This window comes from Cyanistes caeruleus, chromosome 3, assembly GCF_971803275.1.
Source record: "Cyanistes caeruleus chromosome 3, bCyaCae1.hap1.1, whole genome shotgun sequence".
Classification (NCBI taxonomy): Eukaryota; Metazoa; Chordata; class Aves; order Passeriformes; family Paridae; genus Cyanistes; species Cyanistes caeruleus.
The window spans coordinates 168-68,999 of record NC_141703.1 but is presented as its reverse complement, the minus strand read 5'-3'; the positions used below and the strand labels follow the sequence as shown (position 1 = coordinate 68,999).

The following is a 68,832-nucleotide window of genomic DNA, read 5'->3' as shown; positions in this document are numbered from 1 at the left end:
TAATCTATAATATGATTTCTGTACGTATAGATGGTAATATGATATCTTTTAGGATATGTTATGTGTTATGTATATCAACAAGGTATATAAATATGATAAAAATTATATATTAAAATATTTTTAAATACCGTTTAAGATAAAGGGACTGTTTGGTTTTTATTAGGTTAGCTTCGGGGCTTTTAAATAAATACAACAAAAATAAAAACATAGAAATGTATATTAAATATATAAAGATATAGACATACGTGCAACCAGAAAAGTAAAGATATATAAGTAATGCCAATATATACAAACAGATTTATATTTAATATATATTATTTATATTTATTTAATATATGTATTATATATATAATAAATATATATCATTAAAATGTATATAATATATTTAATATATAATAACATACGTATACATGTTAAAATAATATATTTTGATACTTTATATATTGCTTGTCATATATAAATGAATATAGTATATAAATTTAAACATGTGTGGTGGAAATAGATGTTAATTTGTTTTTTTTAAATTTTCATTGTTTTGATATGTTTCTCGGAGGCAATCCTCCCCTTGCAGCTGCTGACAGCACTGAAAACCTGTGTGCTTCGTGGTGTCTATTGCCCAGCTGTCTACAATTCCATTGTGTTTGGTGCATTAAGTCACACCCAGCTGTGTGGGATGGCAGGTGAGCACATTGCCCGACCCTTTTAGCTTTTCTGGCTCATGCACAACTTCCTTTCCTTTTGGATATGGAAAACAGGGAAGAGAGGGTAGTGTGACATTAGCACTAATTTCTAGCAGATTTTTAACTGCCCCTGATGCTCGTTCATCTTTGCAGTGTGGGTTTTCATGCTGACAAATCCTCTGCTTTGCCTTCTGCTCACAGTCAGCTGGGCCCTTTATTGAACAGATTTATCTGCTACAAGGCTACGCAGAAGGATGGAAAGGAGGAACACAGGGGGGAAAAAAAATAGATTCAAGGCCGTGCATTGATCATCTGATGTACTCTAGAGACAAACGTGGCTATCAGGGGTAAAATGGAGCAGCCCTTCTGGCCTTTTCAGTTGTATTCAGAGAGATGTTTGTCTTCTGTGAATATCTGGGTGCTTGGAGTTCACTCTGATTTCAACAAGCCCATCAATAATAAAACATTGTATTGATAGAACAAGATCTACTTCTGTGAAGTTGTGGCTCCACAGAAAAGCGGCATAAAGAAGGTAGCTGGTTTATTTGTATGATATGTAGCTTTTTTAGGATGTTTTGTTCTTTATATGGCGTTAATTCCAAATACAAGCCTGTGAACTTTGTGTTCCCCTTTAGGGGCTGGTTCTGGGGTAATGAGGAAACACAAGGCCTAAACACCTCTGGCTTGTCTGTCCAAGGATCTGCCTCAATTGTGGCTTCCATCCTTCTGAAGAACTCTTCAGCACAGTGAGTTACCTTCTATAACTATTCATTGTTGTATTGTTGTTGTGAGACCTCATTGCTGGGTGAGAGGACCAGGGGAAATGAAAGGCTGTATGCCACTGTTACTTCATCACTGAATTCTTGCACTCTGTTAAAATCAAAACAAAAGGGATTTACACTGTTAGAAACACTTAACTGTAAGTTAAGGTAAAGGTCACAGTGCTAAAATGTAAGAGCAGATAGCGTTGAGCTCTTTTCTATTCCCTCTCCGGCAGCTTTTGTGACTCCTGCCTCCAAGGTATCATCAGATATCCTCTAGATCTTGCAGTAGAAGAGATGCTGAACCATCAGCTGTTCCATATTCTACACCATGTGTCTTTTTACCATGCTCCTCTGAGAAGCATCTCTCCCTTCTCTGTTTCTTTGCAGACAAAAAGGGAGAAATTGGGATTGCCTTTGTTCTTTTGCCTGTTAATAAAATGGCCGCTTGTGGCTGTGTGCAGCGGCAACTGCATCACAGAATCTTAGAGGGGATTATTCACAGGTTAAGGAAATAATTCCTTTTTTTTGTCACTGCTGCACTGAATTTCATAGGCGTGTCTGTGGCTTGATGCCTAAGATATTTAGAGCAGGTTTTATTCTTACAGGGCTTTTGCACACTAAAGTGTGTGCCCAGGTTTTGTTTCCAAAAGTGAGGTATAGTGCTGGGTGTTTAATTTGGTATGTTACTTGTTCTGTTGTGTAAATAACTGCAGCTCCCTCCCTGTGCCTGTGTATTGCAGGGGCAGGTGAGCGCTGGTTCTAAAGGTGGTGATAATTAGGAATAAGCTGTTTAAGCTTGGATAAATGTTTAGAAATCATTGATTAGATATTGCTGTGTAAAATGCTCGCTTGCGGTGAGAGACTTCTCCAGGGTCAAGCTGTTCAGGTATAAGCAATTTATTATAAGGGTAAAGAGAGGGGACACCTCTGTCCACCACCAGCCTCGGCATCCACGTGGTCCAGGGGAGGGGGGAGAGCAGGGAGAGCAGGGGAGGAGAGGTTGGAAAAGGGGAGGGAGGGAGTAAGAGCAACAGAGGGAGAGCGGGGGAAACCAGGGAGGCTTAGGAGAGGGGGGAGACAAGAGAGGGGTAAGAGGGGAAAAACCAAGAGGGTAAGAGTAAGAGAGGGAAAGAGTGGAAGAGGTAAGAGAGGGGGAGAGGGGAGCTGAGAGAGGAGTAAAGGGGTAAGAGAGAAGAGCCAAGAGGTACGAGAGAGGTTAAGAGGTACGAGAGAGGTTAAGAGAGAGAGGTTTAAGAGTGAAAAGCTAAGAGAGCAAAGTTCTTGTCACAATCCAATGTATCTTTTTCTACAGTGAATATTCTAATTCCCAGTATCCAATCACTATGAGATACACCCACTAAAGACTTTACATACAGTGTTGCATTTGAGGCTCTACAAGCTTTACAAGTTCTTTCCTTGCTTCTTGGCCTTTGGGCTTTCTGTCAGCAGAAGGGCATTGTTTTATCAGCAGGGATTTTCCTTTAGCTGGCTTGGCTATTGTTCTCTGGTCATATAGTAACCAGTACTCTGTATCTTATGACTCAAAGCAGGCTTTCATTTCTACTTCGATTCTAGCCTTCTTTTTTCAGAATGTTCTGCCAAACAATCACATTCATAAGGTTTCTCTGTTTCACCCTCCTCAACAGGCAGCGAGTTGTGCTGCGCTCTGATAATTCCATACTCAACCTGTTCCTCATTTCTTAAAGGTTCACTTCAGCCTTGAATCAGCAGGTCCCTAGGTCCTGCTTCCACAGGATCATCTGGGCCCAGCACCAGAGAAAAGGACTCGTGCCACTCCCGGTCTTCGTTGGACACGATCTCCACCTTAAACATGATGTGGGCCACACCTGACAACAGTTCAGAGACACGGGGGTTACTGTGCAAGTCAGAGCCTCAGCCACCACGTCACCAGCTCGGCTCCCTTCGGCTCTGCTGGCACCAAGGGCAGAGTTTGCAGGGAGGGGAAGAAGCAAAGACGTGACTGAGAACATTCAGTCAGCATCTCAGTCCCCCCCTGCCCCGAGAGGAGGCAGATCCCTGTGAGCTCCCAAGGCCCTCTCCCATCCCTTCTCCTGCCTGACCTTCTTCCCTCCCTCCTGCACCACGAAGAGGGGGCTGGTGCCGTCGGAGACGGTGAGGGTGAAGCGGTCCCTGAGCGCGCTGCCGCCGCGGTGCCTGTAGCTGCCGCGCTTCTGGTAGATGTGAAGTCATCCATGGTGAAGGTGGTGGCCTGCAGAGGACGCTGCCCATGGCCGCTGCGTTCCATAAGCCCGTGCCGGGGCGGCTGCACCACCCCGAACGTCAGGGACTCCACCTGTGCCCGGACATGGAGGGGCAAAGCTGGGGACACGACCTCAGGACACTGCCCTTCCAGCTCAGGAGGCCCGGACAGGGATTCTGGCCAGGCCGCTCCCCTGCGTTGGTGTTCCCAACACAAGGGTTAGCACAGAACATTCCTGGTTCCCCCTAAGCCCCGCCCTGTCCTTGTCCCTCTCCCAAGGGATTTTGTTTTGTAGGTGTCTCCCTATAAAACAAGGCACATCCTACTGAATTCCTGCTTCAGCTGGTCTGAGACAGCTCCCACCCACCCCTGTGCCTGCTCCACGAACACAAGAGCAGCCCCCAGTCCTGCAGCCATTCTGGGCAGCGTGTCCCTTGCCACTTCTGCCAGGGCAAAAACCTTGGGGGCAGGATTTTGGCTCAGGCAGCCAGATCTCTTGCTGCAGGGGAAACAGCAGTGAGATAGAGCCAGTGTTAGACAGCTCAGCCTCTGGCCAGACCCAGGAAGAAGAGGAAGTGCCATTTCCATCCATGCTGAGCATAAATTCAGCGTTAAGTCTTTAAACACAAGCCCAGATGTGCAGCACAAGAGGGGAGCAAGGAGGCTGGGGGTGGTCCTGCCTTACCTCTGTGTCAGCATCTGTCGCTTTGAGCTCAAACTCCGTGATGGTTTTTCTCACCCCTTCCTGAACTGTCATCCCAAAGATTTGCACGATGGGCAAGGAGTCATCCACGGGGTTTATGGTGATGTCAAATGTCTGGCTCACCTCGGACAGGAAGAAAAGCTTCCCTTGCCGAATTCAGCCTTCCAAGAGTGTGACTTCATCGCAAGAGCACAGCGATCCCCAGTTTGGGTCTCTTCATTTCAGCCTTGTCTGAGCTGCTAAGCCCAGATCACTTCTTTATCCCTCCCCACTCATTAATTCTCCCTCTTTCTGTGATATTTACGGACATCCACTTTCCCTCCCTCTCTCACTCAGTTTTGCCCCTCTCCCTCTATGTGCAGCTAGACTTCTTCTCTTTCAGGAAGCAGGAAAAAGGCATTTCTCCAGGGGCTGGCTGTCGTCACTACGCTGTCAGTGCACTGGATCAAAGCCGAGCTCCAGCAACAGTTGGCAAGCAGCTGAAAACCAGGCACCCAGCTCTTGGTGAGCCCACAGGGCAGGTGGCTCCCTGTTCCCTGCACAGGCCTTCCTCCCTCCCTGACCTGAGCGATGTGGGAAATCCCACAGCAGGAGAAGGAGGAACAGCCACATCTGCCCACTCAGGCAAAAGTCAGGCTGGGACTGACCTCGTTTGTCCCATCAGACACAGAAAAGGTGAAGGCATCCGTGTGCTTTTCCTCCTCACTGGTGTGGACGTACTGGATGCTGCCAGAGGCCAAGTCTGCCTGGCTGAAGGAACTAATTCTTGTCCCTGGAAAATGAACAACAGGGAGGAAATGTGCAGCAGAAAGAGCAAGGCAGGGAAAAACTACAGGAAGCAGGACATATTTAGGCATGAAGACTCGGTTTTGGCTGGTTCTGATCCAAGGCAGGCTGCCCCGTGAACCCTCAGCTGAGCCAGGGATTTAGCTGGCACAGAGCCTCCTAAAATTTCCTTCTCAAAAAGAAGTCCAGGCTTCTTTTCATCTCCTCCTGTTGGGAGTGGGCCTCCTGGGGCAGAGAAGCTGGGAGAAAAACTGTCCATGTAACACTTGGATTGTCGCTGCTGGGCAGGACTAAGCCAACCGTGGCATCACTGGGGATGAACCGAAGGCCTCCTGGCCTCACAGCAGTTTTCCAAAATGCCTTCCAAGGATCTCTTCTCTCTGCCCTTCCTTATACCCCTGCATTTAGTACCCAGTCCCATTTTCAGCACTGATTTATAGTGACATCTTTACAGCCCATTAGGTGTGACACAGCCACAGAAAGGTACCTGACAAGCATTTTAAAAAACACTTGAGCATTTTTAAATCTCTTTGCTGCGTTCAACAGTTTTTACTGCTGCTGTCAACCAACATCCTGACAAGAAGTTTGACACCAATATATCACACTAAATGGCTGCTGACAAGTGCTGGCCACACTACAGAAGACACCAGGATCTGATTTAAATAAACGAGCCACAATGGAATGATCAGCTAATATTTCCTCCGAGCTCATCAGCTGGAAAGGTTTGGGTTCTCTTTTGAACACTTCAGTACTCTCTCCTTAGGCTTAGGTCATTTGAATCATTACAGCTACTTCTCAGTCTGTGACTCGGTAGCCTTATTGGTTCCTCACAGACATGAAAAAGCAGAGAAATCAGAATCATCATCAGATTTTAAATAACAGGAGGAATAAAGCCCTTAATTCAAGTCTCCAAAGTACAAGATTCGCTGGTTAGTTTGCAATTTAGACAAAGATACTGCAAGTTTTTAATTTACTCTCACAGCATGGAGTAGTTTGCTTATTATAACTCATTCACTATTCCTGCCCTTTCAACATGTTTTTGTGAGAAGATGAGGCAAACCACACACCCAAACTGAGCTGTACAGGGACCGTCTGCATCTTGAAAACACAGAGCAGATATTTCCGCTTTCATCTCACGTTAACGAGAAATCTAAAGCTAAGAAGAAATACAACCTTAGATGAATATAATAAAATCAGAAGAGCGTATTTTATGACACCGCAGATCAAGATTAATTCATCAGGGAGAGGCAGCACACTCACACAGTCAGCAGAATAACAGCAGGGTGGAGCTGCTCCCACTCCAAGGCAAGAGCCTGCAAGGCCCATCCTTTGGGGACTCGTCTTTTGTGTGAAGGCACATTGTCTAGCAGAGGAAGAGGTTGGTACCTGGTGGAGCAGGGCCAAGATTCCATTTTCCCCAGGCAGCTCCCTCCTCTGCCTGCTGTAGCGCTGGCCAGGGCTGGGAGAGGAGGGGGAGTGTGTTCAGCACTGCTGCTGGAACGGAGTGGCCCTCTCAGGAGGATCCCGGTTGCTTCAGGACCTTGCTTTTGCACTGGTTTGTGTCCACAAAGGAAAGGCATGCAGAAGGCAGCACCATCACCCCAGCCCTGCAGTCAGGAGTCCATCAGCTTTCCCCACAGTGAATGTGGTTAAGGTCTCCTTAACCAAAGGAAAACTCAGCACCACTACAGATGTACAGAACATGTTCTTGGTCAGGGTTCTAGATTATGGTTCTAGGTCAGGGTTCTAGGTCAGGGTTCTAGGTCAGGGTTCTAGATTATGGTTCTAGGTCAGGGTTCTAGGTCAGGGTTCTAGGTCATAGTTCTAGGTCAGGGTTCTAGGTCATGGTTCTAGATTATGGTTCTAGGTCAGGGGTCTAGGTTATGGTTCTAGGTCAGGGTTCTAGGTCAGGGTTCTAGGTCAGGGTTCTAGATTATGGTTCTAGGTCACGGTTCTAGGTCACGGTTCTAGATTATGGTTCTAGGTCATGGTTCTAGATTATGGTTCTAGGTCAGGGTTCTAGATTATGGTTCTAGGTCAGGGTTCTAGATTATGGTTCTAGGTTATGGTTCTAGGTCAGGGTTCTAGGTCATGTTCTAGGTCAGGGTTCTAGATTATGGTTCTAGGTCAGGGTTCTAGGTCAGGGTTCTAGGTTATGGTTCTAGGTCAGGGTTCTAGGTCATGTTCTAGGTCAGGGTTCTAGGTGGCCAATCACTGCCGCCCTTTGAATCCAGGAGCGGTCTCGCCAAGCTCAGCCTGCTGAGTCGTGGCCCGTTCCCGCTCCCCCGTTTTGCTGGGGTGCCGCTCCGGCCGCTGTCGCTTTGGGAGCCGGCAGAGCCGAGCTGCCGCAGCCCCGAGAGGTGCTGCTGGGTCCCGGGAAGGGTGGGCGGGGGCTCCCCGTTCAGGTCCCGGCCGTAACTTCGCCCAAAGAAACGGGGAGAAGGGGGGGAGCGGGCGGGATCGCGGGAGCGAGGCCTGAGGGGACAGCGGGGGGTCGCGGAGACGAGCGCGGCGGGAACGGGCGGGCTGGGATTGGCGGGCCCGGCGCTGCCTCGGGCTGTGATTGGCTGGGCTGGCCGGTGTGGGCTATAAATAGTGTGAGCTGGAGGGGTGCGGGCCTTAGTTCGGCGGCGAGCGGTGGAGAGGCGGGCGGTAGCGGGAGGTGCGCGGGCGCGATCCAGGGAGCGCCGGTGCGCCAGGACGGGAGCCCTGCGCTCGCTGATCCGGGGAGCGCCGGTGAGGTCGGGTGCCATGCCCGCGTCTGCTGGGGCCAGCATCTGGGGGCCGGCGGTGTCCTGGGGCGGCGGGGCTGGTCGTGGCCAATTCTTTCTGCCACGTCCTGGGCTTTTCGGGCGGCCGGAGGCGGGTGCGGGGTCTGGAGTGGCACAGGGAGATGAGCTGTTGTTTCTGCGGGACAGAGAGGATCTGTTTTGTAGTTTCTGGATCGAAGATAATGTTTAAAATATCGAGAATAAAGCTGGGTTTTTTAGTTTTTATTATTTTAGTTTGATTTTATTTAAAATAATAACGATTTTCTTTATTACGTTGCTTTGTTTTGCTTGTTTTATTAAAATAATAAAATTATTATTAATTATAATTACTTTTAACAAGATATATTGTTATCCTTATATGTATTAGTTTAACTAAGTATTAATAAATAATGATTAAATATTATCTACTATTATTAAATACTATTTGTTAATCATTATTTAATTCAATATTTATTATTTATTAGTTTGTTATTTACTAATTATTTAATACTATTAAATAATAAATATTTATTAATAATTATTTAATTAAATATTTATTATTTATTAGTTAGCTAATATTTATTAGTTATTATTTATTGATTATTAATTAAATATTAAATAAATATAAATTATTAATTAGTAAAATATTGATTATTTACTAGTTCATTATTATTTATGATTTAATTATTAATTAAATGTTATTTATTAATTAATTCTTAAAATTAATTACTTTAGGGGCTTTTTTGCTGGATAGCTGATGTTAATTCAGTAGAGATTGTGGGGCTGGGGCTGAAACACCCATTGTGGGACCAGTGGAGACATAAAGCCCCAGAGTGTGGAATAAAGACCTTGGCACTTGAATCATGCCTAAACCAATGTGGGGCAATGGAAATACTGAGGCTGGAGCTGGATAAATGCCATGGGGGAAGGGGATGGAGCTGCAGCTCAGGGCCTGCAGGAGGTGCCTGGGGGATTAGCAGCCCCTGTCTGCTGGTACCAAGGAGAGTCTGAGGGTCTGGGGGCTGGGAGGGCCCAAGGGCACCTTTTGGGATGGGGGAGCAGGGGCCCAATGGCTATTCCCAGCCCCTGGTAATGCCTGGGGGGGGTGAGGGGGGGCCTTTGGGCAAGTGCTGGGCTGAGACCCAGGGGGAGGGGGAAGGTACCTGTTGGGCTAGAGGCCTCAAGTGTCCCCAAAGTTGGGCTCCCATTAGGGTGGGTAGGACAGTATCTAGAGACATTGAAGTGATAGTAATAACTGACTTGTGGCCTGATCAACAGCCCTGGGTTGCAGTGAGAAGCGGGAGCAACTTTCAGCCACCAGAAGTGGGAAGCTGAGGAGCAGGAACTCAGGAAGCAGAGCTGGAGCAGACAGAAACATGGTAGGGTTTAGGGTAAAACTGTTGTGGGGCTGGGATAAGGAATATGGAGCTGGGATGCGAACTGCGTGGCTGGAGCTGAAATCAGTGTAAGGGCGGGGATAGGGCCTTGCAGAGCTGTTCCTCCAGTAAGGATGGTCAGGTTGGGGCTGGAATGTGGGTTCAAGAGCTAAGCTCAAACCACAGAGAGCTAGAGCTAAAACAGAGATCCTGCCTGGAGAGCCAGAAAGCAGCATGATGTGGCACTGCTGGGAAGATGAGGAGGCAGAAGGATAGCACAAGAGCTGGCAGTCAAATAAAGCTTGTGGGACTGAAGCTGAAGTCACTGGGGCTGGGATGGGGACTGCTGCAAACACTGTTCTGAGGGGATAGTGACTGTACATGTGGGAAGCAAGCATAGAATGGTACACAACGGGGCAGGCTGTAAATACAGTAAAGATTGCTTTGGGGTTGGGATGGGGTTGGAGTGGCATTTCTCGGCCTTAAGGTGAAACCTCAGAGCTGGAACCAAGAACAAAAATCCTTTGTCTCAACCTGGAGCAGCTTCACCTAGCAGAGCGGAGGGAAAAGGAAGTGGATGTGGAGCTGGAAGAAGAGAGCTTGCAGTGAAATAAAGCTCGTGGGCCAAGAGCTGAAATCACTGGGGCAGGGAAGGGATCACTAGGGCTGGAGCTATAATCACTGGGGCTGGGATAGAGACTGATAGTGGTATTGACACGGCTGGGTGAGATAACTGTGGTAGCATTCATATGCTGAAATCACTGTAGGTCAGTAATATTGATGTTGGGGCAGGGTCAAAGGGCTGAGGTCAAGTGCAAAAGGTCAGGGGTCAATGGTTAAATTGGAAAGTCAGGGATTCAAACTTCAAGGGTCACATGTGAATGGTCAGTGTTCAAAGATCAAGAGTAAAGGGTCCCAGGTGCAATGTTATGGGTTAATTTTCCAAGGTTATGTGGTTCAAGGTCAATTATCAGGGAATCAAACTTCAGAGAGCTAAAGTCAAGAGTCAAAGGTCAAAATTCAGAGGTTAAGAGTAAAAGGTCAATGGGAGGTTGCCAGGGATTTGCAGGGAAGAGGAGTATTTATAAACTTTATCCATATTTCCCTGTAATTCTGGGTGTTTGGATTTCATTTGTGCTCGTCAGGATAAGCCATAAACAAGCCCCTGAACTCTGCATCCATGCGTCAAGCACTTCCACAGAAAGGCAAATCAGCAGTGATTCTAGAGGAAAAATTAGAGGTGATGGCTTATGATCCATGGGGAATTACATTGGGAATTGTGAAACTCAAACACATGGACTTGTGGAGGTGGAATTCCATTTTCAGCCTTGGGCACCAGGAGGAGAAGTGTCCTGATCCATAGCAAGGAAAGCCTGGTGCCCCAGTGTGTCAGGTGCAGACAATGTCCTGTCCAGGGAATGAGCGACAAGTCCCTTCTGCCCCTCCCCTCACCCGTAGGATGGCAACAGCACAAACTGAACTGTGAGGTTGATGAGCTCTCAGAGCAGCCCCAGGTGTGAGCAGTTATGGTAAAGAATGGGTGGGTCCTGCCCGGGGCTATTTTAGGGGGAGGGTTTCTATCACTTCGCTTGAGCATGGAGTGTGGAGCAGTTGGAGCAGAGGGATTTTTGGTGAGCTCCTGGGGGGTATTTCATGGAATAATACTGGGAGTGTCTCATAGGATCTGGGAGAACAGCTGGATACACCTGGACATGGAGCATTGTTTAAAGCAGCATCTGAGCCAAGTAAGCCTGTGCGGGTTCGCAGGGATTTGCAAAAGGGATTTTCCCTTTTGATTTCATTTTGCCGTTTGCTCCCCAATTCCCCCCGGAAGAAATGGGTATTATGAGGACAAAAGGGGGGCATAAATTGAGGGAAGAAACTCCTGTTATTATCTATTTTTACACTGGGGGGGAGTCCACCTGTGAAAAATGAAGTTCACTCCTGTAAAATTTTAAAAATGTTTAATAAAGACAATAAGAGACATAAAGTAAAGCAAAGAGATACGGCCGGGTGCCTTGGCGCGCTGCCAAGAGCACACCTGGTATCTCAGGAGTGTCCTTTTTATCCCATCCTTGCTGCGAGAGGTTAATGCATATTCAAGCATGTCCCCTCCCTGGTTCCACCTTCTTGGATCATATTTTTTTTCAATTTTATTTTCTGTTGGTCAGCATAATTTTTGCTGGTCTAGCTGGTCAGCATTATTTCGGAGTTTTTGGTTTCCTTTCTGCTGCAGATGGTCACTTGTTGATAAGAGTCCAGGCCCCTTATACTTCCTCAGAGAGCAGATGGGCTTCATATCTTTCCCCCTTGCCAACGTCCTGGTACCGGCTTTTTGGTAACAGTTTGCTCTCCATTTCCTGCTGCTGATAACAGCCTGTTTTCCACAGCTTGATCCTCCCATTGTCTTGCCTGTTGGAGTTATCTTGCCTTCTCCAGATGAGACATATCCTTACCATTCAGAATTCCTATCTAAGCCTATAACTTGCTAAGAGAGAAAAGAATATAGTGAAAGCATATAATATATTTATCAGAATAATTGTGGAAAGCCAATATTTACAACATGAATTCACAACACACCTATGATTTAAAGGGTGCTGATTGGAGGAAAACCTGCCTTTTCCAGGGTGTTAGGGGTATCAGTGAACAGTGAATCCCCATGTTCCATTTTAAATGGAAGGGGGGAAATATTGTTGCTATTTTATGGGTTTGACTTGAGGGGAACCCCCCACTTTCCATCATCCTGAGGTTTAAATTGAGAAGGAAGCCTTATAGTCACTACTTTTTAAGGGTCTGATTGAGTGTTCCCCTTTTCCTATCATTTGAGAGATTTCAATCAAGGGAAAAACAACTTTTTACTTTTAGGGGATTAAATTGAAGGGGGGGAGCACTCATTTATTTGCTATCGTGTTGGTTTAAAAAGGCACGAACACCCCCCCCCCCCCCCCCCCCCCCGTTGCCTCAGTTTCCGGGGTTCAATTGACAGAAACACCGGCTTTTCCAGCAGGGGTCACATGGAGCCGTGGCGCTGCTTTTGAGAGCGATTCTGACCCCTTACAGCCCTGCACGGCAGCGCTTCTGGCATTCCCTGGGGAATTTGGCGGCTGGGCAGCCCCCGAGGAGTGACAGAGCCGTGCTGAGGCCGGGCGGGCAGGCGGGAGCCGCGGCGCGGAGCTGTGTCTGTCCCGGCTGCTCTGTCCGCTCCGGGCGCGGGGCTCGGGCACCGCTGGGGCCCCTTCGGGCCGGTCCCGGTGCCGCTGGGCGGGCCGGGCTCTCCCGGGGCCGGAGCTGCCCCCGCCCGCCGGAGGAGCCGCTTTCCGGCCGGGAGCGTGGGGCCGCCCCCGGGTGCCGAGTGCCGCCGCTGCCGGGGCTCGCGTGGCTCCCCCGGTCCCCCCGCACCTGGAGCGGCGCCAGCCCGGGAGCGAGTCCCGGCGGGGGCCACTGGGGAACACTTGTGGCTTGTCAGCTTCCGAGTGCGCTGGCAAAAGCCGCTGGGAGGAGGGGAGGGGGAAAAGCCCGACCTGCCGGGCTTTTTGTCTCGGGGCTTTGTCGATATTGCTCTTTAGCCGAGCTGTGCCTTTAAATAACGATGTGGTGCCTTCTAGAAACTGTGTCCAATACCTTTTGTACCCTTGCAGGAGGGCTTCGAGCTCAGGTTTTTCCATTGCCGAGTTAACTGCAGGTCCGAGCTGGCAGCGTCCCGTGCATCTGGGGTGCGTGAATCTGTTTGTGATGTTCATTTCCCCTGGATGCAGAGCTGGGCTTTTCGGGCAGACTGTATTTCTCAAGCCTCGGGGTTTATTTAAGCCTTGCACGCGATTTTCTGGAGACGCGGGCCGAGTGAGAACTTTGTCTTGGTGCTGTACTGGGGAATGGAATGCAGGGGGTCCCCGCAATATCCCCGTGGAAGCTGGAATGTCCGAGGGAATGGATGTGACAATTCTCGGGGCTGAACCTGGCTCCCAGCGCTCTGCAGCGTAGGATGCGAGAGAGCAGGGCCGGGGGACAGCAGGGTAGGGACAGCGAGGGGCTTCGTGCTCTGGGTTTGGTGTTGATGTTTCCAGAGCCAGAGCAGGTTGATTTGGTTCAGGTGCACTGGAACAGGATCCAAACCTTGGAAAGGTCTGAGATCAATTGGGAGGAAATGTTTTAAAATGAATGTGTTTCTTGATAGAAATCAGGTTTCAGTTAGTTTTTTAATAGATTTTAAAGGAAATTTTTTTTTGAGGAAAAGTGAAAAAAATGTTTATTTTAATAAGTAGGGCGTAGGAAGAAGAATGAATAACATTAGATAGTTTATTTGTTGTGGAGTAGAGATCAGGAGGTTTAGAAGGTTTTGTGTTTTTTTCACGTGTGTTTGGGATGTGGCGTGGGTCTTTTTGAGCCGTGGGGTGTTTTGGTGGTAGCTTGGGTTTTGGGATTGGAGTAAAGTTGAACAGTTTTAGAAGAAGTTACTATGGTTTTGGCAATTATTTTGTATTCACTAATCAATGATGTCAGGAAAATTAATCCACAAACACCAGAGGTTTATGTCCAAAAAGGAGACAGAGGAGTCCTTTTACTTTATTTGAATAAAGGGAGAGGCCATGGGGCATTCCCCTGGGGTTTCTCAAATTTTCGGAGGGCCGGCTGCTTGTCCCTTCTCCCTTTCCCCATAGGCTGAGGTACTTGAGAGGTACAGGCTTCCCGGAATGCCTGACACCTGAGGTACCTTTCCCCCCACCACGCATAATCCCTTCTTAATTCTTAGCTTTTGTGGAATTCATGATACTCTTTCAGTGCCTCTTTGATCTTTTAGTGGAATCCATCCCATTGTTTCTGTTGTCTCTCACTGATAGCTGCATCTTATCAGCAGACCCACAGCTTGTTTGTAAAGACAAACCCGTCATTCCTCTCTATGAGAAGTTATTTTCAAAAAAGTACAAAATGGATTTTTTGTTGTCTCGGTTAAACAATAGAGCTGAGAGAGAATTTGGGGTAGACTGCATTAGTATTGTATACAGATTGTACGTTAAAAGTTTTTTTTTTCTTTGTTAGTTTTGAAGTTACAGAATTTGCTTAAGCATAAAGCAGATGGTGGGGATATAATATAATGTAATTTTAGGACATCTTGATTTTTATTGTATATCTTTGGCTTAATGGTCAAATTATTTTTTACTTTTAGATATACTTTTATAGAGATACAGGTAAATATAAATAGTGGTAGTAATATCGAGTAAGCAGAGTTATTTATGTGGTTTTTATTCAATATTAGTTTTTGTGGTGGCACATAGTGTGTTGTTTCATTTTTTTGTGTTCACTACGTGAAATTTGGTTTTTGAATAAAGATGATTTTTATGAATGGGTTGGTTTGTATTTTAGGTAGAACCAATTAAAATAGATTTTGATATGTATTATTTGGTTTTGTTTATTGTATGTACGGGTTCAGATTGGGTAGGGTTTGTTTGGTTAGCTGAGTTTTGGGTGTTAATTAGGTGGCTTTTGTTAGATGCAGTTTTTAATTTTTGGCAGTTTTTTGAGTGGTTTTAAGGTGATTTTTAGTAATTGATTGTATCTTTTTTTTGGTTTGTAGTTGGTGTATAATAATGTATATGTTCTATTTATTTAATGTTGTGTTTTTTAGTTTAGGTGTTGATGATAAGTTTGGATTCCTTTCTGTTGTGGTGTTTCTTATTAGCTTCATTTCTGGGGACACAGGCATTTATATGGTGGCTTTTTATAGGTATATTTTTGGGGGTGGTGTTTTTTAACTTGTTGTAGTTTAGGTTGGTTTTTTGTTTTTAATTAGTTATTAAAATTTTTTATAGAGTCTTGGTAATTATTCAGGTATTACTATAAATGTAGAGCTTTGGGGTTTTTTTACTGATGTCTAGGGTTAGTTGAATGGCTTTGAGTTCAGTGACTTGGTTTGATTTTTTTTTTTAATAGTTGGTGTTGTCAGGAAAATTACTCCACGAACACCAGAGGTTTATATCCAAAAAGGAGACAGAGGAGTCCTTTTACTTTATTCAAATAAAGGGAGAGGCCATGGGGCATTCCCCTGGGGTTTCTCAAATTTTTGGAGGGCACAGCCTCCTTTTTTATCCTAATTCCCGGCCGCTTGTCCCTTCTCCCTTTCCCCATAGGCTGAGGTACTTGACAGGTACAGACTGCCCGGAACGCCTGACACCTGGGGTACCTTTTCCCCCTCCACCCCCAATGCATAATCCCTTCTTAACTTTTATGGAACTCATAGTGTTCTTTCAGTGCCTCTTTGATCTTCTACTGGAATTCATCCCATTGTTTCTGTCGTCTGTCACTGATAGCTACATCTTATCAACTGACCCACAGCTTGTTTGTAAAGACAAGCTCATCATTCCTTTCAGTGTGATGTGTGGAGTTCAATAGGGTTGCTTTTTATTTATGTTTAACTTTGCTGATGTGATAAGAACTGTTAGTGAAAGAGCATAGCATCTGTTTTTGCTGGTGGTTGTATGGCGTGGCTTTTGTTTGTTACCTGTTTTGGGTTTTTTTTTGTTAGTGAGATTAAACTTTATTTTGGGGTTAATTTGTGATTATTTTAAAGATTTTAGTGCAATTTAGGTTTTTGATTTGGGGGTGCTGTGATGAGACTGCTTTATTTGTTTTATGTGGTATTGGTGGTGTGGATAGAGGGAATACTTGTTTTTAAAATTTATTTTAGTATTGTTAGTTGAAGTGTTAGGATGCATTGTGTTTCAGTGTTGAATCTTTTTGAGGTGGTTTGGATTTTTTCTAGGTTAAGATTTTTTTCCCTTGGCTGGTTCTATTGATCATATGGGTGGGAATTTGATGCTGTTTGTTTTTTTGTTTTTGTTTTTTTTTTTAGGAATTGGATTTTTGCAGTACACCCGGAAGAATTTACTTTATTTCAAAACATACTAGTTTAATCACATAAAGATTCCCATATTAACTCGTCAGTCTTTTAGATTCTTTTTCTCATTTAGGTTTTCCAGAATTTACTGTTGATTTAGCAATCAAGCAGGGATGGCACTTCGTTCTTGAAAAGATGGCTATGGAAAAACCTGTGTCTAACAACATGTGCCTGACAGAGGGCAATGATTTTGCTGTTATTACAGGGCCAAATACGAGTGGCAAATCAACTTTGGCATGGAACTGCTGAAGGAGAGGAGTTTCTGGTGGGCTCCCAGTGGCATCTGATGGAGTGACGGTGAGAGCATCTCATAGGGTCTGGGGGAGCACGTGGATGCAACTGGACGTGGAGCACTGCTTAAAGGAGGTGGTGATGGACAAAGCTTTTTGCCAGGAAGCAGCACCTGAACAGCTGAGCCAGTGTGGAGTTGCAGGGGTGACCTTTCCCCTTTTGATTTAATCTTGACAGTCCCTCCCTGGTGCCCTCAATCTGTCACAAGAATTCCAAAAATAAAAAGGCTGAGTGAACAGTGAAAAGAAGGGGTATAGGTAAGGTGGAGTTCAGGTGTACCCCACCCCAAACCCTAAACAGCAGCCCTCACAGCGCTCCCGTTTCCTTGAGACAGCTGCAGGCAGGAACCCTAAAGCAGCAGAGTGCCAGAACCCACGAGAGGTGCAGGCAGTTCCCTGGTGCTAGGGCCAGCCAGGAAGAGATAGTGGGGGGACGATCCGCAGGGTTGGGGAAACAGGGGGTTTCCCGCCCCGCCCCACCCTGGGCTCTCTGTCCCTCCGCAGCCAGGGATTGCTCCCACCCCTCCTCGAGGCGGCGGTTGGTAAGGCTTCGTGCCTGGCCTCCGCAAAGAGTTCGGCTCTGTCAGCCTCTGCCCTGTCTCAGGGCCAAACTTAGGTAGGGTAGGGAGCAACTGTGGATTGCCTGGTCCGGGCTAAGGGACATCTCTTGGGGCCTATGGATAAGGAGCATCCCCGGTTGCAAGCGTAGGGTTGTAAGTTTGTAGGGTTCAGCGGGGCAGCTTGGCAGTGACACGGAGAGGCTGAGGGAGGGCTTCAGAGGTCAAGGGCTCGAGGGCTGGAGACAAACAGAGAAAATAAAAGGGGTATAGGTTGGGATATAAGGTAGAGTACAGGACTATTCAAACCCTAAACAGCAGCCCTAACAGCGCTCCCGTTTCCTTGAGACAGCTGCAGGCAGGAACCCGAAAGCAGCAGAGTGCCAGAACCCCCGAGAGGTGCAGGCAGTACCCCTGGTGCTAGGGCCAGCCAGGAAGCGATAGTGAGTGCTCGGGCCTACTGCTGTCGTATAAGCTGGGGTTTCTATCCTTGGGGTACCCTGGGCTCCCTGGCCCTCACTGACTGGAGAGTCTTCCTCCCCTCCTTGAGGTGGTGGTCATTTGGCTGTCAGCCAATACTGCTGTGAAGCAAGCCTCTGCCTCCCTGTGGGGTGAAGTGTGCAGCCCATGAACCTGGGCATTCTCTAGAGAAGGTAAGTGCTGGGTTTTCACAGATGTGCCACTAAGATCCTGCATTGATATTTGGTCTTCTTGGTTGTAGCTGACCAGGAGACGACATCCTGGCAATGGCAGGAGCTTCCCAGATGGCGAGGAGGCCTTCCTTCACGCCCCATGTGGATCCACCCCACCAAGCATCCGAGAGCTGAGTCGAAGGCTACCACCCGCAGAGGGGGGATGAAAGCGGGGTGCCGGGTCGGGGCTCGTGACCTGGGATTTTTGAGTCAGCTTTGGGGACGGGGAGGTCCAGGCTGTGGCCCCTTAGGCCACACGGTGGGAGAGCCTCACTTTTGTTCACAGTGCTGAGGTGTGCAGGACAGAGTAGCCTCGGGGCGTGGCGTGTCACTTGTCCGTCGTGCCTTCTGTGTCTTTTGTGCCTCTTGTGTTGTACGTGCCTTGCCCTATCTCTTCTGGGGGCTTACCAGAAACCCCAGCATCACTTATAGCATCTCCAATCTCTGGGCTCCTCGGCTCGGCTGCTCTCAGAGGCCTTGGAATCGCGTCTCTTTTGAAAAGCATCCGATCGGATGTCTTTTAGACCTCTTGTTCCGAGCTGTGTCAACAGCCGTGCGCCGCGAGGATCCATTGTTGCGGCTTAGGACTTGAAGAAACGCAAAGATAGGTAGGGGACTGCGGCCATAAGATTCTTGGGCCTCCGTCTTGGCGGTTCCTGGAGTTTGCCATTCCATCAGCATCTTCTTCCTCCCGGGTTCTGTGAGCTTCATCAGCTCACCTTCATTCTCACCCGGCTCATCTCGTTCCGCATTCTCTCAGTCCTTGCGGCCGTCCTTGTGGCCCAGAGTTTTGTTTCCCCATTGTGTCCCCTCGTCGGGTGTCTGGTGTGTCACGGGTGTCTGGGTGTAGTTGTCCCGGAGCTGCTCTGCCCTGCTGCCCAGCCTGGCTGTAGGTGTACAAGGCCAAGTCCCAGGCCCCTGTAATTTGAACTTTGTGATGTAGGGTGTAGTTGGGGTCTAGAACATATTCCTCGATCAACACAAGATGTCTGGAGCTGTGAAGTTACCCTGCAGCACTTTGACTTTTGTCTCAGCTCTCTTTCAGATGCGGATGGATGAAATCAGTGGCAGAGCGCCCCATCCAGGGTAAGGGGGTTCCCCCGAGAAGGTAAGTCAGTGTTTGTCTTTGCAGGGCAACTGGAACCGGTCCCTGTGTTACAGGTCTCCTCTTTGTCTTTATTTTTAGGAAATAGAGCCATCTAGCAGCAGTCAAGGTGAAGCGGGCAAGGTGAGCGTTGACCGGTGGAGGGAGGCTGTTGTTATCGCTGGGCTCTCAGTTTCTGGTGCAACGCCAAGCGTCCCTCCTTGTTTGCGTGCTTTAGGCGGTCCAGTCGCGTTTCGTCGAGACCCCGTCGCCAGCCGGCCGGCACGCCTGCTTCACCGCTCCCGTGAGCCCTGCGGAAGCGTCACAGGGACCGCGTGACGGAGCCTTTTCCACGTAAAGGGGCCTTGTGGCTGGCCTTCAGGAAGGGGCCGAGGGCTTCCCGTGAGTTGGGGATGTCGGGGGGAGGAGCGAGGGCCTGTTCAAGTCTCAGCAACGCCGCATCACTTTTTCTTCTCTTAACTCAGGCGTGCCCTGTGCTGATGGCGTCCGGCACCCGGCATGTCCGTAGCATGTGGCCTCAGGACACAGCCATTCATAGGAGACCGTGAGTAGCGGAATTGTCGGGTTTTGGCCGACGCCCTGCACAGATCAGCTGCTGATTTTCTGTTTTATTTTTTGTAGCTGACCTGGAGATGATATCCTGGAGATGGCAGGAACTTTCTGGATGGCGAGGCGGCCTTCCTTGGCGCTCCACATGGATCCTTCCCACCGGGCATTCGAGAGCATAGTCGATGACTGAGATCCGCAGAGTGGATGAAAGTTGGGACTCGTCGGGACTCGTGACCCGGGATATTTGAGTCAGCTTTGGGGACGGGGAGGTCCAGGCTGTGGCCCCTTAGGCTGCACGGTGGGAGAGCCTCACTTTTGTTCACAGTGCTGAGGTGTGCAGGACAGAGCAGCCTCGGGGTGCGTCGTTTCACTTGTCCGTTGTGCCTTCTGTGTCTTTTGTGCCTCTCGTGTTGTATGTGCCTTCCCTTATCCCTTCTGGGGGCTTACCAGAAACCCTGACGCCGTTCTTAACATCTCCAATCTCTGGGCTCCTCGGCTCGGCTGCTCTCAGAGGCCTTGGAATCGCGTCTCTTTTGAAAAACATCCGATCGGATGTCTTGTAGACGTCTTCTTCCGAGCTGTGTCAACAGCCGTGCGCCGCGAGGATCCATTGTTGCGGCTTAGGACTTGAAGAAACGCAAGGATAGGTAGGGGACTGCGGCCCTCAGGTTCTTGAGCATCTGTCTTGGCAGTTCCTGGAGTTAATTGTTCCATCAGCATCTTCTTCCTCCCGGGTTCTGTGAGCTTCATCAGCTCGCCTTCATTCTCACCCGGCTCATCTCGTTCCGCATTCTCTCAGTCCTTGCGGCCGTCCTTGTGGCCCAGAGTTTTGTCTCCCCATTGTGTCCCCTCGTCTGTTGTCTGGTGTGTCACGGGTGTCTGGGTGTAGTTGTCCCGGAGCTGCTCTGCCCTGCTGCCCAGCCTGGCTGTAGGTGTACAAGGCCAAGTCCCAGGCCCCTGTAATTTGAACTTTGTGATGTAGGGTGTAGTTGGGGTCTAGAACATATTCCTCGATCAACCAAGATGTCTGGAGCTGTGAAGTTACCCTGCAGCACTTTGACTTTTGTCTCAGCTCTCTTTCAGATGCGGATGGATGAAATCAGTGGCAGAGCGCCCCATCCAGGGTAAGGGGGTTCCCCCGAGAAGGTAAGTCAGTGTTTGTCTTTGCAGGGCAACTGGAACCGGTCCCTGTGTTACAGGTCTCCTCTTTGTCTTTATTTTTAGGAAATAGAGCCATCTAGCAGCAGTCAAGGTGAAGCGGGCAAGGTGAGCGTTGACCGGTGGAGGGAGGTTGTTGTTATCGCTGGGCTCTCAGTTTCTGGTGCAACGCCAAGCGTCCCTTCTTGTTTGCGTGCTTTAGGCGGTCCAGTCGCGTTTCGTCGAGACCCCGTCGCCAGCCGGCCGGCACGCCTGCTTCGCCGCTCCCGTGAGCCCTGCGGAAGCGTCACAGGGACCGCGTGACGGAGCCTTTTCCACGTAAAGGGGCCTTGTGGCTGGCCTTCAGGAAGGGGCCGAGGGCTTCCCGTGAGTTGGGGATGTCGGGGGGAGGAGCGAGGGCCTGTTCAAGTCTCAGCAATGCCTCATCACTTTTTCTTCTCTTAACTCAGGCGTGCCCTGCGACGACGCTGCCTGGTCCCGGCGTGGCCGTATTGTGCGGCCTCAGGACACGGCCGTTCGCAGGAGACCGTGAGTAGCGGAATTGTCGGGTTTTGGCCGACGCCCTGCAAAGATCAGCTGCTGATTTTCTGTTTTATTTTTTGTAGCTGACGGAGAGACGACAGCCTGGCGATGGCAGGAACTTCCCGGATAGCCAGGTGGCCTTCCTTGGCTCTCCGTGTGGATCCTCCCCAGCGGGCATCCGAGAGCTGAGTCGAAGGCTACGACCCGCAGAGGGGATGAAAGTGGGGTGCCGGGTCGGGACTTGTGACCTGGGATATTTGAGTCAGCTTTGGGGACGGGGAGGTCCAGGCTGTGGCCCCTTAGGCCGCACGGTGGGAGAGCCTCACTTTTGTTCACAGTGCTGAGGTGTGCAGGACAGAGCAGCCTCGGGGCGTGGCGTGTCACTCGTCCATCGTGCCTTCTGTGTCTTTTGTGCCTCCTGTGTTGTATGTGCCTTCCCTTATCCCTTCTGGGGGCTTACCAGAAACCCCAGCGTCACTTATAGCATCTGCGATCTCTGGGCTCCTTGGCTCGGCTGCTCTCAGAGGCCTTGGAATCGCGTCTCTTTTGAAAAACATCCGATCGGATGTCTTGTAGATGTCTTCTTCCGAGCTGTGTCAACAGCCGTGCGCCGCGAGGATCCATTGTTGCGGCTTAGGACTTGAAGAAACGCAAAGATAGGTAGGGGACTGCGGCCCTCAGGTTCTTGAGCATCTGTCTTGGCAGTTCCTGGAGTTAATTGTTCCATCAGCATCTTCTTCCTCCCGGGTTCTGTGAGCTTCATCAGCTCGCCTTCATTCTCACCCGGCTCATCTCGTTCCGCATTCTCTCAGTCCTTGCGGCCGTCCTTGTGGCCCAGAGTTTTGTCTCCCCATTGTGTCCCCTCGTCTGTTGTCTGGTGTGTCACGGGTGTCTGGGTGTAGTTGCCCCGGAGCTGCTCTGCCCTGCTGCCCAGCCTGGCTGTAGGTGTAAAAGGCCAAGTCCCAGGCCCCTGTAATTTGAAATTTGTGACATAGGTTTTACTTTGGAATCTAGAGGCTTTTCCTAGATCAACACAAGATGTCTGCATCTGTGAAGTTATCCTGCAGTGCTTTGAGTTGTGTCTTAGCTTCCTAAGCATTTTATTATTTGCTGCCGAATGTGGGGTTCAGAAGAGTAAGGAAAACCCATGCTGATTATATTGTATTGGTGCTTACTGTGTGCTGGGATAAAGGACTTTGTAATGGTGTTACTTAAGTTCATGTCTCTCAGGGTGGAGGCCTTTATGTTGTTCTAGTCTCTGAGCTTTTTGGAGGTTTTAATGCCTTTCTTGTCCCTAAGTTTATTTTCTTATCCAAAAATAACTCCAATACTGTCCCTACTACATAACTTTCACAGTAAAAGAGAACAGATTACTATAGCTGTTATGCTAAGGTCAGTAATAATGATGGATAAAAACTTTATAAAAGTACTGAAATTTGTACCAAATAGCTTTAGTTTATTTTTTCTTTGGCCTACCCTACATCCCAATCCCAGTAACATGTTTTAAAAGTGTATTAGTAATTATACCCTGTTTATTAGAGGAGGAGCAAAAAAACCCCACTACACTCTTTTTACTAATAATTCATACCCCATCATAAAAGTAAAACAAAACACAAAAAGCTATATAAAACCTAACACAACCCAATCTGCTTAAAAAAACCTCAACAGCTTACTAAACTGAAAACCATTCAATGAGCCCTAAGCATTACTAAAAACAACCTAACCACATCTCTACCTTCTAATTCATAAATAATAATCAATGCTCTAGAAAAATAACTAAAGATTAACATTAACAATAAAAAAAATTAAACTACTAAAAAATAAGAAATCACTACAAAAACAAACTAACTGTAAAAATCCATCATATAATATATTCATATCCATCATATATATATTCATATCTCAAAAAATACAACTAATAAAAACCACCAAAGCAATAAACAGGTACATGAAACTACAAAAAGAAAAGATCAAAAATAAACTGCAATTAACCAAACAAAACCAAATTGTTCCTAACTCAATAATCTCATAATACCTTGAATCATCAAAATAAAAATACTATCTCCAAATAAACACAAAACCAAAAAATAAATTTAACCATAAACAATATTTTTCACATTAGCCATGAGTTTAAAACATACTACAATCAAACAAATGAACCCCCTCTAAGAAACAATAATCCAAATAGAAATATAAGAAACCTAACAAATTAGCTACATTACTGTACCCCAAACATACATAAGCACTACATACTCACAATAATAAAAATACATCAATAAATAAAAAACTACCCTATACCTCACACTGCTACTCAAAACATCATCCTTAACCTTAAAAAACAAGCCCTTTAAAAACATAATGCCCCTAAAAAATTAAATCAAACCATAAAACTCATTTCAAAAACAACCTTATCAACACCTCAACTAAAAAACATAATATTCAGTAAATATACCATATCCCCTACCATGCACCAAGTACAAAAAAACAACCCAACAAAACTATTAAAAACCATTTTAAAAACATTAAATAAAAAAGTCTTTCAAATATTAAAAAACATCTAGCAAAAGCCACCTAATTCATTAACACCCCAAACTCCACCAAGCAAACTAACCCTACCCAATCTAAACCCTGACATATCATTAACAAAACCAAAATCCCAGTAACAAATAAAAAAATGTATTTAAAAAAGCAATTAAAATCAATTCCAGGTTAAATAGAAAAAAATCCGTAAAATTGTCTTAACTCAAAAACCAAATGACACATGATAAATAATATGAAAAAATAACACAATGTATACCTCAAAAACTATATACCTCAAAAAAATCTAAGCATTAAATAAAAAATACGTATAAACCTCACTTTTTACTCAATATCTCTACTCTTATCTGTCTATATATATAACTAATTTCCAAAAGAAACAAAACACCCCACACAAGTTATTTTCAAAAACAACACTCATTCCCTCACATCCTTCTCCTAACGATATTCTGTACAACAAAACAAAAGTCTCCCTTACTTTGAATTAATTTTTAACAAACTAAAACAAAAAAATTCTCCAAACTATATATATTTTTTTCTTTCTCTTAAATCTATTCAAATGTACTCTAAACTAAAAACCCAAACACCAAAAACTCACACATCCAGCCCTCGGGGGTCTGGGCCTCAACGCTTTGCAACACCAAAAAAACTGATATATAACTAAACAAAGAAAACTATACTTCCCAACAAGAACTTTCTAAATTGACCATCTCTTCAAACAACAAATAATTTTATTATTTATTATTCATTTGTTTATAATTATAAATACTTTACTCATTAAATAAACATTTTTTTCAATTTTCCTCCAAAGAAATCTTTTCCCAAACCAATTAAACAAAATAAAAAAAACACTTAAATTTTCTTTATTAAAAACCCTTTTCAAAACTTTTCTCCCAAATTTACCCTAAACCAGGAAAAATATCTCTTGTGCATTATACATATATCAATGTAGTATATAAATATATATTTGATAAAAATAGACATTAAAAAAATGTTTGATTACCATTTCAGGTAAAGGGGCTGTTTGGTGTTTATTAGGTTAGAGGTAGAGCTTTTAAATAAATAATGTAGAAATTAAAATGCACAAATCTATAATAAATACATTAAGATATAGACATAAAAAAGAAATATAAGTAATATAAACATAGACATGTAGATTAATATTAAATAAGATATATATAGATGTTATATATGCTTATATGTTATATATGCTGCTTCATCCCCTACTGCAAGGTCACCAATGACAACAACACCCCTCCATGTTCACCAAAATCATATTGCCAATATTTCCAATAGATAGTACATACATCACGGCAGCCATGTAAATCCACCACACCTCGTCAGCACATGCACACTGCTGTACCATCCACTAACCAACCCACACAGCCCTCCAAATAAACCACACCACACAAGCCCACCAAAACACGTGTGGCACAGCATCCGGAAACCACACAAATGTACAGCACCGCGTTTGGCCAGAAATGCATGAGCACAACCATTTTTAACCACAAATAAATGCACATCACCATATTCAACCCAAAATGCATCTGCAGACCACCATATCGAACCAGAAATACACATGAACCACCATAGTTACCTAAAAATAAATGCACAGCACCAAATGTGAACCAGAAAAACACAACCACCACCATTCCACTGCTGCTGGAATGGAGTGGCCCTCTCAGGAGGATCCCGGTTGCTTCAGGGCTTTGCGTCCACAAAGGAAAGGCATGCAGAAGGCAGCACCATCACCCCAGCCCTGTAGTCTGGACCTAGAAAGGCTTCCAATAAAGCAAGGTGCTGCTGTCCAGGGCAGTTGGAGTTGTTCTGTGCCTTCTTTGGGGGGGAAGAGCAAAGGCTGGGGGGGACGGGATGGAGACTGGGGGGCTCCCGTGTCCCTTGGGGCACGCCGAGGCCCCACCAGAGGGAGGGACACGCTGCGCTGGAGGAGCAAGGTGAGCGGGGAATGGGGAGGGCTGGTGCTGGGTACCCTTGCCCAGAGGGGACCCCGAGCTGCCAGGAAATTCCCTGGGAGGGCTGGGTGCAGAATCCAAAAACCTGTGGAGTTGTTCTAGTTTTTACGGTAGGTATTGGCAAGGGACAGGAATTGACCTCTCTAAATCCCCTTGGAAAGGAACCCCCTCTCTGTGCACTCCGTCGTTAGGGTTTTGTTATGTCAGGAACGGCTTAGGGTTAAGAAAGTGGGTTTTGTCTTTCCACCTCTTACTTCCCTGTAAAATGGGAGTGTATAAAACACATGTGTGCATCCCTGAGGTATTAAAATGCACCGAGAGAAATTTCTGGGCCTAAGGTCCATAGAGACGAGCGCGTTCTGCGCTCGGGGTTGAGTAGGGATTTATATTTTTGTCATTCTGACCTGTTAGCTGAAAGAATTGGGAGAGTTTCCAAGAGAAAGAAATGCAAATTTCAAAAAGCAGAACATTAGAAAGAGAAATATATAAATGTATACATGTAAAAATAAATATAGGGAAAGCTAGGTAGATCTATATATAGAGAGAGAGCCATAAAAAAGAAAGAAATACAAGTAATCCAAGTCTAGACAAGTAGACTAATATTCAGTATGAAAACTATATGGATAGATGCTAATATAATATATTTTAATATCAGTTCTGTATGATATCTCTGTATAGATAAAGAAGATCAATATGATAAACATAAATATTACAAAAATTTAAATGTAGAGTCCTTTTGTTATTTATTTGGATAGGGGCATGGCATATAAATGAATAATATAGAAGTGAAAATATACACATCTATAATAAAGAAATAAATATAGGGAGAAAGATTGGGAGATAGATAGATAGAGAGATAGATAGATAGAGAGATAGAGAGATAGAGAAAGAGACAGAAAGATAGAGAGATATAGCCATAGAAAAGAAATAAACACAAATTATCTATATCTAGACAAGCTGGTTAATATTCAATATGAAAAATATACGGATAGATGGTAATGTATTTTAATATCTGTTGTGCATTATATCTCTGTGTGTATAAATAAAGAAAATCAATATTATAGAAAGAGATATTATAAATCTTTCAATCAAGGGATTTACTGGTTTTTATTTGGTTACAGGCATGGCATTTAAGTGAATAATATAGAAATGAAAATATACACATCTATAATAAAGAAATAGATATAGGGAGATATATATAGAGAGAGATAGAGCCATAAAAAAAAAGTAAATACAGATAATCTAAATCTAGAAAAGTCGATTTATATTCAGTATGAAAACTATATGGATAGATGCTAATATAATATATTTTAATATCAATTATGTCTGATTTCTATGTGTATAGATAAAGAAGACCAATGTGATAGAAATAAATATTACAAATATTTAAATGTAGGGGCTTTTTGTTTTTTATTTGGATAGAGGCATGGCATTTAAATGAATAATATAGAAATCAAAATATACACATCTATAATAAAGAAATGTATATAGGGTGATAGATATGGAGATATATAGATAGGGAGATAGATAGATAGATAGATAGATAGATAGATAGATAGATAGAGCCATAAAAGAAGAAATAAATACCAGTAATACAAATCTGGACAAGTAAATTAATGATCAGTATGAAAACTATATAGATAGATGGTAATGTACATTAATATCTGTTATGCATTGTATCTGTGTGTATAAATATAGAAGATCAATATTTTAGAAAAATATTTTAATTTTTTTAAACAAGGGGCTTTTCTTTTTTTATTTAATTAAAGGCATGGCATTTAAATGAATAATATAGAAATGAAAATATACACATCTATAAGAAAGAAATATATGTAGTGAGATAGATAGATAGATAGATAGATAGAGAGAAAGAGAGAGAGAGAGAGAGAGATAAAGAGATAGAGCCATAAAAAAGAAATAAACACCAATTATCTATATCTAGACAAGCTGGTTAATATTCAATATGAAAAATATACGGATAGATGGTAATGTATTTTAATATCTGTTGTGCATTTTATCTCTGTGTGTATAAATAAAGAAAATCAATATTATAGAAATAGGTATTTTAAATCTTTCAATCAAGGGAATTACTGGTTTTTATTTGGTTACAGGCATGGCATTTAAGTGAATAATATAGAAATGAAAATATACACATCTATAATAAAGAAATAGAAATATAGAAATGAAAATATACACATCTATAATAAAGAAATAAATATAGGGAGATAGATAGATAGATAGATAGATAGATTGATAGATAGATAGATAGATAGATAGATAGATAGATAGATAGATAGATAGATAGATAGAGCCATAAAAAAGAAATAAATACCAGTAATCCAAAGCTGGACAAGTTAATTAATGATCAGTATGAAAGCTATACAGATAGATATACAGATAGGTAATGTACTTTAATATCTGTTATGCATTATATCTGTTCGTACAAATATAGAAAATCAGTATAATAGAAATAGATATTAAAAACATTTAAAACAAGGGTTTAATTGTTTTTGATTTGGTTAGAGGTTTAGAGGCAGGGCTTTTAAATGATTAATATAGAAATGAAAATATACAGGTCTATAATAAAGGAATAAATATAGGGAGATATATCTATATGTAATTTTAAATAAAAAGCAAAAAACACCAAGTAATCTAAAACTAGACAAGTAGATTAATATTCAATATGAAAAATATATGGATAGACGTTCATATATTTTTATATTGATTATGCATTATATCTATGTGTATAAATATAGCTCAATTTGATAGAAATAAATATTAATTACATTTAAGTGAAGGGGTATTTTGTTTTTTATTTGGTTAGAGGCAGGGCTTGCTAAGTTTCGATGGGGGGTGGGTTTTGGGGCGTTCCTCGGAGAAGAGTTTTTGGAAGGGGGTTGCACACGTGGTTTCTTGCCTCGCTTCTCTGCACGTGCAGGGGCGCCCCCCCGCCCGCCCCGGGCTGAGCTGTGCGGCAGTGCTGCCGCCTTGTGGGCACAGAGCGGTACTGCAGCTGTGCGCCGAGGCGGGCGGGGCCGGGTCGAGCGGGGGCCGAGCAGGGCCGAGCCGAGCCGAAGCGGGCGGGGCCGAACCGAGCCGAAGCGGGACGGAAAGAGCCGAGCCGAAGCAGGACGGAAAGAGCCGAACCGAGCCGAGCCGCGTCGGGCCCCCCCCACTCCGGAGCCGGCCGGGAGGACCCCGGCAGAGGCGTTGACTCCAATGCCTGCCGCCGCAGGTGCGGCCGCCGCCCGGCTACGGAGCCGCTGCGCCCCGCCGCCATCGTCCTCGCCCCGGGAAAGGCGGCGGACAATCGGGCGGAGTGCTCGGAGTCGGTCGGCGTCGGCAGGTTTTTCGTTCAGGCAAGTAAGTTAGACAGACGCGTTGAGAGCAGCGGGGGCCTTAATCTTGCCTCAACAAAGATGGCCGCACAGCCGGAAGTGGCTTCAGCCACAACAAAGATGGCGGCGCGGAAGGGCGGAAGTGACGTCACGCCACGCACAACATGGCTGCCCGGTCGTGCCCGGCTTGACCTCCCAAGGATGGCGGCCAAAAAGGCGGGAAAATGGAAGGACCCCCGGGCGGTGGGTGCATGCTTTCGACTGCCTGACAAACACTCCGGCGCCGACGCCGCTCCGGCGCAATTTTCCGCGGCTTTTCCGGCCGTGCGGACACGGGCTGTGCGCTCGGCGGCGCCGGGGCCGGGCGCCAGCAGGTCGGTCGCCGACAGGCAGCGGTGAAGACGCCTCACTCTGCCGGGGTCCTTACCGCGGCCGCGTTCTGGGGCTTCTGGCACTCGCGACGACCCGTACCTCGCCGCCGCTGCTCTCGCTCCGTTCTCTCCCCCTCGGCCCCCCCACGGGAAATGGCGGAAACCCCAATGGCATCGGGAACCAAACGGTCGCTCCCCGGCCCTGGCACCGAAGCAGCCCAAGGAGGCGGCTGCTCTGTGTGTCGGAACGGTGAGAGCGGGGGCCGGGGCTGGGGCAGGTTATCAACCGAGTATATACCTGTAAGTATAAAGATGATCAAAATAGATATTAAAAAATATTGAAGAAAAAGGGGCTGCTTGGCTTTTATTTAGTTAGAGGCAGGGCTTTTAGATAAATAGGAAAAATACAAATAAATAAAATATTGAAAGAATGAATATATAAAGAAAAATATATATAAATCTATATATCTATAAATATATAGAGAAAAAAAATATATATATATGTAGGCGTAAAAATATATGTAGAGAAAAAAAATATATATATATGTAGGCGTAAAAATAAGTAATAGAAATATATACATATATGTTGATTTATAATCTATAATATGATTTCTGTACGTATAGATGGTAATATGATATCTTTTAGGATATGTTATGTGTTTTGTATATCAAGAAGGTATATAAATATGATAAAAAATATATATTAAAATATTTTTAAATACCGTTTAAGATAAAGGGACTGTTTGGTTTTTATTAGGTTAGCTTCGGGGCTTTTAAATAAATACAACAAAAATAAAAACATAGAAATGTATATTAAGTATATAAAGATATAGACGTATGTGCAACCAGAAAAGTAAAGAAATAGAAGTAATGCCAATATATACAAACAGATTTATATTTAATATATATGTTATATATATTTATTTTATATATGTATTATATACATAATGAATATATATCATTAAAATATATATAATATATTTAATATATAATAACATACGTATACACGTTAAAATAATATCTTTTGATACTTTATATATTGCTTGTCATATATAAATGAATATAGTATATAAATTTAAACATGTGTGGTGGAAATAGATGTTAATTTGGTTTTTTTTAATTTTCATTGTTTTGATATGTTTCTCCGAGGCAATCCTCCCCTTGCAACTGCTGACAGCACTGAAAACCTGTGTGCTTCGTGGTGTCTATTGCCCAGCTGTCTACAATTCCATTGTGTTTGGTGCATTAAGTCACACTGAGCTGTGTGGGATGGCAGGTGAGCACATCGCCCGACCCTTTTAGCTTTTCTGGCTCATGCACAACTTCCTTTCCTTTTGGATATGGAAAACAGGGAAGAGAGGGTAGTGTGACATTAGCACTAATTTCTAGCAGATTTTTAACTGCCCCTGATGCTCGTTCATCTTTGCAGTGTGGGTTTTCATGCTGACAAATCCTCTGCTTTGCCTTCTGCTCACAGTCAGCTGGGCCCTTTATTGAACAGATTTATCTGCTACAAGGCTACGCAGAAGGATGGAAAGGAGGAACACAGGGGGGAAAAAAAATAGATTCAAGGCATAGAGAAGGTAGCTGGTTTATTTGTATGACATGTAGCTTTTTTAGGATGTTTTGTTCTTTATATGGCGTTAATTTCAAAGAGAAGCCTGTGAACTTTGTGTTCCCCTTTTGGGGCTGGTTCTGGGGTAAGGGGGAAACACGAGGCCTAAGCACCTCTGGCTTATCTGTCCAAGGATCTGCCTCAGTTGTGGCTCCCATCCTTCTGAAGGACTCTTCAGCGCAGTGAGTTACCTTCTATAACTATTTATTGTTGTATTGTTGTTGTGAGACCTCATTGCTGGGTGAGAGGACCAGGGGAAATGAAAGGCTGTATGCCACTGTTACTTCATCACTGAATTCTTGCACTCTGTTAAAATCAAAACAAAAGGGATTTACACTGTCAGAAACACTTAACTGTAAGTTAAGGTAAAGGTCACAGTGCTAAAACTTAAGAGCAGATAGGGTTGAGCTCCTTTGTCTTCCCTCTCCGGCAGCTTTTGTGACTCCTGCCTCCAAGGTATCATCAGCTATCCCCTGGATCTTGCAGTGCAAGAGATGCTGAACCACCAGCTGTTCCATATTCTACACCATGTGTCTTTTTACCATGTTCCTCTGAGAAGCATCTCTCCCGTCTCTGTTTCTTTGCAGACCAGAAGGGATAAACTGGGATTCCTTTGTTCTTTTGCCTGTTAATAAAAAGGCCGCTTGTGGCTGTGTGCAGTGGCAACTGCATCACAGAATCTTAGAGGTGATTATTCACAGGTTAAGGAAATAATTCCTTTTTTTTGTCACTGCTGCACTGAATTTCATAGGCGTGTCTGTGGCTTGATGCCTAAGATATTTAAAGCAGGTTTTATTCTTACAGGGGTTTTGCACACTAAAGTGTCTGCCCAGGTTTTGTTTCCAAAAGTGAGGTATAGTGCTGGGTGTTTAATTTGGTATGTTACTTGTTCTGTTGTGTAAATAACTGCAGCTCCCTCCCTGTGCCTGTGTATTGCAGGGGCAAGCGAGCGCTGGTTATAAAGGTGGCGATAATTAGGAAGAAGCTGTTTAAGCTTGGATAAATGTTTAGAAATCATTGCTTAGGGTACTGCATAGATGTACCAGAAGGAACTGCACCCTGGAAGTGCTGTGTGTCTGAAACCGACTGCACCTGCTCATTTTTAGCTCCTCTTTCTGACTCTGACTCTGCTCCTATTCCGACAGACCCGTCCGAGCCTGGCGTTCGCTACAGGCCTCCGCGTGGTGGGAGATGAGTCTAGGAGGAAATACCTTCAATCCACAGACGAGGCAGAAAGGACTCAGTACAAGGAGGACTGGACTCAGATGAAGGTAAAGTCCTTAACAGTCTATTTCTTCCCCATAACAAGTACTTCATTAGTGCATTCCTGGCCGTGTGCTGCAGGGCACGTTGGAAGTTACACGTGAGCGACGCTTCCGCTCGCGTCGAGGCGCACGCACGCGTTCCTCGTGCACCTTCTCCCTGCCTGACACGAGCTAACAGAGTCTGCCGAGGTGTGCCTGACCGGTTGTGAGGGCCAGATCTTTGTTGCCCTCATTTCAGTGAAGGAAACTGGAATTCCTTCTTGTATTCAGCACCACGTGTGGGTGTAAAGTTGAGCTGCCACGTGCCAGTTGAGAGCTGATTTGGTCAAGGAGAGGAATTCTTGCCTAGGAAGATTTGGCACTCTAGTTTCTCTTGCATGGCAGAGGCCACCCGAGATCGAAATGTTGCTACAAGTGTCCCGAGCTATTTCCAGTACGTACTTAAAAATGTCTGTCTGCAACTGGAGCGATTCTGTGCCTTATCCAGAGATGGTGCATTCTGGCTTTTCAGCGTGCACAGTGACGCTCCCGAGTTTTTAAGTGTCGATCTTTCTCTCATAGGTTAAGATGGGCACAGCTCTAGGTGGCCCATAGCTTGGGGTTCATCTCAGAAGGAGGGACTTCATTTGGTCACAGAGAAGACCTGCCTTCCCTGCAAGGAGCAGCAAAGATAATGCACAGCCTCTCGGAGAGGCTTAAACTTGAGTAAATTTTTGTAGCCACTGATGCTGTTGAGGAAGGTACGTGGATTGCAGTCACCTGAGGATTGGTAACTTTTGACAGTGAGTGCAGCACTTGCCACTGGCTCCCCTCCCTGGCTGCCGTGCTGTGGGTTTTGGCAGCTGCATTGTAAAATTTGTTGGTAGATTTTGGAGTCGCTTCCCCTGTAAGCGTTCAGCCAGGGTTCCCTTTAACAAACACACTGTGTGGCAGCAGCGCGTTGCTCTTCATAAAGTAGAGATAAATTTCTGTGCTTCCTTTTTTAAGCGACTGAACTGCTCAAGAAACTGCTGCCCGAGATGGTGAGGTTTGAAGCCTCTCTGGAGGAGCTGGAACTCTCTAAGGACGGGGGCTCGTGATTCACCCGTGGATTTGCGCACATGCAATGTAGCAAACCTGACTTTTATTTCAGCCAAAGCTTAATGTCACTGTCAGAAAACTGAGTATGATTTTTGGCCCATAGTTGTTTACGAATGGTGTAAGCCATTATATAATCAAGTATATCATTGAGATGTGTCTAGTAGATGTATTACGGTTATAGTGTGTGTGTGTGTGTGTGTGTGTGTGTGTGTGTGATGATTTCATTATCATACCATTTCACTGAACAGTCAAGTTCATTGGAGTGAAATCTGATTACTTGCATTTTAAAAACTTGCCCACCCCAACCCTTTTTGATTTTTTTTTCACAGGTATTTTATAGGCATATTTCAACATTTTCCTTCCTAATCCACGAGTAAAGGGAGATGTTGGGATTTGATCCAAAAGATCTTACAACCGATTTTGTGGTGAAACAGAGAAAAACCGTGAGCAGCCAACTCATTGGAAACCTGCATGTTAAACGCAGAGAAGCACAAAGTGTTTGATGCTGTTAGAGTTCAAAATAACAAGGAAAAATGGTGGGGAATTTACCTGCCTTGGAACAAAGTATGACCCCATCCCATACTCTCAGCTCCCGCTCCCCTTCCAGCGTGGCTGTGACCCGGGCTGGCCGTACCGCTCGGTGTGTCTGGACCTCACAGCATTTCTACGTGGCTGCTGCACCCGGGTCCCCAGTACGTCCTGCTCTGGCTGCCTTCCCCGAGCGGTCCCACGTGCACCAAGCGGGTGCTACAGACCACAGGGGCCTCTTGGCTGCAGAGCTGGGTGATGGGAGACAACAAAGCAATGCCCAGGATGCAGCTGTTCAAGCCAGCCTCGCCTCACGGAGCATTTCTTTCTCACCTGTCCATGGTTCTCTCTCTGTGTGTGTCTGTGCTCCTTTTTAAACTGCAGGGCTGGGAGGCCTGGCCATTCCACCGGGAGTGCTCACCCTGGGAGCACCAGTCTCTACCTTGGGAGGAAGCAAGCTGCCACCAGAATAAAAGCAGGGTGGAGCTGCTCCCACTCCAAGGCAAGAGCCTGCAAGGCCCATCCTTTGGGGACTCGTCTTTTGTGTGAAGGCACATTGTCTAGCAGAGGAAGAGGTTGGTACCTGGTGGAGCAGGGCCAAGATTCCATTTTCCCCAGGCAGCTCCCTCCTCTGCCTGCTGTAGCGCTGGCCAGGGCTGGGAGAGGAGGGGGAGTGTGTTCAGCACTGCTGCTGGAACGGAGTGGCCCTCTCAGGAGGATCCCGGTTGCTTCAGGACCTTGCTTTTGCACTGGTTTGTGTCCACAAAGGAAAGGCATGCAGAAGGCAGCACCATCACCCCAGCCCTGCAGTCAGGAGTCCATCAGCTTTCCCCACAGTGAACGTGGTTAAGGTCTCCTTAACCAAAGGAAAACTCAGCACCACTACAGATGTACAGAACAGCAATTTATCCACTGGGGCCCTCCGACACACTTTGCCCATTATGTGTCCAGAGGACTCCAAGTACTGACTTTACATGTCCACAAGCGTGGCCAAAGCCACACATACAGAGGAACACCAAGTTCTCACTGTGTACCAAGAGAAACAAAGATTTAATAACAGTATTTCTTAGACAACTGTTGGGGATGAAGTCAAATGTAAAGAAAAAATGGAAATGTAAAAAATCATGGATGTTAGTGCACATGGATACAGAGTTTCTGCTTTTGAGCTCCGCAGATGTTTTTTTCTTTCCTCTTTCCCTTCTTGTGTGAGCTGCCTTTGAGTCAGTTATGTTATGTTGAGCTCTTGTGGGCACAGAGCGGTACTGTCGCTGTGCCCCGACCGGGGCCCTGCCCCGCTCCGCTGGGTGACGGGGGGGAGGCGGCAGCGGGAGCTACGGCAGTTCCGCGGCTGCCGAGCCTGGGGAGGGAGTGAGCGGGGCGGTGTCTGTAAATAGCAGGGAGGGGTGAAATAGCGTTAAGTGTGTAAAGTGACACGGCTGGGAGCAGGGACACTGCGCTAAAAGGAGCGGGGGCCGTGCAGGCCGGCGGCTAAGAATAGCAGCAGTGGCGGGCGGCAGATCAGTTTCAGCTTCACGGACGGACTGCGGGGGAAGGACGGTGAGCAGCGGACCCGCAGCAGGCGAGGGGCGGGCACTTAGGTATTTTGCTAAGGTGTTTACCTCGGCCAGCACCTAATCGGGCAGTCCAAGTCCCCGCAGAAGAGGAACCGCTGCGAGGGAAGAGGCGCTCAGAGCCCGCAGCGAGCTGTGCACGCCTTCCCCACCGCCGCTCCCTGCTCCGCGCTGCCATCGCAGCTTTGCGAGCTGGCACCACACCCGGGCGAGTTGGCGGCTATGCCCCTCCCCGCCCCCTGCCCCGAGTGCCGCTGGGGCGCTCCGATAGAGGCTCTGCGGGGGCCTTTTAGGCGGGACCAGGGCAATAGAGAGGGCCGGAGAAGGGGACGGGAGTCTGGCGAGAGGGGCCCAGGGCGACCGCGGACCCTGCGAGCACCCCTGGCTCTGCCTAACTGAGCACCTCGCGCTCCCATGGGCCGCAGCCTCAAAGCTTCCGCTAATCCCGGTGGATTGGTTCTAGGTTATGGTTCTAGGTCAGGGTTCTAGGTCAGGGTTCTAGGTTATGGTTCTAGGTCAGGGTTCTAGGTCAGGGTTCTAGGTTAGGGTTCTAGGTCAGGGTTCTAGGTCAGGGTTCTAGGTGGCCAATCACAGCCGCCCTTTGAATCCAGGCGCGGTCCCGCCAAGCTCAGCCCGCTCAGTCGTGGCCCGTTCCCGCTCCCCCGTTTTGCTGGGGTGCCGCTCCGGCCGCTGTCGCTTTGGGAGCCGGCGGAGCCGAGCTGCCGCAGCCCCAAGAGGTGCTGTTGGGTCCCGGGAAGGGTGGGCGGGGGCTCCTCGTTCAGGTCCCGGCCGTAACTTCACCCAAAGAAACGGGGAGAAGGGGGGGAGCGGGCGGGATCGCGGGAGCGGGGCCTGAGGGGACAGCGGGGGGTCGCGAAGGCGAGCGCGGCGGGAACGGGCGGGCTGGGATTGGCGGGCCCGGCGCTGCCTCGGGCTGTGATTGGCTGGGCTGGCCGGTGTGGGCTATAAATAGCGTGAGCTGGAGGGGTGCGGGCCTTAGTTCGGCGGCGAGCGGTGGAGAGGCGGCGGCGGAGAGGCGGCGGCGGGCGGCAGCGGCGAGCGGCGGCGTGAGCGATCCAGGGAGCGCCGGTGCGCCAGGACGGGAGCCCTGTGCTCACTGAACTGGGGAGCGCCGGTGAGGTCGGGCGCCATGCCCGCGTCTGCTGGGGCCAGCATCTGGGGGCCGGCGGTGTCCTGGGGCGGTGGGGCCGGTCGTGGCCACTTCTTTCTGCCACGTCCTGGGCTTTTCAGGCGGCCGGAGGCGGGTGCGGGGTCTGGAGTGGCACAGGGAGACGAGCTGTTGTTTCTGCGGGACAGAGAGGAGCTGTTTTGTAGTTTCTGGATTGAAGATAATGTTTAAAATATCGAGAATAAAGCTGGGTTTTTTTCGTTTTTATTATTTTAGTTTGATTTTATTTAAAATAATAACGATTTTCTTTATTACATTGCTTTATTTTGCTCGTTTTATTAAAATAATAAAATTATTATTAATTATAATTACTTTTAACAAGATATTTTGTTATCCTTATATGTATTAGTTTAACGAAGTATTAATAAATCATGATTAAATATTATCTACTATTATTAAATACTATTTGTTAATCATTATATAATTAAATATTTTTTATTTATTAGATTGTTATCATTTACTAATTATAATTTAATACTATTAAATATTAATTATCATTAATTATTTAATTAAATACTTATTATTTATTCGTTAGCTAATACTTATTAATTTTCATTTATTGATTATTAATTAAATATTTATTATTATTTATTAATTATTAAGTAAATATTGATTAATTATTTATTAGCTCGTTATTATTTATTATTAAATTATTAATTCAAACTCTAGGTGATTTCCAGGAGCAAAAAAAAGGTGATAGTCAAGGTGCTTGTGAACTGGTGTTAAAAGACAAATTCTTCATTGTCAATCCAGCTACCATCCTTGTTCAGTTAAACTCTGCAACAGATCTCCCACAAAGGTAATTTTCTGCTTCTCTGGCTTAATTCTATTCATCTTTTAGAGAGTAATTAGCACTGCTTGGTGTTCTTTTAAGCCCAACTAATTGCACCTTGTTTTAGGAGAGAAAGTTAATGCCTCTCCATGTAGGTTGGTGCAGCAATTTATGATGAGAGCTGGGACCAGGCAGAGGTGTCGACCAGGGGCACCATTGCTGCTGCTGCTGCTGCCGCCGCCGCCACCAGAAGCATGGTGCTTGCTCCATTGCAAAGGTTTCCCAGTTTTAATTTGAGCTGTTTTCTGGATGCTGTGGCTAGCAGCAGTGAGCCCACATTGCCAGCGGCTGCCTCTGCTACTCAGCAATGGTCAGAGGGTTGCAGGACAGACTTGATTGCGCCTGGAAGTGTGTGGCAGCAGAAGGGTGCCCACAGCACACCATGGTCACATGGTTATAGAGTCATAGGGGATGGTGACAGGGCCACCACCTGCCACACAGTCAGAGGGGCGCAGCCAGGACCAGCTCTAGTGCCACCAGGGAGGCAGAAGGGGCTGGATGTGGCTGTGAGGCAGTGGTGTGACCCTTACAGGGAAGTCCTCCTCTGGGATAGTCACTTTGTAGTGATATCTGTAGGTCAAGACTCCTGCTACAGTAGCATTTACCAAATTGTTCTTTGCTCAGTTGTGTCCTGCTGTTGCTGCTTCTGAAGGATCATGGAATCACAGAATGGTTTGAGTTGGAAGTGACTTTAAAGCTCATCTCATTCCACCCTTGCCATGAGGAGGGACACCTTCACTAGACCAGGTTGCTTCGTCCTGGCCTTGAATACTTCTAGGGATGGAGCACTTCCACGATGGCTGTTTGACTTCCTTTCCCTGTAATGGCAAATGCCTTTGCTGGGGTTCCTCTGCTGAAATCACACCCTGACCAAATGTAACACCAACAAAAATCTGGACTTGTGCCAGACTGCCATCATCAGAGCTCAGCCAGCAAACAGTGCTCAGCAAAAGGCAAGTAGATATTGTGTTTGGAGGCCTCATTTATGGAGCTGCTGATGAGGCATCAGTGACTTTGATAATGTCAAGGACTAGAAAGCAAATGCTTCCACGATAAATCTTGTCTACTTTGAAAGTAGGTTATACTTTGAAAGCGCTTTCGTTCTTAGGAATTTAATATTTCTATGTCAATTGTAAGACAAGTAATTGGATGGGGAGAAGGTTGTTACCGGAACCTGAGATCAAAGGCAGGATTTGAAATGATGTGCAGGTGGGTGTCTTTGTTCACTGCAAATGTGACTCTGGAGGTTTTGCAGGCACCACTTGTGTTTGAAATCATGGAAGCACATATTCTGAGGTGGAAGGGATCTGCATGGATCAACTCCTGGCCCTGCACAGAACACCAAAATCCACCCTGTGCCTGAGAGCATTGTCCAGATGCTTCTTGAGCTCTAGCAGCCTTGGGGCCATGACCATTCCCTGGGGACCCTGTTCAAGTGCTCAACCACCTGCTGTGGGAATACCCTTTACCTAATATCCAGGCTAAACCTCTCTGCACGCATGGCAGAGAAGACCACTGTCCCAGCACCTGCCATGCCCAGGGTACTCATCCACAGACTGGTGTGTCCATGGAGGGAGGGGCTCCAGACCTGGGCTTAATCCTCCCTGGGAGCAATGCTTTCCCTTCCATGAGAGCGGGTTGTTTTAATCGCACTAAGCAGTTTATATTGAGGTTATCGAAAACTCTTTCTGCCCATGCTGGGAGATACTTGGGTTGTTTCTAGAAAAAACTCTGCCTCCTCCTGCCCTCACTCACCCCTTCCTCTCTAGGGAAGGAGTTTTCCACATCCCATATGCAACATTTCCCTGATCTGTCCCTTTCCAAATTGCAAGCTGCACAACTGTGAGCTGGCATCAAGACTCTGAGGTAAGCACAAACTGCCTGAATCCGAGCCCTCCCTGTGGGGTTGCAACCCCAGAGCCCCTGGACATGGAGCATAGCTGCAACATCATGGCTGTGGATTTCCCTGAAAGGATGAAGCAGCACGGTGGAAGTCCCGGGGCACTGTCTGAGGAATTGCCCTCCCTGTGCCGTGCTCTCACCTGGGGACAGCAAGAATTGTACAGCCCTGTCCCAGAGCTCTATGCCCAGCCTGCCTGAGCAGTGAGCAAAATGGGATCAGTTTAATTATAATTTGATATTCCAGCCTTAAACTTTCTGTAAACCAGTGGCTGCTGGACAGGTGAGCTGGACTCCTGTGCCTAATGTAGATTGATAGCAGATCAGCTTTTCTGTCTCAATTTGCTTATGACCTAGAGAATTAGCAGAGAGGATCTGTTATCCTGCCAGTGCACTAATGGCTTTGGCAAGAGAAGAGCTCCCGAGGGAAGCAGCGGTATTTGCTAACCTTTCCGCAATTTGCTTTACATAATAACACACTCCTCCAAACGTCCACAGCGTGACTGGCCATTCCCCTTCGCCTGCACGTGCCTTGATACTTCACTTTTTAAATTTCACAACTAGTGCACAGTAAGAAAAGGTGCTGAATGCCTCATGTCATTCATCTTCCCTCTCCCTTCAGAGGCTATTCTTAGCCATGCCATCGGTTTAGCAATTCAGAGGGAAGTACTTTTCCTTTTCAAGGTCTCTAAAGATTTCCTATTTCTCTATGTCCAGCTAGAAAAGAAAAACAATCTGAATCTGCCTGCCAATCTGCCCTTCAGCTCACTGGTTTTCTCCAAAATGTCTTGCAAGGCTGGGAGCATAGCAGAAACCCTCTCTGGGGGCACTTCTAAAGGCAGTAGGACAACTGAGCACACAGTGTGCTGAGGATCAGGCAGGACACTCCAATGACACACCATCCTAATGAGCGTCTGAAAATTAGTTTTTCAGGAACAGGCAATGGGAGTGGAAGCAGGAGCCCAAAAGGGGGAATGAAATTGCTAGTGGTGAACCAGAGAAAATGCAAGTTAATTCTCCTTCTCCACATACCATTGTGGAGTGGGAATTGCAGCCTGTCTACTGAGAAGCAGAGATCAGCACATCTCCTTTGCTTGGAAATGGCTTTGCCTAATATCCCAGTGCCCACGGACTGAGCTCAGTGCCCTGTGAGGAGGCACATGCTGCAGGAGGTAGCTGCTTGGACCCTGTGGCTGTGGGATCTTCTGCCCCAAGCACTGTCAGACTCATTCGTGGAAGGGGCACAGCTGATAGGCCTTTCTCAGACCTGGTCCATGGCAAGCATTTCTCCAGGGATGCAGCAGTCACAGCTGTGCCTCACCCAGGTAGGACAAAACAATGGAAAACTGATCAACTAACTAAATTAATTAACTAATTAAAATTAACTGAGTACACATGCACCAGCCCAGTCTCCTTCTCTTCCCACTCGCAAGCAACTCTCCCCTACATGCAGTACTCAGGGGTGGGAGCTATACAACTGGGGATGATAAATGCAGTTAGTCCAAGCTGCCACCATCACTTCATGTGACAGGTATGTTCAGACACTGTTCTCAGCCCTATAGTCTCCCTGCACACCCACCACCCACCATGCCCTCCCCAGGAATCACATAATTCCTCACCCTGACAGCCCAGTCCAAGTGCCAGCAGCTGCAGCTATTGTTGTTACATGCTGCCATTTATGAGTGTTTTTATTTCAGATTATTACGATTTTTTATTTTATTTTATTTAGATTATTTTATTCAGATAATTATATTAATTATTCAGTTTATTATTATTATTCAGATTCTTGACGTTAAAAGCCCATAATTAAGATAATTAAAACAAAGACATTTGCCTTGTAATCAGCATATATTTCAATAAGAGGTTTTAATTTACAGGTGAAAGTTCTGAGCTTCTTATTTAATGTTATCTATATTGACAACATGCTATATAGATCTGATTGTTTAGGATGTTTATGATACTCCTTTATTTTTAAATCCTTTTTCAATTTGATGAACACACATCAAACCTCCAGGACATGAGAGAGAGTAGCTCCTCAGGGAAGCCAGGTAGACCTGTGTTAGTGGTTGCTGGGATTGCCATGGGGAGGCACTATACAGAGCCACAGCTTGGTCGAGGCACTGCAGTGATTCTGGAATCATGCAGTACAGAACTGGAAGGTATCCACAAGAATCACTGAGTTTAACTCCTGGCCCTGCACAGGACAATTTCCAAAATCCCACCATCTGCTTGAGAGCATTTTCCAAATGCTTCTTTGACTTCGGGTCGGCTCGGGTAGGGTCGGCTCGGGTCGGCGCGGCTCGGGTCGCCTCGGGTAGACATTCGAGTAGGCCCGGCTCGGGTAGACATTCGAGTAGGCCCGGCTCGGGTAGACATCCGAGTAGGCCCGGCTCGGGTAGACATCCGAGTAGGCCCGGCTCGGGTAGACATCCGAGTAGGCCCGGCTCGGGTAGACATCCGAGTAGGCCCGGCTCGGGTAGACATCCGAGTAGGCCCGGCTCGGGTAGACATCCGAGTAGGCCCGGCTCGGGTAGACATCCGAGTAGGCCCGGCTCGGGTAGACATCCGAGTAGGCCCGGCTCGGGTAGACATCCGAGTAGGCCCGGCTCGGGTAGACATCCGAGTAGGCCCGGCTCGGGTAGACATCCGAGTAGGCACGGCTCGGGTAGAGACCCGAGTAGGCACGGCTCGGGTAGAGGCGGGTCGGCTCTGGTCTGCTCGGCCCGCCCGGCCCCGCACGGGCCCGCGTTCCCGCTCTGCCTCCGGTACAGTCCCGCACGGCTCCGTACAGGCCATCACGGCACGGTACAGCCCATCACGGTACGGCCCCGCTCGGGGCGGTGCCCGGAGCCGCGCGGCGGGGCCGGGACAGAACTGGAGAAGGGAGCGGGACCGGGCAGAGGCCGAGAGAGGTGCGGGGTCCGGGGGAGCGGAGCGGGGACAGCCGGGGACGGGGGGATACTGGTGGGGAGGGGGGCCCGAGCTGGGATCTGGGGGAACTGAGGTCTGGGTTACTGGTTGTGGTGGGGTCTAAGTTACTGGTGGAGTCCGGAGAAACAGGGCTTCGTGGTTACTGCTGGGGCTTGGGGGAACTGGGGTCAGGGTTTCCTTGTCGGGTTTGGAGGGACTGAGATCTGCGTTCCTAATGGGGTGTGGGGTTACTGCCTCTGGTCAGGTATGGGCTTAAAGTTGGGGTTACTGGGGTGTGGGGTCAGTGCAAGGGTGGGGGAATGGGGCATAGGGTGGGTGGCCCAGCTGGGCTGCTGGGTGGGATGCAGTGCGACAGGGTGGGGTGGACGTGCCTGGGCTGGGGGTCCCTGGGTGTGGTGAGGGTGGGTCAGCTGCACTTTCGTTGATGCGGGTTGTCATCCCTTGACGGTGGCCTTGGGCTGTGGGTCCAAAGTTGCCTGGTCTCCCAGGCAGTGTCTGACCTGGGATGGGAGCCTGGGGGCTGCTGCCCCATCCCACATCCATCCCCACAGCCCCTGCTCCAGCAGTGTCCCCATGGACAGCCTTGCTTATGGAGTGGCCGCTCTGTGTTTTCTTCAGAAAAAGGAAAAAAAGTTCCCTTTCTTTACTGCTTAGCTCATTCTTAAACATTTATATTAGGGGGGTTTGCGGGGAGGGGAAATAATTGTGTAATGTCTTAGGAGCAGGGGAGCATTCCAAAAGCATGACTGCGGGGCCTTTTCCAGCACTAGCACTCTGGCAGCCACGTCTCTCAGTGGCCGCCAACCTCCCTAAACCCAGCCCCAGCCTTCCCACCCCTCCGGGAGAACGGGACTGTGATCCCTGGCTTGCATCTGTGTGGAGTGGGCTGCGAGCAGGGGCTTGGCTGAGCCCCCTCAAGCTAATATCCCTGGGAAAGTGTTCCAGTTGGGAAACTGGACACTAGAGGCAGTGGTGTGGCTGGCTGCGTATCATGGGGACTAGTTGCGTTTTGTTTCTATTTTGCCAAGTGCTTTTGGTGTCCAAACAGTTTCAGTTTATGTCCAGCTCCTCCTCCTCAGCTCAGGTAGACACTGCATGAGATTTTATGGACTTCTGCTTGAATCCAGGTTCCTGACAGCTACAGCTTCTCCAGGGAAATATGTAAGTGAAAATAAGCCAAGTCACTATCTTGCTACAGGTTATCAGGAACCTTTAACCAGGGTTACCTTCCGACTTGCTGTTTGCACTGGAGAGGCGCACTGACATGAAAAGTAAGGATTTGTATTAGCAAATAGTGATCGGTGCTGGGGCAGGCAGGCGTTGCACAAGTACAGGCATCTGCTGATATTGTGGCATGTTGTTGGGAGCTTTCAACAAGACATTTGCGCTACCGTGAGGCTGGGAAGGTTGTCACTACTGCAGGAGGTAAAATAAGAACATGGTATGATGTCCTTTGGAAAAAGAGGTAAGGGCAGGCAGCTTTTCCCACACTGCTCAAACACTTGTGGTTTGACCTTTGTTTAGGCTTTCAAATTCTTCTGTTCCAAGTCCCTTTCTCTGTTTTGCTTGTGGATGTTTTCTGGGGGATTTAGCAATGAAAACGATCCACCCCGGACACTTTGCTCCAGGTCTAGGTCTGGGAAGTTGCCCTTTTCCACTGGAGTGTGTGTTAAGCCCAGCCTGCCTGGTTGTGCACAAATATCTCCAAAACTATGGGAAAGGTCTAAACTTGTGCACTGCGTTGAGCTCCTACTTTGACAATCGCTTGTCATTTGGATATAGCAGGTCTGGAGGTCTGAGGAAGGTTTCAGGCAGCTCTCAGTGGTAAATACAGACATTTTCCTTGGTCTTTGCTTCTGGCAGCAGAGGGATCGCAGGTGAGCCAGGAGCAGTGGGCAGCGGTGGTGTGGGTGGGCGTGGGTCAACCCTGGGTGTCGGCGAGGGCTGCTGGCCAGGGTGAGGGCTGCTCTGTGCTGCACAAACTGCACAGCTCGGCCAGCCTGGGGGCTGGATGAGCATGAAATTACAGGTGCTGCTTTGCCAAAGCCAGCGCCACTTGGATGGTCTTGCTGCAATCCCAAGCTCTGCCCTGCCCTTTGTATTTCCCCTCAGCACAGCCGTTTGCTTCCAGCCCTTTTTGGAAATGTTTTCTGCCATTCAGCCTTAATGATTCCATGACTCTGTAGTAAGAGTCCCTCCGGTGCTTGCAACAGTGGCTGAGACACTTGTCCTGTACAACCTTGGCCATGGCTTAGGTATGTCAGCAAATGAAATTCCCCTCAGTGGATATCCCTGTGGGGTTTAATTTGGAAGTTTCCTTACTTTATCATTGTACCAGTGAGTCCAAACTGCTAAAACTATTTCTGTAGTGGAACTGCCCCACAGCACTGGGGGTATCCCTGTGGGCAGTGTCCCTGCCAAGGGGCTGCTCCCAGCACAGCTCTTTGCCCCCCCAGCCCTGCCCAGAGTCAGAGCTGTGCCTCTGGCCAGGGCTGTGATCCCTGGTGTGACTGGTCTGACTGGGGTGGGGCCGTCAGCAGTGCTTGGGAATTTCTGCTTTGGAGCAAAACCCCTCTGTTACCTCTAGGAAGTTGAGTCTGGCCAAGGAGGTTCATTGAAAGATTCCTGCCCCTGGTTGGAGTCCTTCAAAGCACTGACATCTTTGTCTGCTATTCCTGAGTCCCCATAGCGCAGACACTGGATGATGGACACATCCTGCTGCTGGAGGAATCACTGAGTTCAACTCCTGGCCCTGCACAGGACAATTCCCAAAATCCCACCATCTGCTTGAGAGCATTTTCCAAATGCTTCTTTGACTTCTGTCAGGCTTCAGGCTGTGACCACTTCCCTGGGGAGCCAGTTCCAGAGTCCGTGATACTCTACAGCATGAGTTTGGGTGGCCTCAGACCTCTCCAAAACACTCAAAAGAGAGATTCTGGCTCTGGGAAATTATTTCTCACTCTACTGTGTCAGAGGCTGTTGAAAATAGCTGCTGTCAGTATCCAGGAGTTCCTGTGTGTCAGCAGTGGGGTGAGAGATTGTAAGGGGCTGGCTGTTCACCTTGCCAAAGGAGCTGGAGTATCTCTGATGTTCTCTGATTTGCTCTCCATCCCTGGTTCCTGGGGCAGCCTCACAGGCAGCTATCCTTCCTCTGTTCCAACAGGGGCAGGGTACTCCTGGCTGCTTGTGCCTCCATTCCATCTGTGCCTCCATCCTGCCCATGCCCTCATCCTGCCCATGTCTCCATACCGCCAAACATGGTCTTACAGAACAGGCAGCAGCAACAGCAGACCTTGCACCTCCTCTACACCTATTTTCCACCCAGCAATATCTTTTGGAAGGTTTTTCACAGTGACATTGTCCCTGTGAATGTTGGTGTCAGCCCAGTAGCAGGCACGCAGTTCCACTTACCAGGACAGTGCCTGCAGCCAGACTTCTGCCAAGGAGAGGGATGGGGAGGGTGGTGTCACCGATGTCCCTGTGCTGGCTGCTGGGTAACAAGTATCTGCTCTGTTCACCTGACAGTGCTCCAGAATACAATGCACCTTCCCTCAGCTGCAGCTGGCAGCCCTTCATTTCTCAGGCTTAAAAATAGTCACAGGCATTATAAACAGCCCTGCATGGAACACAACAGAAAACTTGTTTTTCATCCTCTCCATGTTCCTTGTGGGAACAAATGCTCTTATCTCCCTTCTGTGCTTGGTTGACTTCTCTGTGCAGGACAGAGACGTGGAATATACAGCACATCCAGCACCATGCCTTGTATAGAGGAAATTATCTGTTTGTTTATTTCTGCTTCTATGATGTTCCAAGTTCTTCAGCGGAACCAGGATGAAGCAGCAGCCACTGGGGAATCATTTGGAGACTGGTGCCCACCAGCCTCTGAGCTTTCAAAAAAAATCTGCTCACAGACTTTGGCTCTTTCTCAAGAGCGCCTTCCAAATCCAAGGGCTGTATGGCATACTCACATTAATGAACACTTGCACGTTAACAGTTATGAAGTTTTTACCTTCTGCTAAAAAGGTATGAATTATGCATCAGGGAAATACATGAGTTAGCGGTGTGTAAAGAGCTTGGAGCGGCCCACGGATCCCGTGTGTGGAGGCGCCACAAGCCCTGGGGTTTTCCTATCTCTGCCAGACCCATTCTGGCTGTCGGCAAGTCAGCGCACGGGCTCCCGTCCCAGTTTGGTGCATGCCCAAAGGCTGGCCTGGGAAGTCTGTGAGCATGTCTGGCTCTGCTCTCCCTGGGAAAGACACAGCTGCTGCTGCTGGCCCTGCCCTTGATATGCCACCAGCTTCACCACATTGGATTTTCCCCACAGAGTGAAAATAATGAAAACCAGAGCCACGTCATTTTGTGGTAATAAGGCATTTTCTGCAATCCTTCACAGCCTGCCCTTCACTGCCACAGGGACAAGCTCTCAGTGGTGCCTTTAAGCCTGGCAGTAGGTTTGGTTTTTGGGAACCGCCACGTATGTTTGCTTCCCGGGGTGGGGAGGGCCCATTGGAGGTTTTCTCCCAAATTTACCCTAAACCATGACAGGGGACCTGACTACATCGGGCTGGGTGTTCATCGCAATCGTGTGCTGCAGCTATGGCAACATTGCCTTCCCAACCTCGTTCCCTAAATTAGCTGCTATTTAGGCTTTGTTTATAGCTCTGATTAACAAACGGAGTGTTGCATGTAAAGGTTCTTATTTATTATTTGGCAGATGGGGATCTGTTAAATTCCAGTTGGAAATGAGTTGTGGGAAGATCAGGGTCTTTGCAGAAACTTCCTTCTAAAACAATGGAACAGGACCAGGGACATGGAACTCACGCACCTATGGCACTGCCCTGGGAATGAAGGACAGCAAAAATTAACTTCATAGAATCATAAAATGGTTTGGATTGGAAGGGCCCTTAAAGCTCATTATCTCAGCCCTGCCGTGGGCAGGGACTCCTTTCCCAGGCCAGGTTGCTCAGCACCATACAGGATTCTGTGCCACAGCTCCCAGGTCCTGTTGTGCCACTCATGCCCTTGATGGTCTCCTGCTTTATGTATGCAGCAAATCTTGTAAGATTTCCTGTCTTTTTTCTCTTCCTTCTCTCCATGCACAGTCCATGAACAGCCGCCTCTCTGCCTGCTGCTCTGTATGGAATTTTTACAGGTGTAATGTACATTTTGACAAGGATTGTGAAGGCCCGAGGGCAACAGAGATATTAATTGCACACTGAATATTCCACTCATTACTAGGACAAAGCTTCCCATTAAATAATTCACAAGTGGAAGACATGCTGAGGAAACTACCTCTCCAGAATAGTGTCCAGGCTCCCATGAGCTGAAGGAGAGAGTTGCAAACAAGCAACAGGCAAACAGTTTGACATAGTTTTATTTTCTCCCAGTACCACTATGATCTATAAGCCATAACAGGCAGATCTTTCCAAAGAAGCTGTAAGAACTCGTTAATATTCATGCTTTTAAATAACAAGGCAGCAACGGCTCAGCAGCGATTATACCCAGTAAGTTTTGATGCACTCAGCTCACATCCCTAGAGGCTCCAGCTCTATCAGCTGGGCTGCTAGGTGAAGGACAAGATGCTCTGCTCCTCTTGTCTTGCTCTGGCTTGTCTCCCACCAATCTAGCAGCTGCTGTTTTCCATCAGTCTGCATCTCTCAGCTAGTGGCTGTGCTCTAGGTAAAACCCCACTGCTGTGTTTACCCATGCAAGCCAATCCTCGAAATCTGGCACCAGGCAGCATTCAACATGAACCTGCAGTTAATTACACCTTCTTGCTAAAATAATTGAGTAGCCTACATTCTGATTGCAGTAATTGCATCCTAATGAACTTACGTGTCAGCTTGTTTCACACAACTTTGGAATTCCATAATATATATAAATATATAAAAATATATATAAATACCAAGTTAAGTTCATAGTTCAATCTCGAGGCACCAGGAGTCCAGAACCAACCTCCTGAATGGAGAAGGCTGGACTTGATGTTCTTGGAGGTCTTTTCCAAATTTAATGATTCTATGATTCTATTCTATAGTCACTCCAGGAGCTCAGCTGGGGGACGGCTCTGATCCAGACCTTGTCAGGAACAGAGTTGGGCTTCGCTGGACAAACAGTGGGATGTGGCTCCAGTGCCAGACCAGTGCTGGGCACCCTCCTGCTCTCAGCCCCAGCTGCTGGAAAACACTGCTGATGTTCTGCCAGTCCATGGAAGGAGATCCTGAAGAGTCAGAGAAGAAACTACAAAACCATAAATTAACGTTGCTAACAGAAAAGTGTAATCCTATTGACTTCAGTGAGACTTAAAAGCAAACAGTTATGTTAACTATTAATTGTTATAACTAAGAAGATCAGATCAGAAGCCCAACCTGTGCTTTATGAAGAAAATTAAAGCTTCTACAAAAGTTACTAAAATGATGACATGCTCCCATTATGGCTCTTTACAGATCATTACTTATTGTCAATGTTGTTCAAGTTTGCTACCAAAATACAAATGATAGCTTTCTACAAAACTGTGCATGTTAGTTAACCTCATTAAATCCTAAAGGATTAGTCAGCTGTTCCTCAAAGTTATGTGGCTTGGAAAGTGATTTTCTAATATGCAAACTTCAAAGGAATTTTGAAATCCTGCAGCGTAAGCGAGACAGACAAATGTTAATCCACTGGAGTGCTGCTTAATGGCCTGTTTAATTTTTGTATTGCTTGGTCTCTGTAAGCAGCTGGACATGAAGGCTGCTTGCAATTCAGCTTCCTCTTGAACCACCCCACTCATGGAACATGGATTCCTCTTCCACATGGATGACAGTGCTTGCAGGTATGGCCATGTTCCCGTGTCTTTTCCCCAACCTACAGCTATGCACGGACACAAACCCACCTGGGGAGGGACTCCCCAAGCTCACTGGTGGGTGATCACAGACTCCACAAATGGTTTGGAAGGGACCTAAAAACTCATCTCATTCTAAACCCCCTGCCACGGGCAAGAACCTCTTACCACTATCCCAGGTTCAACCACGGGATTATCCACGTACAACCTGGACTTGGACACTTCCAGAGATGGGGCAGCCACAGCTTCTCTGGGCCGCCTGTGCCAGGGCCTCAGCACCCTCACAGGGAAGAACCACTTCCTAATACCTAACCTAATTGTTTCCTGTTTTAGTTAGTGTTAGGGAGTGCAGGGAGTTTGTGCCTGCCCAGTGTATCATGCAGAATTGGGAACCCACTATCACACAGGCTTGGTGGGGACTACTCTGACTCAAATAAATAATGCTATTAACTGTGAAGTAGTGAAGGAATAAAACACACTGCATTTTGAGAGCAAAGAACTGAAACCCACAAATTAATTAAGGTTCACAGCCCTCCTGTACAATACAGAGATAATTGCTCAGTTCACAGTTCATGTGGGATAAGAGGGAAAGGGATGTGGCACAGTGATAGCAGCTCTGTAATATAATAGAAGAAGCACAAGTGTCACTTCAGCCCCAAGAAGCTTCTCCTTCTTCCCCTGCATCTCCTGGGGCTCACAGGGGACTGGAGGAGCTGGGCTTGTGTACTCCAGTGCCGAGTAGAGTCCGGACAGAGATCCCTGGCTCTAGTCCCATCCCACTGCCTCTCCCCATTACGCCCTGCAGCATCAGCCACGTTCTGCCAGGACACTCAGATAAAGCTTGGGATCCTCACCCGTAAGCGTTGGAAGATGTTGCTGTAATGGAGACTGCCAGCAGTCAAGTCAGCAATCCAGGCTGAATAATGTACTCATCGCTGTGTTATCAGCTGGGAAACCTGTTAGTAGTAAAAATACATGAGAAGAAGAAAGGGCACATGAATGTTTAAAGGGACGAAAGCTTTCTCAAGGATGACACTTAGGCAGGCCCAGCATGAGTCTGGGTGTCAGACATATCAAAAGGCTGCTGTACGGAAGTATTTTGGTATGTCTGATATGCAGGGAGCACAGCTTTGCCTCAGGGATCTTATTTCATTCACCTGAAAATGAAAAGCATCACACCATACCCTGGAGACCAGTGAAAGATCCTGACATTGGACTCAAGGATCTCAAAAGTCTTTTCTAACCTAAATGATTCTCTCTTCTACCAAGTAAAGCAGCAGGATGAGAGGAAATGGCCTCAAGTTGCACCAGGGGAGGTTTACATGAGATACTAGGGAAAATTTCTTCACCAAAAGGGCTGTCCATCATTGGAACAGGCTGCCCAGGGCACTGGTGGAGTAACCATCCTTGGAGGGATTGAAAAAATGGGTGCACGTGGCACTCGAGGACAAGGATTAGCGGTGGCCTTGGCAATCCCGGGTTAATGGTTGGACTTGATGGTCATAAAGGTTTTTTCTGACCTAAAAGATGTCATGATTTTGTTTCCTGACTTTTATGTTAATAACAGATAGTGTCCAAACCCACAGGAGCCATCTAGAAACAGGATACGTGCTTGTTTCTTTCTTTTGTGAAAGTGGTTTTGAGGGCTGACAGTGAAAGATGAAGCACTGTGTACTCCCTCCCGTCATCCTTCAGTGAGGTTGAGCCCAGCAGTGGGACTTGAGAAGTGATATCTATAAAACAGATGCATCAGCAAAGAAAGAAAAGTCCCTGCTTTGTGAGAGGGAAATTAACTTTGATGTCTTAATTAGAAGTCAGAGGAAAGGCTGGTGCTGGAATGGTGAGCTTTGAAGATTATCATATTGTCATTATTCATTAATGATTACAAAAGAAGCTACCCCTAAATGATCATGGTGGAGTATAATAGTAAACCTATGAAGCCTCTAGTAGATACCATTTACTCCCAAACTGTCCCTTACTAATAACTTATTAACAAAACCCAGCAATATTAATCAGGTTTTGGCTACAGTGACACGTGTTGCCATATAAAAACTGCCAGGAGAAAAAAGAATCTAAAAAAACTCTTCCCTTGTGTTTAGAGCAATACTTTAATAACTGAATTATAACAGGACAAGAGTTCCAGAATTGTTAATGTCATAACGTAGCGGGAGGATTTTTATCTGGCTGGGAGGGAAAAAATAACAAAATAACGTAGAGAAAGGTGTCTCACCAGGGTTCTCAGAGGAGAAGTGACATCGGTACATAAGATCTGGTTCTCAGACTGCCTCTGCAATGTGCTGAAAACCATGGTGAAAGGGGGGACCCCGATCCAGAGCCGGACACGGTGCAGTAGGAAGACAACAACTTATTTCTCAGTGAACGCTCAGCTGTGGCACCTCTCGGCAGGAGTGTCGCGGAAGGCACAGAAAATAAGGAGACTTTTGCGCCTCAAGAGTGAGCAGCTCTGGGTGAGTTGCCAGCTACAGCCTGAACCCAAGGTAACTCTGAACCACAGGCATGTACTTTTCCCAAAGATCTGCCTCTATTGTAGCCACATCTGGGTGACCTCTGCCTTGAGGTAAACTGTTTTTCTGTCAGAGTGTGTTATTCTACTTCTTGAACTAAAATGTAAATTAACTTAAATGCTTTTAAAGGCTATCAAAGCACAGTGAGATAGTTCTGAGTGGAATTCTTCACAAGTACAGCTGACTGCTCAAACAGCTTTTAAGCAAAGATTTTGGGAATTCAAAAGGCTTTAAAGCAGCTCTGAACCACGGTCACCTGCTCGAAAATGGGTGAGACACTGACGCCGGGTTTGCCGTGCAGCGCAACACGTACGAATTCTCCTTGAGCGGAATATGACTGTGAACTATTTAATACTCTGAAGTAGCCTGTGTAGATATTGCCCCACGTTCTTCCCCAGAGGTTGGTTTACGTTGAGCTGTGTGCACTCGGCCTGACCACTGAGTACAGTGACAAATCCAGTCCTTTAATTCCAGATGAATTAGCCCCACTGAAATTATTTCCTTGCCTTCAACTCCTCTCTATTTTTCTATATGTTCATGTGACCTGATAATGTCTTACCTGTATGTGATTTCTCCTTCCGTAGACCTTGTATCCGTACTTCCCGTATCAGACTTAGCCACGTGGCCTCGGAATGCTACGTAACGGATGGATGTACCGGGTGTAAATGTTTATATATTGTACAGCACCTTTATACAGACTTCTGAGGTTCTGACTAGAGAGAGACATGTAAATTGCTCATTATTTTTTATATAGATACTAAAAACAAATTGCAGTTCATGGCCTGTTGGTTCTGCACTATCTAAACCACATTCTTGGTTGGCTTCCAGGGGTACAATCCACATTTTTACTCACAATCATGCTGCTCCTCTGGAAATTAAATGCAATTTATTATTGGAAGTCTTCGATCCCCCGTTCAAAAAACAAATGTTCAGCAAAAATGGTATAAAAATCATTAAGTCCTGTCAGCGGTAACAACTTTTTATTTGTATAGAAAATAGCTGTAAACAATTTAGTACCAGCTGTAGCTCTTGTATGGCTTTAGCGTCTGATGTCCCACACCAGTTCCTACCGGTTTCAGTGCTAGCCGCCAGGATTCGGTCCCATTAATCCAGTTTTTCTGGGCATGCCATAGGATGACATCTCTGATGAGGCCAGTGCATTCTGGGTTTTGTAGAATTCTACAAGAAGGAAAACTTCTGATACATACACTGAGAATATATTTTAAAATTTGAATGATTTTCTTTCTACCCACGTTGGTTTAAGGCTAAGGTTAGAGTTAGGGTTAAGATTAGGGTTCAGGGTTAAGGTTAGAGGGTTAGGAAAATTACGAATGGAGCAGGATTCCTCCCAGACCCAAGCCACCCCCAGCTACAACTCGGGTTGCCCTTGGAGTGCCAAACGTCTCTGACAAACCGACATCAGGAACCTGCAGAGGTGAGTTTTCTTTCCCACGGAAAAGGGGTGCCATTGACGTCCAGCGGCCGGGCGGCCGCGAGCGGGTTTCTGCGTCCCAAAATTACAAACGGAGCAGGATTCCTCCCGGACCCGAGCTGCCTCCATCCAGAACTCAGGCTGCCCTTGGACTGCCAAACGCCTCTGACAAACTGACAGTCGGGGAGGGAGGGCGAGAGGAGGGTTTTTTTACATTTTAAAAGGGCTGCCATTTGAGTCCAGGGGCCCAGTGGCTGGGAGCGGGCTTCTGCCTCCTAGAATTATGAACGGCGCAGGGTTCCTTCTGGACTCTAGCCCTCCCCACCTCGAACTCGGGCTGCCCTCGATGTTATAAACACTTCTGACAAATCAACATCACCAAAATTGTGTCGTGAGTTTTCTAGTGCAGGATTTTCCTCAGACCAAACCTCCAGCGTGTATTCATGAGTCTAACCTCAGCAACTTCACCGGACCTGGAAAATCACCTTTGGATCAGCAGCATGGGACCCAACCCACGGCACCACAACCGGCCCCTTACCAAAGCCTACCTCTGCAGTCCTAAAACTCTACATTTTCACAGGGCGTCCCCTCTGACTGACCTTAAAATATGTTGAAGTATCCTAAAATAGCTCTGAAATAGCTAAAGAATTAGCTATTCTTAAAGAATAGCCTGAAGAACTATTAAAGTTAAACCCGCGGTCCCCCCTTCCCCCGCCGACACCGTGGTTCCCGGCTCCGCCACCCCGCCCGCGCTCGGCATCGCGGTTCCCGCAGCTCAGCTCCCCTACACCCCCTCCGCGCCGTCCGCGCCGCCTTGGTGCCCCGCGGGCTCCGCTTTCCCGGCGCCCGTGGGGCCGCCGGCCCCGCCGCCGCCCAGCGACACTATTCTGTGCGGTGCGGGCCGACCCGAAATTCGCGCTGCCGTCCACCACTCCCCCATGCTGCCCTACGGCGCTGACGTCATCCACGCATGCGCAGTCACCGCTTCTATCGCCGATGCTCCTGCCGCTACCCACGGCTGCCCCGTGCCCGCCCGCAGCCCCAGCTTTTCTACCGCCCTTCGTACCGGCCTCTCAAGCCACGGAGGGGGAGAAAAGGGGACGGGACACCGGCTCTACAACTGCTGACACCCGCGTCGCCTCTGCCACCGCCCAGCCCAGCCACCGTCCAGTCCCCGCCCTGCGTCTTCACGTCCCCGCGTGCCCCACCGAAGCCTCCCAACGCCGGCACACGGCCCCCGCCTGTCTCCGCCCCGCTGCTAACACCGGCACAGATCTCGTCAGTATCCGCTACGCCAACAACTCTCCCCGACAACGCGAAACAGCGACAGTTTTCAACTTTCCTCTTCTACCTCACCACTTCCTCTTCAGAGCCCCAAAAAAGGGATGGGTTATCACGAAAAAAGGGGTTTAAGCTGAGGGAAAAAGCTTCCTTTTCCACAATTGCCTGTGTTCAAATTGAAGAGGAATCCACTTCCCCTGCAATTTTAATAGTCTCAACTGGAGGTAAACTGTGCTTTTTCTGTGCTGTTAGAGGTATCAACTGACAGAGACTGCCCATTTTCTATTTTTTCCCACTTTAAGTGGAACGGGAAAGCATGGATGATGCTTCCTTATGGATCTGAATTAAGGGCAAAATGCCCCCTTTTCCATCACCAGAGAGATTTCAAGTGAGGAAAACCACTCTTTTCCCCAATATCTGAGGGGTTTAAATTAAAGGGGAGAAGCCATTTATTTACCACTGTATTTGTTTAAATGGAGTTAGGTGTCCCATTTGCTCATTTTAAGCGTTGCCTTTTCCAGCATTTCAAGGGTTTAAAGCTGCATTTCAGGGCACTTCTACCCACACCCCGGCACCAAATATCTGCGACGGGAGCGAGGCCAGCAGGTATGTAATGGTAATGCCACCTGGGAGACCATTCTTTTTCTTATTTTCATTTAGAATGTAGACAGCCCTGATTAAAGGTCCCTATGAGACACCATTCAAATCAATACTATTCTTCTCCACCCTAATTAATCACAGGTGGAGTGCTACTTAGTAATCACTGAAAAATAATTATGGAAGTCCATAAATTATCCAACTTAGCTGGCAACACTGCTGAAACACAAAGTTTTTCTTCTTACCTTTTTTTTGTTCCTTTGCTCCATTGTCCTGAGTAATTGTAGCAGAAAAGAAAACATTGTTTTTTCGCAAAGAGTTTTCTTCTACACAGAGCTCCTTACCTCAAATTTAACTCAGAGGAGCCAAACAGCTACGGTCCCTCTGAGGGCCTTTATACCCGCTGGGATTTGCCGCCTCCCCTTTCCCAGGCATCGTGGGAAAAAGAGGTGGGCCCAATTAGGGGTATATTAACCCCAGGCTGTGCTAAGGGGCATTATTCCTTCCAGGGGAATCAGCAGGGGTAAAGAGCTCCTCTCTCATTTCAGTGGAGAGGCTCTTTCAATTTGCTTCAGCCTGCTAAGAGCAGGCATCTTTTCGGGCATTTGAAGCAGCAGAAGTTTTGAAAACACTGCGAAGAAAACAATATTGAATACAGGGAGTATTTAAGTTCATGGTTTTGTGTTGGGGGTTCAGGGGCAATAAGATGCTTTTATAATGACTCTTCTTCTTGGCTTTTTTTTTTTTTTTAGGAGAATTTCCCGAAGTTCTAGGTCATATCAAGTGCGATACTTCAGATTCTCTCAGCAGATTCATCGTAACACAAAAGGGAACCGCCCCCGCAGCAGCTTTCCTTAGCAGCGGATCGTCCCCTCGCACAGATTCACTTCAGAGAGATAAGACGAGGGCTGTGGTCACAGAGGGGATAAAAACAGGGCAGTGGGGTAGGATTCTCACCGGTTAGGGGTTTTGAGTCAGCTATGCGGGGGGGAAGGTTTGAGACATGGCCTCTGGGGCCACAGTGCGGGAAAGGCTCACTTTAGCTAACAATGCTGAGGCGGGCAGGGCTGAGCAGTCCCAGGGTGTGTTGTCACTTGTCTCTTGTGCTTTCTGTATCTTCTGTACATCTCGTGTAACATATCTCTTGTCTTAGCCCTCCCAGGAGCTTATGAGAAACCCCAGGTCCTTCCGTTCATCTCCCATCTTTGCGTTCCTCGGCCCGACTCCGGCGAAGCTTCTATGCGGGAGTTCGGACAGGCGTCAGAATCGTATCTGTCTTTAGAAGCACGCGATCGGATGTTTCCTTAGGTCTCGTTCTCAGCTGTGTCAACAGCTATATGCAGCAGTGTTTCTTTCCAGCGGATAAGGACTTGTGCCGATTCAAAGGCAGGCAGAGGCTTCCAGCCACAGGATTCTCGGGCATCCGTCTCTGCGGTTCTTGGAAAATAGTTGTTCCATTAGCATCTTTTTCCTCCAGGGCCATCCGAGCCCGGCAGGCTCGCCTGGGGTCCCTCCTCGGTCATCTCGTTCAGCATTCTCTCGGTCCTCGTGAGGACTTTCTTGTCTCAGAGAGTTTTCTCTCCCTGTCACGTCCCCTCGTCTCATGTGTCACGGGTGTCTGGGGGTATTTGGTCCGGAGCTGCTCTGCCCTGCCGCCCAGCCTGGTTGTAGGTGTTTAAGGACAAGTCCCGGGCACTTGTAATTGGAGATTTGTAATACGGGCTGTAGTTGGAGTCTAGGTAGTATTCTTATGTTGGCAGCAGGTGTCTGGAACTCTGAAGTTACCCTGCAGCACTTTGACTTTTTTCCTAACTTTCTTTCACATGCAGGCGGATTGACCTCATGGCAGAGCGCTGCATCCCAGATGATGGGGGTCCCCCTGAGAAGGTTGGTCACGGTTTTACTTTTGCAGCGGGGCTGGAACCGGTCACTGTGTTACAGCTCTTCTCTTTGTATTTATTTCTAGGAAGTAAAGCCGGAAAGCAGCGGGGAAGGCGAAGCAGGTGGAAGGTGAGCCTTGGTTGGTGGAGAGAAGCAGTTGTTCTTGCTGGGGTGTCAGTTTCTGGTGCAACTCCAAGCATCCCTGCTTGTTGGTGTGTTTTAGGCTGCCTCGTGATGCTGTGCTGAGGCCCCCTCACTGACCTGCCAAGAGACCCGGTTTGCTTCTCTGGTGAGCCCCAGCAAATATTACTGAGTCCGTGACGAAGCCTCGACGTCGTCCACGTGTCGGTGCGGTCCTGGTACCCTTTAGGCGTGGCCGAGGAGTCACGGCGAGTCGGGGGCGTTGGAAGGAGCGGCGAGGGCGCGCTCAACTTTCAGTGACGCTACATCGCCTCCTCTCCGTTTATCCTAGGCGTACCCTGCGACGACGGCATCCGCCTCGGAGCGTGGCCGAAATGTGTGGCCGGAGGACCCGGGAGTTCCTAAGAGACGGTGAGTAGGAGTTGGGTTTTTTTGCAGTGAAATTGGTGAATATGCCACTAAGATTGTGCACTTATATTTGGTTTTCTTTATCATAGGTGATGATACTTGTCTGAGACAACAGCCTGGTGAGAGAAGAACTTCACAGACAGCGAGGTGGCTTTGTTTGGCTCCCGAGCGGCCTCTTGCTGTGACTCACATCTTCAGCCCTCTGAGAGATAAGTGGAGCCCGCAGAGGGGATCAAAGCAGGGCGGCGGTCGGGACTGAGATCGGTTTGGGTTTTTGAGTGAGCTTTGGGGATGGGGAGGTTCTGGAAATGACCCCATAGGCCCCAGTGAGGGAAAGCCTCACTTTGGTTCGCAATGCTGAGGCGGGCAGGGCAGAGCAGTCTCAGGGTGTGTTGTCACTTGTCTCGCGTGCCTTCTGTGTCTTCTGTGCCTTCTGTGCATCTCGTGTAATGTGTCTCTTGCCTTAGCCCTCCCAGGGGCTTATGAGAAACCCTGGGGTCCTTCCGTTCATCTCCCATCTTTGCGTTCCTCGGCCCGACGCCGGCGAAGCTTCGATTCGGGAGGTCGGACACATGTCAGAATCGCATCTGTCTTCAGAAGCACGTGATCTTTTTAGGTCTCGTTCTCAGCTGTGTCAACAGCTATATGCAGCAATGTCTCTTTACAGTGGATAAGGACTTGTGCCGATTCAAAGGCAGGCAGAGGCTTCCAGCCACAGGATTCTCGGGCATCCGTCTCTGCGGTTCTTGGAAAATAGTTGTTCCGTTAGCGTCTTTTTCCTCCAGGGTCATCCGAGCCCGGCAGGCTCGCCTCGGGTCCCTCCTCGGTCATCTCGTTCAGCATTCTCTCGGTCCTCGTGAGGACTTTCTTGTCTCAGGGAGTTTTCACTCAGGGAGACACTCCCTCGTCTCACGTGTCACGGGTGTCTGGGGGTATTCGGTCCGGAGCTGCTCTGCCCTGCTGCCCAGCCCGGTTGTAGGCGTTTAAGGACAAGTCCCGGGCACTTGTAATTGGAGACTTGTCGTACGGGCTGTAGTTGGAGTCTAGGTGGTATTCTTATGTTGGCAGAAGGTGTTTGGAGCTGTGAAGTTACCCTGCAGCACTTTGACTTTTTTCCTAACTTTCTTTCAGATGCAGACGGTTTGACGTCGTGGCAGAGCAGCTATTCCAGATGATGGGGGTCCCCCTGAGAAGGTCAGTCACGGTTTTTCTTTGCAGCGGGGCTGGAACTGGTCACTGTGTTACAGCTCTGCTCTTTGTCTTTATTTCTAGGAAGTAAAGCCGGATAGCAGCAGAGAAGGTGAAGCATTGCGAAGGTGAGCCTTGGTTGGTGGAGAGAAGCAGTTGTTCTTGCTGGGGTCTCAGTTTCTGCTATAACTTTTATCCCTTGTTTTTTTTATTTTAGGTGGTCTACTTGCAAGGTATCCCAGCCAAGGATACTGGAGGACAGGTGGGTGCAAGCTCTGTGTGTTTTGGTGTTTAAGTCCCTGGTTTGCTGCTAGTCTTTAGTTCTCTAAGATAGAATGAAAGAACCACATCACAGATCCCACCTTGCGGATCCTGACACACATCGGTGTCACGGACAGGATTCTGAGAGACAGAAGGGGTTGCAGGTTTATCGTGCAGTCATTATCAGAAGAAAGACGTTTCGCCTCAGCCGCCCCTAGCCTGCCACGCCGGTGAGCAGTGTCTAGAAAGCAAGGGAGGTGACTCGAATTTTTTAAAAATAGCACATGCCTCAGGGCAAAGCACCCCACACTCATTTGAGGGCTCTGTCTTCAGAACTTTACAGGGGATCTTTGAGTATGAGAAGTGGGACTGAGAGGTTTTTCTGTTTAAAGTCCCTGGTTTGCTGCTAATCTTTAGTTCTCTAAGATAGAATGAGAGAATCACATCACAAATCCCACCTTGTAGATCCTGACACGAATCGGTGTCACGGACAGGATTCTGAGAGACAGAAGGGGTTGCAGGTTTATCGTGCAGTCATTATCAGGGGAAAGACGTTTCGCCTCAGCCGCCCCTAGCCTGCCACGCCGGTGAGCAGTGTCTAGAAAGCAAGGGAGGTGACTCGAATTTGTTAAAAACAGCACATGCCTCAGGGCAAAGCACCCCACGCTCGTTTGAGGGCTCTGTCTTCAGAACTTTACAGGGGATCTTTGGGTACGAGAGGTGGGACTGAGTGGTTTTTCTTCTGTTTCAGTCCCTGGTTGGCTGACAAGCTTTTGTAGTCCCAGATGGAATAAAGGAACCACATCGGGAATTCCACCTTGTGCATTGTGACAGTAACTCAGAGTGCTTTTTTCTTCTCTGTCTTTGCAGGATTCGGCGTTGCCCCGAGCACGGCAAGGAGCAGAGATGAGCAGGTGAGTTGGCATTTTGAAGTTAAGTTAGAGGACAGGGCTCTAGTGGGATAGGCCCCTCTGAAGGCAAAGGAGAGGGTTTCTTTGCAAGCTCCCCAGAGCTTTTGCCGGGCAGGGCAGTTCCAATCCATGTTGTCGTTCTCTCGTGTTTCAAGTCATCAGCCATCTCAGCCTCTCGACGTCGTCGTGGATTTTTTCGTCCGAGGAACCGGCCTTCGCATCCGCAGCTATCGCCACGTTCACCCGGCAGACATCGCCTGCGACTGCCTTGTACCGTGCCTGCCTCTGTAAAACTAACTGCATTGTGCCTGCCTCTGTAAAACTAACTGCATTGTGCCTGCCTCTGTAACTTAACTTAACTGCATTGTGCCTGCCTCTGTAACTTAAGTTACCTTAACTGCATTGTGCCTGCCTCTGTAACTTAAGTTACCTTAACTGCATTGTGCCTGCCTCTGTAACTTAAGTTACCTTAACTGCATTGTGCCTGCCTCTGTAACTTAAGTTACCTTAACTGCATTGTGCCTGCCTCTGTAACTTAACTTAACTGCATTGTGCCTGCCTCTGTAACTTAAGTTACCTTAACTGCATTGTGCCTGCCTCTGTAACTTAACTTAACTTTAACTGCATTGTGCCTGCCTCTGTAACTTAACTTAACTTTAACTGCATTGTGCCTGCCTCTGTAACTTAACTTAACTTTAACTGCATTGGTTTGGAGCTGCCCTGCCCTGGCACATAGTTAGATTTAGGTGGAACAATTATAAAAGGTTACAGTTTCTCTTTTCTATGAGGTTTTTGTGTAAAAAATGTGTGGGCCTAGAGGGTGGCTGAGTCATAGCTACCATAGAATCCCTCACTGACCACCTTGTGTTGTTTTGCAGGTCTCTGATGCCTATTTTCTGAGGATCTACCTTTTGATGTTGAGAAGCAGCAGTGAGAAGATATCTCAGGGCATTTTGTTCAGCAGAGTGTTTCAAATAAGGGTTGCGGTCACTGTGCGAGTTAGTCTCCTGCTGCGTGTCAGAGTGTGGCTGTCTGTGAGAGTCGGTGGGTCAGGGTCTGCTTGTGTGCATGTGTGTCGAGTGGTTCTAACCTGGTATGTATGGCTTTTGCTTTTCAGGACTTGCAATTCACTTTTAAATTTAGAATAAAAAATCCCCAGCTGGGGGGGTTTTTTTTTTTTCCCTCCCAGCTGGGGTTTTTTTTCCTCGGTCCCGGCCGGTCTGCGAGGCGACAGTCATCGCCAAAGTTTGGGCACGGACCGGCCCCGGACCGAGGTTTTCGTCAGGCAGGCTGAATTTGAGGCCCCCCCGGGAACCGAGTTCCCGTGGGGTAGGAGGGGGGTGTGTGTTTGTGTCGAGTGGTTCTAACCTGGTATGTATGGCTTTTGCTTTTCAGGACTTGCAATTCACTTTTAAATTTAGAATAAAAAATCCCCAGCTGGGGGGGTTTTTTTTTTTTCCCTCCCAGCTGGGGTTTTTTTTCCTCGGTCCCGGCCGGTCTGAGAGGCGACAGTCATCGCCAAAGTTTGGGCACGGACTGGCCCCGGACCGAGGTTTTCGTCAGGCAGGCTGAGTTTGAGGCCCCCCGGGAACCGAGTTCCCGTGGGGTAGGAGGGGGGTGTGTGTTTGTGTCGAGTGGTTCTAACCTGGTATGTATGGCTTTTGCTTTTCAGGACTTGCAATTCACTTTTAAATTTAGAATAAAAAATCCCCAGCTGGGGGGGTTTTTTTTTTTTCCCTCCCAGCTGGGGTTTTTTTTCCTCGGTCCCGGCCGGTCTGAGAGGCGACAGTCATCGCCAAAGTTTGGGCACGGACCGGCCCCGGACCGAGGTTTTCGTCAGGCAGGCTGAGTTTGAGGCCCCCCGGGAACCGAGTTCCCGTGGGGTAGGAGGGGGGTGTGTGTTTGTGTCGAGTGGTTCTAACCTGGTATGTATGGCTTTTGCTTTTCAGGACTTGCAATTCACTTTTAAATTTAGAATAAAAAATCCCCAGCTGGGGGGTTTTTTTTTTTTTCCCTCCCAGCTGGGGTTTTTTTTCCTCGGTCCCGGCCGGTCTGCGAGGCGACAGTCATCGCCAAAGTTTGGGCACGGACCGGCCCCGGACCGAGGTTTTCGTCAGGCAGGCTGAGTTTGAGGCTCCCGGGAACCACGTTCCTGAGGACCACCGACAGCAGGATTATAACGGGGCGGTGGAGAGGAGAGTGAAGGTGAGTACGTGTGCGAGCTGAAGCCGGCTTCTGTGGCGAATGAGTATTGTGTTTTCTGTGTGCTCCTTGTGGTTTGGCATAGTAGTAATAATGAAACAGCATGTATTGACCTTTCCAGAACTGTAGAAATAGTTATATTCTGTTAATATGTATTTGGCTTGTATTGTTCTGTATTTGCATTTGCTGTTGTTTTGCTGTATTACTCTGTATGTGAATTAGGGATTTTTCAGTGTGTACATGGATTGTATTGTAATGCATTTGTCTCCAGTTTCTCTCTGTTTTGCTGTAGTGTAAATAAATTCATTAAATAAAGGTGAATAAACTTTCATCCCCCTGCCCCCCTACCACCACTCCCCCCTGGCTCTTGTGTTTTTGGTGTGGTGTAGTCATTGTTTTCAATCTATTTCTTGCTTTTCAATCTCTTTCTAACTTTCTCTAAGTCTCTGTCACTGTTGCTCACTCTATTTTTCTGTTTCTTTTCTCTCCAACTCTGTTTCCTTTCCCTCTAGCTCTGAGTTAGACAGAAAGCAACTGGACTCGATTCCTTTCCACCGTAACTCCGAGTTACGGTGAACAGGAATTGTCTCTGTTTCCTTTCTCTCTGCCTCTGAGTTAGACAGAAAAGAAATAGAGTTGGTTTCTCTCCACTCTCCCTCGGTTTCTTTTCACTCTAACTCTGTTTCTTTTGCCTCTAGCTCCGAGTTAGACAGAAAGCAAACGGACTCGATTCCTTTCCACCGTAACTCCGAGTTACGGTGAACAGGGATTGTCTCCGTTTCCTTTCTCTCTGCCTCTGAGTTAGACAGAAAAGAAATAGAGTTGGTTTCTCTCCACTGTCCCTCTGTCCCTCTGTCCCTTTTCACTTTGACTCTGTTTCCCTTTTCTCTTTGACTCTGACTTGGACTTAGTTTCTTTTTGCTCCCCCTCTGTTTCCCTTTTCTCTCTGACTCTGACTTGGACTTAGTTTCTTTTTGCTCCCCCTCTGTTTCCCTTTTCTCTCTGACTCTGACTTGGACTTAGTTTCTTTTCACTTTGGCTCTGTTTCCCTTTTCTCTCTGACTCTGACTTGGACTTAGTTTCTCTTCACTCTCTCTATTTTCTTTCCCTCAAACTTTAACTTATTTCTCTTCTCTCTAACTTCTTGTTTTGCTTTCTAGCTTAAACTTTAAACTTAGAAAAAGCAGCAGTAGAACCTTTTGTGCTCCCGGGGAGTAAAAAAACAATTTAAATAAAAATTATAAAATACATACCACTTACTCCCCGGGAGCACAAAACCTTCTACTGCTGCACCAGACTTATAGTTTTTATTCTTTTTCTTTATAGTATATATACTATATGGGGGGCCCCACCCCCTCACACATACACCATACCTAGTCCCCACCCCTATCCCACTCTAACTCACTCCTGACACACCAATGACCCTCCCCTACCACTGACCCAAGCCCTTCACCCACCCGTCCTGCACACCCCATGCCTCAGCACCCCCCCAGCCCCAAGCACCCACCCCCCCATGCACCCCCCATCCCCAAGCACCCACCCAGCCCCAATCACCCACCCCCCTATGCACCCCCCATCCCCAAGCACCCACCCAGCCCCAGTCACCCACCCCCCCTATGCACCCCCCCCATCCCCAAGCACCCACCCCCCTATGCACCCACCCATCCCCTAGCCCCCACCCCTACTGCACACCCCCCCCTCCCCTAGCACTCACACAAGCCCTTCACCCACCCCTCCTGCACACCCCCCATCCCAAAGCACCCACCCTAACTACACACCCCCCAGCCCCAAGCACCCACCCTCACTATACACCCCCCATCCCCTAGCGACCACCCAGCCCCAAGCACCCACCCCCCTATACACTCACAATCCACTAGCACCCACCCCCAATACACACAACCCCATCGCCTAGCCCCCACCCCTCCTGCACTCCCCCCATCCCCTAGCCCCCACCCCTCAAGCACACCCCAGCCCCAAACACAGCCCCCCACCCCAGCACCCCCACTCCCAACACAGCAGCAACAACGGAAACCCCGCCAATCAACACAACACCCACCAAAACACCACCCCTCAACCCCAGCACAGCCCCCGAGCTGCCCATCACACCACACCACCCCCCGACACCACTCCGCCCCTCAGGACCGCCCCAGAACCGTCGATCACGCCACCCCACCCCCAGCACCGCCCCCCGGAGCCGCCCCCACGCCGTCCATCACGGACGCCCGCCCCGCGGCCCCGCCCCCGGCACCACCCCCGCGCCGTCCGTCACCCGACCCCGCCCCTCGGGACCGCCCCGCGCGTGTCCGTCACCAAGCCCCGCCTGCCGGCACCGCCCCCGCGCCGTCCATCACGCGGCCCCGCCCCTCGAGACCGCCTCGCAGATGCCCGGCACGCCGCCCCGCCCCGATGACGTCAGACGGCCGCCATTTTATGAAAATATCAACATAATGATTTTTAATAAAATACATACAAAAACACGATAAAACGACACGGTAACACAAGCACCACACCCCGCACACACCCCGCCGACCCCGCCACGGCAAAAAATCGGTCCCGAAGCAGCAGAAAAAGTCGCGATCACGGTCGCCCCCCCCAAGCCCCGCGCCGCCGCGGGAGCGCCCCGAGCCGACCCGGAACGACCCTCCGGCGCGCGCCAGCGCGCCGGAGGGTCGTTCCGGGTCGGCGCGGGGCGCTCCCGCGGCCGGGCGGGGCCGGTAAAACTCCCGGCACGGGCGCCGCCATCTTGACCGGAAGCGCGTCACCGGCACCACGGCAACCGCCCGGAACTGCTCTCCTGGCCGCCCCACCCACCGATACCGCCCCCGAGCCGTCCGTCACGCCGCCCCGCCCCCCGGCACCGCCCCCCCGCCTGCCCGTCAAGGCGCTCCGCCCCGATGACGTCAGACGGCCGCCATTTTGTAAAAAAATATAAACAATCACATTTTAAAATAAAATAAACCCAGAAACACGACAAAACGACAAAGTAACACAAGCACGACACCCCGCACACATCCCGCCGAACCCCCACGCCAAAAAACCCCTCCCGAAAGGCGCCCAAACAATCTCGATCACCGTCACACCCCCAAGCGCCGCGCGGCCGCGGGAGCGCCCCGCGCCGACCCGGAACGACCCTCCGGCGCGCGCCACCGCGCCAGAGGGTCGTTTCCCGTCCGCGCGGGGCGCTCCCGCGGCCGCGCGGCTCCGGTAAACCCCCCGGCACGGGCGCCGCCATCTTGACCGGAAGCGCGTCACCGGCGCGACGGCACCCGCCCGGAACCCCCACGGCGCATGCGCGGCGCCATTTTGTCCCGGAAAAAAATCAAATCGAGAATCCCAAATCCCGGCGCCGAGAAGCGCGAGAAAAACGGCACGGAATGACGCGCGGCAGCGCGTCATTCGGTGCCGTTTTTCTCGCGCTTCTCGGCGCCCCGTTTCAAAGCTACACACAAGCACGACACTACAATTATGCATAACCACATGGGCGCGGCCATTTTGAACCGGAAATATAGGGCGCAGCCATGTTTTTCCCGGAAATATAGGGCGCGGCCATTTTGAACCGGAAATATAGGGCGCCGCCATGTTTTTGCCGGAAATACAGGGCGCGGCCATTTTAAACCGGAAATACATGGGCGCAGCCATGTTTTTACCGGAAATACAGGGCGCGGCCATTTTAAACCGGAAATACATAGGGGCGGCCATGTTTTTGCCGGAAATACATGGGCGCCGCCATGTTTTTGCCGGAAATACAGGGCGCGGCCATTTTGAACCGGAAATTGATGGGCGCCGCCATGTTTTTGCCGGAAATACAGGGCGCGGCCATTTTAAACCGGAAATACATAGGGGCGGCCATGTTTTTGCCGGAAATACATGGGCGCCGCCATGTTTTTGCCGGAAATACAGGGCGCGGCCATTTTGAACCGGAAATTGATGGGCGCCGCCATGTTTTTGCCGGAAATACAGGGCGCGGCCATTTTAAACCGGAAATACATGGGCGCAGCCATGTTTTTACCGGAAATACAGGGCGCGGCCATTTTAAACCGGAAATACATGGGGGCGGCCATGTTTTTGCCGGAAATACAGGGCGCGGCCATTTTGAACCGGAAATTGATGGGCGCCGCCATGTTTTTGCCGGAAATACAGGGCGCGGCCATGTTTTTGCCGGAAACTGATGGGCGCCGCCATGTCTTTGCCGGAAATACTTAGCAGCCGCCATATTTAATCTCAAATTCAAAGCTACAGCTCCAGACTCGAGTTCCAGGTTGCAGTTCCAGGCTCAAGTTCCAGGTTATGGTTCTAGGTCAGGGTTCTAGGTCAGGGTTCTAGGTCAGGGTTCTAGGTTATGGTTCTAGGTCACGGTTCTAGGTCACGGTTCTAGATCACGTTCTAGATCGGGTTCTAGATCGGGTTCTAGATCGGGTTCTAGATTTCAGTTTCACTTTCGGTTTCACTTTCAGTTTCAGTTTCACTTTCGGTTTCACTTTCAGTTTCAGTTTCACTTTCACTTTCGGTTTCACTTTCGGTTTCACTTTCACTTTCGGTTTCGGTTTCACTTTCAGTTTCAGTTTCACTTTCGGTTTCAGTTTCACTTTCGGTTTCGGTTTCACTTTCACTTTCACTTTCACTTTCGGTTTCAGTTTCACTTTCAGTTTCACTTTCACTTTCGGTTTCAGTTTCACTTTCACTTTCGGTTTCAGTTTCAGTCTCACTTTCACTTTCGGTTTAACGTTCAGTTTCACTTTGGGTTAGGGTTAGGGTTAGGGTTAGGGTTAGGGTTAGGGTTAGGGTTAGGGTTAGGGTTAGGGTTAGGGTTAGGGTTAGGGTTAGGGTTAGGGTTAGGGTTAGGGTTAGGGTTAGGGTTAGGGTTAGGGTTAGGGTTAGGGTTAGGGTTAGGGTTAGGGTTAGGGTTAGGGTTAGGGTTAGGGTTAGGGTTAGGGTTAGGGTTAGGGTTAGGGTTAGGGTTAGGGTTAGGGTTAGGGTTAGGGTTAGGGTTAGGGTTAGGGTTAGGGTTAGGGTTAGGGTTAGGGTTAGGGTTAGGGTTAGGGTTAGGGTTAGGGTTAGGGTTAGGGTTAGGGTTAGGGTTAGGGTTAGGGTTTAGGGTTAGGGTTAGGGTTAGGGTTAGGGTTAGGGTTAGGGTTAGGGTTAGGGTTAGGGTTAGGGTTAGGGTTAGGGTTAGGGTTAGGGTTAGGGTTAGGGTTAGGGTTAGGGTTAGGGTTAGGGTTAGGGTTAGGGTTAGGGTTAGGGTTAGGGTTAGGGTTAGGGTTAGGGTTAGGGTTAGGGTTAGGGTTAGGGTTAGGGTTAGGGTTAGGGTTAGGGTTAGGGTTAGGGTTAGGGTTAGGGTTAGGGTTAGGGTTAGGGTTAGGGTTAGGGTTAGGGTTAGGGTTAGGGTTAGGGTTAGGGTTAGGGTTAGGGTTAGGGTTAGGGTTAGGGTTAGGGTTAGGGTTAGGGTTAGGGTTAGGGTTAGGGTTAGGGTTAGGGTTAGGGTTAGGGTTAGGGTTAGGGTTAGGGTTAGGGTTAGGGTTAGGGTTAGGGTTAGGGTTAGGGTTAGGGTTAGGGTTAGGGTTAGGGTTAGGGTTAGGGTTAGGGTTAGGGTTAGGGTTAGGGTTAGGGTTAGGGTTAGGGTTAGGGTTAGGGTTAGGGTTAGGGTTAGGGTTAGGGTTAGGGTTAGGGTTAGGGTTAGGGTTAGGGTTAGGGTTAGGGTTAGGGTTAGGGTTAGGGTTAGGGTTAGGGTTAGGGTTAGGGTTAGGGTTAGGGTTAGGGTTAGGGTTAGGGTTAGGGTTAGGGTTAGGGTTAGGGTTAGGGTTAGGGTTAGGGTTAGGGTTAGGGTTAGGGTTAGGGTTAGGGTTAGGGTTAGGGTTAGGGTTAGGGTTAGGGTTAGGGTTAGGTTAGGGTTAGGGTTAGGGTTAGGGTTAGGGTTAGGGTTAGGGTTAGGGTTAGGGTTAGGGTTAGGGTTAGGGTTAGGGTTAGGGTTAGGGTTAGGGTTAGGGTTAGGGTTAGGGTTAGGGTTAGGGTTAGGGTTAGGGTTAGGGTTAGGGTTAGGGTTAGGGTTAGGGTTAGGGTTAGGGTTAGGGTTAGGGTTAGGGTTAGGGTTAGGGTTAGGGTTAGGGTTAGGGTTAGGGTTAGGGTTAGGGTTAGGGTTAGGGTTAGGGTTAGGGTTAGGGTTAGGGTTAGGGTTAGGGTTAGGGTTAGGGTTAGGGTTAGGGTTAGGGTTAGGGTTAGGGTTAGGGTTAGGGTTAGGGTTAGGGTTAGGGTTAGGGTTAGGGTTAGGGTTAGGGTTAGGGTTAGGGTTAGGGTTAGGGTTAGGGTTAGGGTTAGGGTTAGGGTTAGGGTTAGGGTTAGGGTTAGGGTTAGGGTTAGGGTTAGGGTTAGGGTTAGGGTTAGGGTTAGGGGGTTAGGGTTAGGGTTAGGGTTAGGGTTAGGGTTAGGGTTAGGGTTAGGGTTAGGGTTAGGGTTAGGGTTAGGGTTAGGGTTAGGGTTAGGGTTAGGGTTAGGGTTAGGGTTAGGGTTAGGGTTAGGGTTAGGGTTAGGGTTAGGGTTAGGGTTAGGGTTAGGGTTAGGGTTAGGGTTAGGGTTAGGGTTAGGGTTAGGGTTAGGGTTAGGGTTAGGGTTAGGGTTAGGGTTAGGGTTAGGGTTAGGGTTAGGGTTAGGGTTAGGGTTAGGGTTAGGGTTAGGGGTAGGGTTAGGGTTAGGGTTAGGGTTAGGGTTAGGGTTAGGGTTAGGGTTAGGGTTAGGGTTAGGGTTAGGGTTAGGGTTAGGGTTAGGGTTAGGGTTAGGGTTAGGGTTAGGGTTAGGGTTAGGGTTAGGGTTAGGGTTAGGGTTAGGGTTAGGGTTAGGGTTAGGGTTAGGGTTAGGGTTAGGGTTAGGGTTAGGGTTAGGGTTAGGGTTAGGGTTAGGGTTAGGGTTAGGGTTAGGGTTAGGGTTAGGGTTAGGGTTAGGGTTAGGGTTAGGGTTAGGGTTAGGGTTAGGGTTAGGGTTAGGGTTAGGGTTAGGGTTAGGGTTAGGGGTTAGGGTTA

At 48.0% G+C, this 68,832-nt stretch overlaps 1 protein-coding gene and 5 long non-coding RNA genes across 18 annotated transcripts in view; 4 read left to right on the top strand and 2 right to left on the bottom strand.

Annotated features, from left to right (window-relative positions):
* LOC147653851 (uncharacterized) overlaps window positions 1-22,491 on the top strand; it is a 23,708-nt gene extending 1,217 nt beyond the window's left edge. The window contains exons 2-14 of one of the 2 annotated variants that reach the window (XR_015284006.1): window positions 554-680; window positions 1,316-1,426; window positions 9,183-9,283; window positions 16,378-16,469; window positions 18,757-18,819; window positions 18,898-18,939; window positions 19,034-19,197; window positions 19,281-19,360; window positions 19,438-20,511; window positions 20,590-20,631; window positions 20,726-20,889; window positions 20,973-21,051; window positions 21,129-22,491. This is a non-coding gene — a long non-coding RNA (uncharacterized LOC147653851). Of the gene's footprint in view, window positions 1-553; window positions 681-1,315; window positions 1,427-9,182; window positions 9,284-16,377; window positions 16,470-17,740; window positions 18,940-19,033; window positions 19,198-19,280; window positions 19,361-19,437; window positions 20,632-20,725; window positions 20,890-20,972; window positions 21,052-21,128 lie in introns of both variants that reach the window. The other variant, XR_015284007.1, reaches the window with a different exon arrangement.
* On the bottom strand, window positions 1,426-6,911 carry LOC147653852 (uncharacterized). The gene is made up of 3 exons (XR_015284008.1): window positions 5,016-6,911; window positions 3,526-4,491; window positions 1,426-3,291 (listed from the first exon to the last, which is right to left on the bottom strand). It is a non-coding gene; the product is annotated as an uncharacterized LOC147653852 (long non-coding RNA).
* A 6,015-nt stretch (window positions 22,492-28,506) lies between the features above and the next one.
* On the top strand, window positions 28,507-34,918 carry LOC111942201 (uncharacterized). 4 transcript variants are annotated; one of them, XM_086879451.1, is made up of 4 exons: window positions 28,507-29,565; window positions 30,415-30,541; window positions 32,026-32,151; window positions 32,707-34,918. In XM_086879451.1, exons 1-3 carry the CDS (start codon window positions 29,419-29,421, stop codon window positions 32,073-32,075), a joined length of 324 nt encoding a protein of 107 aa, XP_086735577.1. In that variant the 5' UTR covers window positions 28,507-29,418; the 3' UTR covers window positions 32,076-32,151; window positions 32,707-34,918. The 4 variants fall into 4 exon arrangements, 3 of the variants coding, with proteins under 3 accessions (XP_086735577.1, XP_086735579.1, XP_086735578.1); XM_086879453.1 differs by lacking the exon at window positions 32,707-34,918 and adding an exon at window positions 32,416-32,700 and having other exon boundaries at window positions 29,372-29,565; XM_086879452.1 differs by lacking the exon at window positions 32,707-34,918 and adding an exon at window positions 32,384-32,700 and having other exon boundaries at window positions 29,372-29,565.
* Window positions 34,919-36,312: 1,394 nt separating this feature from the next.
* LOC147653850 (uncharacterized) lies at window positions 36,313-52,298 on the top strand. Of its 4 annotated transcripts, XR_015284003.1 has the most exons (5): window positions 36,313-36,459; window positions 37,183-37,312; window positions 37,970-39,211; window positions 40,170-40,569; window positions 48,210-52,298. It is a non-coding gene; the product is annotated as an uncharacterized LOC147653850 (long non-coding RNA). The 4 variants fall into 4 exon arrangements; XR_015284004.1 differs by lacking the exons at window positions 36,313-36,459; window positions 37,183-37,312; window positions 37,970-39,211; window positions 40,170-40,569 and adding an exon at window positions 42,557-43,446 and having other exon boundaries at window positions 48,210-48,986; window positions 51,229-51,999; XR_015284002.1 differs by lacking the exons at window positions 36,313-36,459; window positions 37,183-37,312; window positions 37,970-39,211; window positions 40,170-40,569 and adding an exon at window positions 42,195-43,336.
* Window positions 48,181-52,928, bottom strand: LOC147653849 (uncharacterized). 3 transcript variants are annotated; one of them, XR_015283998.1, is made up of 4 exons: window positions 52,538-52,928; window positions 52,080-52,233; window positions 49,850-49,951; window positions 48,181-48,412 (listed from the first exon to the last, which is right to left on the bottom strand). It is a non-coding gene; the product is annotated as an uncharacterized LOC147653849 (long non-coding RNA). The 3 variants fall into 3 exon arrangements; XR_015283999.1 differs by having other exon boundaries at window positions 52,080-52,155; XR_015284000.1 differs by lacking the exon at window positions 49,850-49,951.
* Window positions 52,929-54,019: 1,091 nt separating this feature from the next.
* LOC147653848 (uncharacterized) lies at window positions 54,020-62,153 on the top strand. 4 transcript variants are annotated; one of them, XR_015283995.1, is made up of 11 exons: window positions 54,020-54,230; window positions 54,755-54,839; window positions 55,583-56,717; window positions 56,797-56,840; window positions 56,935-57,000; window positions 57,184-57,263; window positions 57,350-58,454; window positions 58,533-58,576; window positions 58,666-58,710; window positions 59,580-59,623; window positions 60,499-62,153. It is a non-coding gene; the product is annotated as an uncharacterized LOC147653848 (long non-coding RNA). The 4 variants fall into 4 exon arrangements; XR_015283994.1 differs by lacking the exon at window positions 54,020-54,230 and adding an exon at window positions 54,353-54,457; XR_015283996.1 differs by lacking the exon at window positions 54,020-54,230 and having other exon boundaries at window positions 54,353-54,839; window positions 57,350-57,524; window positions 58,392-58,454.
* The last annotated feature ends 6,679 nt before the right edge of the window (window positions 62,154-68,832 follow it).

Excerpts from the sequence above, each read along its gene's own strand:
- LOC111942201 (XM_086879451.1), top strand. The coding sequence starts at position 29,419 with ATGGCGGAAACCCCAATGGCATCGGGAACCAAACGGTCGCTCCCCGGC. Across the intron at positions 29,566-30,414 it reads TATCAACCGAGTATATACCT|GCAATCCTCCCCTTGCAACT; the intron begins GTAAGTATAAAG and ends TGTTTCTCCGAG. Across the intron at positions 30,542-32,025 it reads TGAGCTGTGTGGGATGGCAG|ACCCGTCCGAGCCTGGCGTT; the intron begins GTGAGCACATCG and ends CTATTCCGACAG.